The 62143-nt window shown below is 44.4% G+C and overlaps 3 protein-coding genes across 15 annotated transcripts in view; all 3 read left to right on the forward strand.

The window, feature by feature from the left end:
• The first annotated feature begins 885 nt into the window (after positions 1 to 885).
• On the forward strand, positions 886 to 21161 carry LOC123724522 (ubiquitin-conjugating enzyme E2 Q2). 13 transcript variants are annotated; one of them, XM_082957447.1, is made up of 15 exons: positions 886 to 1095; positions 1783 to 1887; positions 5727 to 5849; positions 6251 to 6307; positions 9583 to 9669; positions 12271 to 12342; positions 12468 to 12615; positions 12649 to 12984; positions 13109 to 13169; positions 13280 to 13370; positions 13480 to 13538; positions 14927 to 14975; positions 15150 to 15245; positions 15348 to 15414; positions 15554 to 21161. In XM_082957447.1, the coding sequence occupies exons 1-15, from the start codon at positions 937 to 939 to the stop codon at positions 15583 to 15585; spliced, it is 1542 nt and encodes a 513-aa protein (XP_082813573.1). In that variant the 5' UTR covers positions 886 to 936; the 3' UTR covers positions 15586 to 21161. The 13 variants fall into 13 exon arrangements, 12 of the variants coding, with proteins under 12 accessions (XP_082813573.1, XP_082813569.1, XP_082813571.1 ...); XM_082957448.1 differs by adding an exon at positions 1529 to 1638 and having other exon boundaries at positions 915 to 1095; positions 12468 to 12984; XM_082957443.1 differs by having other exon boundaries at positions 12468 to 12984.
• Positions 21162 to 30341: 9180 nt separating this feature from the next.
• LOC123724521 (UDP-glucuronosyltransferase 2C1) lies at positions 30342 to 36089 on the forward strand. The gene is made up of 3 exons (XM_045688542.1): positions 30342 to 30647; positions 34115 to 35163; positions 35384 to 36089. The coding sequence occupies exons 2-3, from the start codon at positions 34136 to 34138 to the stop codon at positions 35955 to 35957; spliced, it is 1602 nt and encodes a 533-aa protein (XP_045544498.1). The 5' UTR covers positions 30342 to 30647; positions 34115 to 34135; the 3' UTR covers positions 35958 to 36089.
• A 16573-nt stretch (positions 36090 to 52662) lies between these two features.
• Positions 52663 to 62143, forward strand: part of LOC106579049 (neuroplastin) — a 52161-nt gene continuing 42680 nt past the window's right edge. The window contains exon 1 of the mRNA XM_045688557.2: positions 52663 to 53093. Coding sequence (XP_045544513.1) covers positions 53003 to 53093 — 91 coding nt within the window. The 5' untranslated portion in view covers positions 52663 to 53002. The remainder of the gene's footprint in view (positions 53094 to 62143) is intronic.

The raw sequence follows: 62143 nt of genomic DNA on the forward strand, positions 1-62143 counted from the left end.
GTTGTGCAAACCCATTTTCATCAGCTGTCCGGGTGGCTGGCCTCAGACTATCCCGCCGGTTGTGGCGGTTCTGGGGTGGCGTGGTTACAAGTGGTCAGTGGTTGTCAATCCGGTTGGAGGTATTGCCAAATTCTTTAAAATAACGCTGGAGGCGGCTTATGGTAGAGAAATGAACATTCAATTATCTGGCAACAGGTCTGGTGGACATTCCTGCAGTCAGCATGCCAATTGCACACTCCCTCAAAACTTGAGACATCTGTGGCATAGTGTTGTGTGACAAAACTTCACATTTTAAAGTGGCCTTTTATTGTCCCCAGCGCAAGGTGCATATGTGTACTGGTCATGCTGTTTAATCAATCAGCTTCTTGATCTGCCACACCTGTCAGGTGATTTGATTAATTTTGCAAAGGAGAAATGCTCACTAACAGGGATGTAAACACATTTGTGAACACATCTCTGGGATGTGAAACCAACGCATTACATGTTGAATGTATGTTTTTGTTCAGTGTACATAGGTAGCCTATATTTCAGTTTCCATCTAGGTTCTACCTTGCTGAATAATCACAATAGCGGCCAGCATGATGACAATACCTACCAGAGGAAATTGGTTTATCTGACAGGACTGTGAGCCTCATGCTTTTCAGGATGGTGCTGAGATCCCATCTCAATAAGTGCCCTGCACTGGCTCAGCATTGAACAAAAAAAAAACATTTTACATTTTTATTTTATTTTTTCCTTACAGAATTTGATCTCAATCAATATTAACCATACCTCTATCTATCTTCACCCGTTACACATTCAGAAACATTGAACCACACTGTATTTTGTTGTTGCTCTCACGCTAACGTGCGAGATCCAGCCCCCGACTACGCGGTCGCAATATGCCCCAACTTCCCCCCCTCCCCCGCGGACTGCCTGGTTTGAGATGAGTGGAAGATGTCGGTTTCGGGTCTGAAGGCCGAATTGAAGTTTTTGGAGTCAATTTTTGACCCAAATCACGAACGTTTCAGAATTATCGATTGGAAGCCCGATGAGCTTAGTTGTCAGTTTAATGTAACCGGTGAAAAACTGTTGATAATACATTGTAACATCACGGTAAGAAAGGAAACTAGCTAGCTAACGTAGCTAGTTAGCTAGTACAGGCACAGGGCGAGCGATAAACATGACGAATTTGGGATTTCTCAAGCCGAACACTGCGAAAACACAAATCAGCTAAGCTAGCTTTGTTTTTGGAGATCATTTAGCTAGCCACATAATATATAAATGTGTTGAGACTTTTCACTTAGTTTATACTCTTAATAAAAAGGGGCCATATGTCCAGGTATAGTTAGCTATGCTAGCTAACTCGTTAGAAAACAAGAAATAAGATCATATTTGTAAACGATACCGTTGGTTGTTATAAGCTAATGTTAGCTAGGAGGCTAATGCGTCTAAATAAAACAACTCAGAATGTCTTTTGCCACAAGGCCAATCTATTAAAATGTATCTATTTGTACCTTATTTTACTTATACAATTACTTGTCAAAAGGTAACGTGACCTGCGAACACGATTGCTGACTAATGGAGATAAAGAATAGTCCTGCGTATTAGCTAGCTAACTAAAAACCAGGACATAACGTTACAAGTCAGCGCTACTAGGTAGGTAGTGCGTGTTGCATATTTATCGATGCTTCTACATGTAAAATATCATTCCTTTATCCTGAAGTAGCTACAGTTCAGTCTTGTTCCATTAGAGCTTTAACAAGTAATGATGTTATCAATTGATCATCCCTCCCCTTCCAGGAGTCATACCCCTCTACACCTCCAATCTGGTTTGTTGACTCTGATGACCCAAGTCTGACAGAGGTGTTGGAGCGCCTGGAAGATGTCAGAAAAGGAACATCTTTGGTAAGACACTTTACCTGTGTGTGTGTAGACTGTGGTGTTTTCTTCCTTCATCTTCAACACTATGCTGTAGGATGGAGCTACTGCCTCTCATAGAAGGCATAGGCCCTAATATCACCTACAAAATTAGTTGATTGTAAAAAAAAAAATATATATATATATGTAAAAGGGTCCATCACACTATATATGCCTTTTACCCAAAGTGTGCCTTTTAACCCATACATTTTTACAGATGGGTGACCCCCAACTGGAATTGAACCCACAACCCTTGCAATTGTCAGTGACATTTCTTTTAAAAATTGTACCTTTATTTAACTAGGCAATTAATTTAAGAACAAATTCTTATTTAATACACCCCGGCCAAACCCTAAGCCGGACGACGCTGAGCTGCCCTATGGGACTCCCAATGACGTCCTGTTGTGATACAGCCTGGAATCGAACCAGTGTCTGTAGTGACGCCTCTAGCACTGAAATGCAGTGCCTTAGATTGCTACGCCACTCTGGAGCCATGCTCTACTGACTGAAGGCGTCCGCGTGCTTCTCATCCTAGAAACAGTTTGGAACAGTTTGCGTATGTATTACGACATTTTGTGATGTTTTTGTTAGTCTTGGTATTTGTCAAAGGGTTTTTGTTTTGTCTGTTCGTGCAAAACATTTCTCGAGGCAAGCTGAAGTCTACACCCCTTCGTCAGTGATTCGTCAACAGTAGGGATTCAGTGATTTGTTGGGATTCAGTGATTCGTCAACAGTAGGGATTCTTCAATGAAGTGTGTGTCACTCAAAGAGCAAATCGTTTTCATGTATATTTTTTCATTTGAAATTCAACCTTCATTTTTATTTAGCTAGTCAAGTCAGTTAAGAACTAATTCTTATTTACTATGATCGCCTACCTCGGGCCAAACCCTAACACGGACGACGCTGGGCCAATTGTGCTCCCCCCTATGGGACTCCCAATCACGTCCGGTTGTGATACAACCTGGAATCGAACCAGGGTCTGTAGTGACGCTACTACCACTGAGACGCCCCTCGGGAGCCCCTATACAGAAATACTGAACCAAACATCTTAGTTAGATGTAGGAAAAAGGAAACTGCACACTGCTCTTGATAGTATCACTGATATTTAATAAGCTTACGTATCGGTCGATACGTTAAAGCTCATTAAAGATCAGTGATACTATCAAGAGCAGTGTGCGGTTTCCTTTTTCCTTCATCCTGTTTCAACTGTTGCCATGTGTAACAGTGTAGGTTCTGTCCCTCTCTTCGCCCCAACCTGGGCTCTAACCAGGGACCCTCTGCACACATCAACAACTGACACCCCACGAAGCATCGTTACCCATCGCGCCACAAAAGCCGCGGCCCTTGCAACGCAAGGGGAAACCCTACTTCAAGTCTCAGAGCGAGTGACGTCACTGATTGAAATGCTATTAGCGCGCACCACCGCTAACTAACTAGCCATTTCACATCGGTTACACATGCACATCTGAGCAATTTTATTGCAGGTGCGAGTGCCTTTACATTTTTTTATCTTAGTTAGATGTCAAATTCCACGACTTACATCTCTGCAAAAACATCAAAATTAATGACACATTTCTTCAATTATCTGACTGTTTTGAGAAGGTGGATACTGGCTACGGCATCTCAAGATGGACAAACCGTACTATCGCTGCATTTTTCCCCTTGTTTTTCAAGTGAAGGTATTTAAGGGAGTATGCGAGCACACTCGTTCGGTCCTCAGCTAGGCGCCAGCTGAACCAAAGCTTGAGCCACATAGAACACTGACTGTAAGTCGCTCTGGCTCTTATGAAAATCTTAGTACCTCCCTCATAATTGGTTGATAAGTTACTGTAAAGCAGGGGTAGGCAACTAGGTCGGGGGCCGGAACATAAATATAATAATTTGTATACTGCAAATTGACCACAACTAAGCCCAAAAAGAGATTGTATTTTCAAATAAAAAGATTCCATACCTTGATTACATTAAGACACGATCACACACGGTGAGCATTTAAAGTATTGGGACAGTGACAATTTTTTTGTTGGTGGCACTGTAGTCCAGCACTTTGGATTTTAAATGATACAATGACTATGAGGTTAAAGTGCAGACTTTCAGCTTTAATTTGAGGGTATTTTCATCCATATCGTTTGAACCGTTTAGAAATTAAAGCACTTTTTGTTCATAGTCCCCCTCCCCCATTTTAGGGTACCAAAAGTATTGGGACAAATTTTATTGTGTATTAAAGTAGTGAAAAGTTTAGTATTTGGTCCCATATTCCTAACACACAATGATTACATCAAGCTTGTTACTCTACACACTGGTTGGATGCAGTTAGTTGTTTGTTTTGGTTGTTTCAGATCATTTTTTACCCAATATAAATTAATGCTAAATAATGTATTATGTCATTTTGGAGTCTCCTTTTATTCTAAATAACAATAGAACATGTTTCTAAACACTTCTACATAAATGTGGATGCTACCATGATTACGGATATTCCTGAACGAATCGTGGATAATGACGAGTGAGAAAGTTAGACGCACAAATATCATACCATCAAGACATGCTAACCTCTCACCATTACAATAACAGGGGAGGTTAGCATTTTATATCATAACCCCAAGACATGCTAACCTCTCACCATTACAATAACAGGGGAGGTTAGCATTTTATATCATAACCCCAAGACATGCTAACCTCTCACCATTACAATAACAGGGGAGGTTAGCATTTTATATCATAACCCCAAGACATGCTAACCTCTCACCATTACAATAACAGGGGAGGTTAGCATTTTATATCATAACCCCAAGACATGCTAACCTCTCACCATTACAATAACAGGGGAGGTTAGCATTTTATATCATAACCCCAAGACATGCTAACCTCTCACCATTACAATAACAGGGGAGGTTAGCATTTTATATCATAACCCCAAGACATGCTAACCTCTCACCATTACAATAACAGGGGAGGTTAGCATTTTATATCATAACCCCAAGACATGCTAACCTCTCACCATTACAATAACAGGGGAGGTTAGCATTTTATATCATACCTCCAAGACATGCTAACCTCTCACCATTACAATAACAGGGGAGGTTAGCATTTTATATCATAACCCCAAGACATGCTAACCTCTCACCATTACAATAACAGGGGAGGTTAGCATTTTATATCATAACCCCAAGACATGCTAACCTCTCACCATTACAATAACAGGGGAGGTTAGCATTTTTATCATAACCCCAAGACATGCTAACCTCTCGCCATTACATTAGTATTGGAGGTTAGTGTTTTGGGCCTCTTAGATATTTATGCCTCTGTAACTTTCTCACTCACAATTATTCACGATTCAATCCGGATTATCCGTAATCATTGTAGCAAGGTATGATATTTGTGCGTCTAACTTTCTCACTCATCATTATCCACGATTCGTTCAGGAATATCCGTAATCATGGTAGCACCCACATTAATGTAGAAGTGTTTAGAAACATTATATTCTTATTTACAGTAAAAGTGACTCCAAAATTACACAATACACGGTTCACCCGATATGGATGAAAATACCCTCAAATTAAAGCTGACTGATTGCACTTTAACCTCCATAGTCATTGTATCATTTCAAATCCAAAATGCTGGAGTATAGAGCCAAAACAACAAAAACATGTACTGTCCCAATGCTTTTCTCTTTTCTTTGTTATTCCTGGGAATACTTGGTCAACAGATTTCCTACATGAAACTCATTTTTGACTGAATTCCTTGTGTGTTTTTTTTTTTGTGTCACGCTGCTCCAAAGAGAGACTGTTGAATGACAGTTGACCTGTTTTTTTTTTGGTTTGTTTCCCCAGCTCCTGCAGCAGCTGAAGCGTCTCATCTGTGACCTATGTCGACTGTACAACCTGCCCCAGCACCCAGATGTTGAGATGCTAGATCAGCCCCTCCCTGCTGGGCCCATCAACCCAGAGCGCAAGGTAGGGCTCATTCTAGAATGAAATTCTATTTCTTTGGTAGGCCTGACAACCCCATTATAAATAGAATCTAGACGGGGACCGTCGAATCACGTTTTTAGGCTGACCCCCCCCCCCCCCCCCCACACACACACACACACACACACACACACACACACACACACACACACACACACAGTTTGAAGTCAGCAAATATTCAGTTGGTTTGAGTCACATTATAAGTGGAAATAATGTTAGCCTCAAATGATTTATCAGACTAATCTAAATATTGTGACTCAAGGATGGGGACAGCCCTATCGCAAGGCAATAATCGCATTCCATACCAAAATTGATAGTCAGAAGGCATGCCTCGTCTTTAAACTCACAATCCATTTTTTGTCTTTCCTTTTCCTCTCTCTTTATAGCATGGACCAGCGGATGAAGTGACATCCGAGGAGGAGGAGGAGGAAGAAATGGGCGAGGTGTGTGTGTGTGTGTGTGTGTGTGTGTGTGTGTGTGTGTGTGTGTGTGTGTGTGTGTGTGTGTGTGTGTGTGTGTGTGTGTGTGTGTGTGTGTGTGTGTGTGTGTGTGTGTGTGTGTGTGTGTACCGGTTTTTGTGTGTGTGCATGTTTACCTACCTGTGTACAACGAACATTACATATAGAGATAATATCCACATTCATCTTAAACTTATTGTGCGTGTGCTGTATATAACTTATATTGTGTGTATGTATATGTAACCGATGTGAAATGGCTAAGTAGTTAGCGGTGGTGCGCGCTAATAGCGTTTCAATCGGTGACGTCACTCGCTCTGAGACTTGAAGTAGGGTTTCCCCTTGCGTTGCAAGGGCCGCGGCTTTTGTGGCGCGATGGGTAACGATGCTTCGTGGGGTGTCAGTTGTTGATGTGTGCAAGTGTCCCTGGTTCGAGCCCAGGTTGGGGCGAAGAGAGGGACGGAACCTACACTGTTACATATACTATATAAAACCTCTCTTGTGTGCAGGCCTTGAATTTAAGGGCGTCATCCCTGGGATGATGGGGAAAATATGTCTGGCACGGTTCAAAACAGACTCGGGGACAGTTCTGGGACGGTTCAAAACAGACTCGGGGACAGTTCTGGGACGATAGATCCTAAAGTCATACAACCACTCAACATAATTACAATGTTAAACAGTAATGAGGCGGATGCAATTGATCTGAACGTTTAGTTTAAAATGTTGATAAACATATTCACACGGCAGTAGGCTACGTGCAGATGTTCCAAAATGCAATTTGCGGTAACGCACCGTTCTAAAACGCCACTGCACATCCAAGCGGTTTCATGTGACTGAAAGGAAAGTTTGAAATTTAAAATGAGGGGAGATCTAAAGATGCAACAACTGGCATGGATTGCTAATATGACTAGGATTATCGTCAACTAGCATGGGTTGCTAATATGACTAGGATTGTCGTCAATGACTTGGATTATCGTCAACTAGCATGGGATGCTAATATGACTAGGATTATCGTCAACTAGCATGGGTCGCTAATATGACTAGGATTATCGTCAACTAGCATGGGTCGCTAATATGACTAGGATTAGCGTCAACTAGCATGGGTCGCTAATATCACTCGGATTAGCATCAACTAGCATGGGTCGCTAATATGACTCAGATTAGCGTCAACTAGCATGGGTTGCTAATATGACTCGGATTAGCGTCAACTAGCATGGGTTGCTAATATGACTAAGATTGTGTCTTTGGCTGCTGGACAATGAAAGAAAGTTGATTTTAAAAACCAATAGAATATGAGAGAAAAGCTGTTTTCAATGTTTCTAAAATAATTCCCTCAACGTTTCTATGGTCCTATTTTGGTTAGACTACCTTAAAACGAGGTAAGACATGCCCCATAAAATGACATAAAACCTCCAGGTTTTAAACAATTACGTTTATGGTTAAATAGTTACAAAATACTGACTGCCTCCGCTCAGATTTCAAGGTGTGTGAGGTGTGCGTTGCGCAACAGGGACTTTCCGCTCTTGTGACCATTCGATCTGAACAAACCGTGCCTTGAGTGGCCTATGTCCAAAGTATCAAGCCTATAGACGTTAATGTTAATTATCCTACAATATATTTGTCAAACATGACTGGCGTTTTATTTATGTAATTAAAAGTATCGTTATAGATTGGCTACACTTTGACATATAGGCTAATTATTTATACTGAACAAAAATATAAACGCAACATGTAACAATTTCAAATCTTTTACTGAGTTACAGTTCATATAAGGAATTTAAATAAATTCATTAGGCCCTAATCTATTGATTTCACATAACTGGGAATACAGATATGCATCTGTTGGTCACATACCTTTAATAAAAAGTTGGGGCTTGGATCAGAAAACCAGTCAGTATCTGGTGTGATCACCATTTGCCTCATGCACATTTCCATCGCATAGAGTTGATCAGGCTGTTGATTGTGGCCTGTGTATGCAGGCCATGGAACAAGTTGGACATTTTCAGCTTCCAGGAATTGTTTACAGATTCTTGTGATATGGGGCCGTGCATTATCATGCTGAAACATGAGGTGATGGCAGCGGATGAAAGGCACGACAATGAGACTCAGGATCTCGTCACGGTATCTCTGTGCATTCACATTGCCATCGATAAAATGCAATTGTGTTCGTTGTCTGTAGCTTATGCCTGCCCAAACCATAACCCCACCGCCACCACTGGGGCACTCTGTTCACAATGTTGGAGTCAGCAAACCGCTCACCCACATGACTCCCTACACGCTGTCTGCCATCTGCCGGGTACAGTAGAAACCGGGATTCATCCGTGAAGAGCACACTTCTCCAGCGTGCCAGTGGCCATCAAAGGTGAGCATTTGCCCACTGAAGTCGGTTACGACGCCAAACTACCGTAGGGTCAAGACCCTGGTGAGGACGACGAGTATGCAGATGAGCTTCCCTGAGACGCTTTCTGACAGTTTGTTCAAAACTTCTTTGGTTGTCCAAACCCACAGTTTCATCAGCTGTCCATGTGGCTGGTCTCAGACGATCCTGCAGGTGAAGAAACCAGGATGTGGAGGTCCTGAGCTGTCGTGGTTACACGTGGTCTTCCGGTTCGGTTGGATGTACTGCCGAATTCTCAAACTGCTTATGGTAGAGAAATGAACAGCTCTGGTGGACATTGGTGCAGTCAGCATTCCAATTGCACGTTCCCTCCAAACTTGAGACATCTGTGGTGTTGTGTGACAAAACTGCACATTTTAGAGTGGCCCCAGCACAAGGTGCACTTGTGTAATGATCATGCTGTTTAATCAGCTTCTTGATATGCCACACCTGTCAGGTAGATGGATTATCTTGGCAAAGGAGAAATGTTCACTAACAGGGATGTAAACGCATTTTTGCACAATATCTGAAAGAAATACGTCTTTTTGTGCGTATGGATTTTGTTGGGGATCTTTTATTTCAGCTCATGAAAAATGGGACCAACATTTTACATGTTGAGTTTGTTTTTGTGCAAAATAGATTTCATATTATTCCAATGTTGCCTTTTTAGAGGCACATCTTTGTCTATTTGAATGTTCTAGAGTAGACCCATGTTGGCATATCAAAACATAACAAATATCTTTCTTAATTTGGGCCGGTTTATCTTCAGGTTGGGACGGTTGAAATGGCGCTATGGTAGGATTCTTGGATGGTGATGAAGAAAGTTAGCCTGGAGCCTTGTGTGTAATAGCATAACTCCAAATGTGATAACAGGGTTTGTGTTCAGCAGGACATTGAAGACCTGGACCACTATGAGATGAAAGAGGAGGAGCCTGTACATGGGAAGAAGTCAGAGGACGACGGGATTGAGAAGGTGATTACTGTGATACACGCCTCTTTCTCTCTCTCTCCCTCGCTCGCTCTCTGTCGGTCTCTCTCTCTCCCTCGCTCGCTCTCTGTCGGTCTCTCTCTCTCCCTCGCTCGCTCGCTCTCTGTCGGTCTCTCTCTCTCCCTCGCTCGCTCGCTCTCTGTCGGTCTCTCCCTCGCTCGCTCTCTGTCGGTCTCTCCCTCGCTCGCTCTCTGTCGGTCTCTCTCTCCCTCGCTCTCTTGTCGGTCTCGCTCTCTCCCTCGCTCTCTGTCGGTCTCGCTCTCTGTCGGTCTCGCTCTCTCCCTCGCTCTCTGTCGGTCTCTCTCTCTCCCTCGCTCTCTGTCGGTCTCTCTCTCTCCCTCGCTCTCTGTCGGTCTCTCTCTCTCCCTCGCTCTCTGTCGGTCTCTCTCTCTCCCTCGCTCTCTGTCGGTCTCTCCCTCGCTCTCTGTCGGTCTCTCCCTCGCTCTCTGTCGGTCTCTCCCTCGCTCTCTGTCGGTCTCTCTCTCGCTCTCTGTCGGTCTCTCTCTCTCCCTCGCTCTCTGTCGGTCTCTCTCTCCCTCTCGCTCTAAGTGGGTCTCTCTCTCCCTCGCTCTCTGTCGGTCTCTCTCTCTCCCTCGCTCTCTGTCGGTCTCTCTCTCTCCCTCGCTCTCTGTCGGTCTCTCTCTCCCTCGCTCGCTCTCTCCCTCGCTCGCTCTCTCCCTCTCTCGGTCGCTCTCTCTCTCTGTCTCTCGCTCGCTCGCTCTCTCCCTCCCTCTTTCGCTCTCTGTCTCTCTCTCCCTCCCTCGCTCGCTCTCTGTCGGTCTCGCTCGCTCGCTCTCTGTCGGTCTTTCTCTCCCTCGCTCTCTGTCGGTCTCTCGCTCTCTGTCGGTCGCTCTCTCTCTCTCCCTCGCTCTCTGTCGGTCTCTCTGTATGTATCTACACTGAGCAAAAATATAAACCCGACATGCAACAATTTCAAAGATTTTATTGAGTTACAGTTCATATAAGGAAATCAGTCAAATAAAATAAATAAATTAGGCCCTAATCTATGGATTTCACATGACTGGGAATACAAATATGCATCTGTTGGTCAAAGATACCTTTAAAAAAAACAGGGACGTGATCAGAAAACCAGTCAGTATCTGGTGTGACCACCATTTGCCTCATGCAGTGCGACACATCTTCTTCACATAGAGTTGATCAGGCTGTTGATTGTGGCCTGTGGAATGTTGTCCCCCACTCCTCTTCAATGGCTGAGCGAAGTTGCTGGATATTGGCGGGAACTGGAACACGCTGTCGTACACGTTGATCCAGAGCATCCCAAACATGCTCAATGGGTGACATGTCTGGTGAGGATGCAGGCCATGGAAGAGCTGGGACATTTTCAGCTTCCAGGAATTGTGTACAGATCCTTGCGACATGGGGCCGTGCATTATCATGCTGAAACATGATGGCAGCGAATGAATGGAACGAAAATGGGCCTAAGGATTTCGTCATGGTATCTCGGGCATTCAAATTGCCATTGATAAAATGCAATTGTGTTCATTGTCCGTAGATTATGCTTGCCCATACCATAACCCCACCACCACCATGGGGCAATCTGTTCACAACGTAGACATCAGCAAACCGCTCGCCCACATGACTCCCTACACGCTGTCTGCCATCTGCCGGGTACAGTAGAAACCGGGATTCATCCGTGGAGAGCACACTAGTGGCCATCGAAGGTGAGCATTTGCCCACTGAAGTCTGTAACAGCGACAAACTGCAGTCAGGTCAAGACCCTGGTCAGGATGATGAGCACGCAGATGAGCTTCCCTGAGACGGTTTCTGACAGTTTGTGCAGAAAGGTTTCCACTAGTTACCACAACCACAGTCAAAATTGGCTATAAAGTAAAAAAATATATGAAAATAAGGTTAGGTTTAGGATTTGATCCTGAGTCGCTTTACCACAGATATATCCTCCAATCACAAAGGTTATGTAAATATTGGAACTTTTCTTTCTCCACAGATCGTGTTGGTGTCTGGTTACTAAGCAACCATTTTTTAGTTTTTCCAGACAAAACAACTGTCAACAGTTGGTAGTACGCCTCCACATTTTCACCCCTAAAATATGGCAATTCCAACCACAAAACATCTTAAGGCTCAAAATACAACACCTTGCCTACCTAACAGCTAAATGTTTTTTGTTTTTGACTTTGTTAAAAAATCGTATTCTACTTTCGAAGCTCCTCCGCATGTTGTCATGGGAAAAATATGAATGTTATTTCCAACAACCAATGAGCAGCTCCTCTGGAAATCATATTGAATGCTGAGATTGCTGAAAGACAATTCTCTTTGGCAATATGACCCAAGAAGTAAAATATTAGACTGGTTACCCAGACTGTCTTTCCCTTGCATGTTTTTTGAAAATTGCTTCTTGTAATTGTGAAAGTAAGCGTTACGTTGTACTGCCTACACTTTGCTGTATTTTACAACTTTTTACTATTGTTTTGCTGTCTTTAATTGAGCTATTTGTCAACATTTTGTTTTTATCTTTCTAACTTTTTATTATTTTAAATGAAGCACTTCCTACTGCATTTTGTACAAAATGTGCTGTATAAGTAAAGTTGAATGTGATTTGATTTGAAGGAGAACCTGGCCATCCTAGAGAAGATCCGTAAGAACCAGAGGCAGGACCACTTGAACGTAAGTGCTCATTCGGTAAGGCGCCTTCCTTATTTTTCATTGGGGGGGGGGAAATGGGAACATTTCCACCGTTTTTTTATAGTCTCTTGTCTTGCTCTAAGGTACCCTGGTTCTGATCCGTGTTGTGATGCCTGTTTCAGGGTGCCGTTTCTGGTTCAGTTCAGGCGTCTGATCGTCTCATGAAGGAACTCAGGGAGATCTACAGATCACAGAGTTACAAGACAGGTGAGAGATCGACAGGTGAGAGATCGACAGGTGAGAGATCGACAGGTCAGAGTTACAAGACAGGTGAGAGATCGACCGGTCAGAGTTACAAGACAGGTGAGAGATCGACAGGTGAGAGATCGACAGGTCAGAGTTACAAGACAGGTGAGAGTTACAAGACAGGTCAGAGATCGACAGGTCAGAGATCGACAGGTGAGAGATCGACAGGTCAGAGTTACAGGACAGGTGAGAGATCGACAGGTGAGAGATCGACAGGTGAGAGATCGACAGGTCAGAGTTACAAGACTGGTGAGAGATCGACAGGTCAGAGTTACAAGACAGGTGAGAGATCGACAGGTGAGAGATCGACAGGTGAGAGATCGACAGGTCAGAGTTACAAGACAGGTGAGAGATCGACAGGTGAGAGATCGACAGGTCAGAGTTACAAGACAGGTGAGTGTTGGCCTGGCTCAGCACCCCATTGGCCCTAACCCTTTTCAGTGATTGTAGATCTGATGATGATAACATGTTGATTTAACAGTGATGTTCACCTGTATATCTTGTTATTCATTTCCAGGTATTTATTCAGTGGAGCTAGTCAATGACAGCCTTTATGAATGGCACGTCAAAATAAGAACGTAAGTATTTAAATCCAGGTATTATTTCATAGAGCTGTGGTAGCTTCCTTTGTTTCCTAGCTGTCTAAGTCTGGATAATATAGTGTAATCATTCTGTCGGTATTTTACAGGGTAGACCCAGATAGTCCGTTACATAGTGATTTACAGGTTCTGAAGGAGAAGGAAAGGGTGGACTACATTCTGCTCAGTTTCTCATATAAAGTGAGTTTTATTCATTGATTTAGATTTTTTTAAATAAATGAATTGGTTTTTATGAGGTGGGAAAGAGGTTTTGCTATGATAAAGATGTTTTCTTGTTTGACTCATGCAGGATAACTTTCCTTTTGATCCACCGTTCGTACGGGTCGTCTCTCCTGTGCTGTCCGGAGGGTGAGTGCTGCTCAGTGAAGTCTGGATGGACTTACGCTTCTGTTTTTACCCTAGAGTAGTCTGTCTGTCCTTCTCATCATGTCCCTGAACGTGATCTAGAGTAGTCTGTCTGTCCTTCTCATCATGTCCCTGAACGTGATCTAGAGCAGTCTGTCTGTCCTTCTCATCATGTCCCTGAACGTGATCTAGAGTAGTCTGTCTGTCCTTCTCATCATGTCCCTGAACGTGATCTAGAGCAGTCTGTCTGTCCTTCTCATCATGTCCCCGAACGTAATCTAGAGCAGTCTGTCTGTCCTTCTCATCATGTCCCCGAACGTGATCTAGAGCAGTCTGTCTGTCCTTCTCATCATGTCCCTGAACGTGATCTAGAGCAGTCTGTCTGTCCTTCTCATCATGTCCCTGAACGTGATCTAGAGCAGTCTGTCTGTCCTTCTCATCATGTCCCTGAACGTGATCTAGAGCAGTCTGTCTGTCCTTCTCATCATGTCCCTGAACGTGATCTAGAGCAGTCTGTCTGTCCTTCTCATCATGTCCCTGAACGTGATCTAGAGCAGTCTGTCTGTCCTTCTCATCATGTCCCTGAACGTGATCTAGAGTAGTCTGTCTGTCCTTCTCATCATGTCCCTGAACGTGATCTAGAGCAGTCTGTCTGTCCTTCTCATCATGTCCCTGAACGTGATCTAGAGCAGTCTGTCTGTCCTTCTCATCATGTCCCTGAACGTGATCTAGAGCAGTCTGTCTGTCCTTCTCATCATGTCCCTGAACGTGACCTAGAGTAGTCTGTCTGTCCTTCTCATCATGTCCCTGAACGTGATCTAGAGCAGTCTGTCTGTCCTTCTCATCATGTCCCTGAACGTGATCTAGAGCAGTCTGTCTGTCCTTCTCATCATGTCCCTGAACGTGATCTAGAGTAGTCTGTCTGTCCTTCTCATCATGTCCCTGAACGTGATCTAGAGCAGTCTGTCTGTCCTTCTCATCATGTCCCTGAACGTGATCTAGAGCAGTCTGTCTGTCCTTCTCATCATGTCCCTGAACGTGATCTAGAGCAGTCTGTCTGTCCTTCTCATCATGTCCCTGAACGTGATCTAGAGCAGTCTGTCTGTCCTTCTCATCATGTCCCTGAACGTGATCTAGAGCAGTCTGTCTGTCCTTCTCATCATGTCCCTGAACGTGATCTAGAGCAGTCTGTCTGTCCTTCTCATCATGTCCCTGAACGTGATCTAGAGCAGTCTGTCTGTCCTTCTCATCATGTCCCTGAACGTGATCTAGAGCAGTCTGTCTGTCCTTCTCATCATACATTAGCTTCTGCTAAATGACTAAAATTAGATGGGCCAAATTATTTTCTGGTTTGTTAACCAGTCTTGGTACTTCTCTGTCCTGTATTTCAGGTACGTTCTTGGCGGAGGGGCTTTATGTATGGAGCTTCTCACAAAACAGGTCTGGATTTGAATACTATTCACACAATGTTTATCCCTCTTTGCTCAATTGTCTTTAAAAAAAAATGTATATATTTTTTTAGTCTGTTCTCCTCCTCATCTCCTCTCCTTCATTGCCAACTGATCTGACGAGGTTTTCAGACAGCCCAATTAGTATTTCCTTGTGTTGTTCCAGGGCTGGAGCAGTGCCTATTCCATTGAGTCCGTCATCATGCAGATCAATGCGACCTTAGTCAAAGGAAAAGCCAGGGTGCAGTTCGGAGCCAATAAGGTAAAACAACTGTAACCGTTGGGAAACATTTAGATATTTTGTCACACCATGTGAGGTTGTTGAAGATGAATCTAATTTGTATTTTCAATAATGTTCTTCTAGAATCAGTACAGTCTTGCCAGGGCTCAACAGTCATACAAATCCCTGGTGCAGATTCACGAAAAGAATGGTAAGTTATCCTCGTTGAACTATCGATCCATATAAACATGAATGAAACCTTGAATGATTTTCTATAGATGACGATGATGATTATACAAATCCGTGGTTGTTATGGCAACCTTGTGTGTTATTTTTTTCTTCTTCTTCAGGCTGGTACACACCTCCTAAAGAAGACGGTTAAAGAGGTCACTCCTCATTCTCCCTGGGAACATAATGTATTTTGGGTCAAAAACAATATATTTTAATTTCTTTTGAAACTATTTTCTCCCTTCTGACTTATTGGGAGTTATATCATCTTTCTTGTGGAAACCAACTGGCAAATTCTTCCGTCTGGCCTGTTGTCAGCTCAGTAGACCAGTATCTCCTCTCTGCCTGGCCCAACAACGGGCTAGACTGTCTCTACTCCCTCCTCCCTCCTGTATCACCCCACTGCCCCCTTAACACTTCACCTGAGGAGAATGTCTGTTATAACTGAGGGGCTCGTTGGTCCTCCTGCATCACTCCACTGCTCCCTTAACACTTCACCTCAGGAGAATGTCTGTTATAACTGAGGGGCTCGTTGGTCCTCCTGCATCACTCCACTGCTCCCTTCACCTGAGCAGAACGTCTGTTATAACTGAGGGGCTCGTTGGTCCTCCTGCATCACTCCACTGCCCCCTTCACCTGAGGAGAATGTCTGTTATAACTGAGGGGCTCGGCGGTCCTCCTGCATCACTCCACTGCCCCCTTCACCTGAGCAGAACGTCTGTTATAACTGAGGGGCTCGTTGGTCCTCCTGCATCACTCCACTGCCCCCTTAACACTTCACCTGAGCAGAACGTCTGTTATAACTGAGGGGCTCGGCGGTCCTCCTGCATCTTTTATACATGCACATCATCTTTTCACATTTTGTTTTCCCTTCTCTCTCTCTCTCAATGTGGAGAACAGCTTTTTGTTCTTCCATACATGCGCTGGTTTTGACGACGTGGGCTCGACTACCGGGTCATCTTGATCAGTTCCTCCTCGGTGAGAGAACCTACCTACTGTACAGCAGACAGGTCTGACTAGAGCCGGTTTGTTCGTATCCACAACCACCACCACCTGTTTTTAGTGTGAAGCTGTACGCTCTTACAGCCAGCCACAGCATTGGCAGTGGGATTTGAACTGAAACCTCTCTGTGGTGACAGTTGGATTTTTAAAGCGACAGATGGAGGATCACTTAAGATGTTTCAGTGATGTCATCTTTAGTGACGCTGCTTCTTTTTCTCCTCTGACTTTGTGTAATATTTACTGGTACAAAATGCAGACGTTGTTTAAAAGAAATAGTATATGCTTAAATGTATTGTTATTCTGCTTGCTGGCTTCTTTTCTTTTTTCCTTTTTTAAATGTCCCAGCAGTAACATCATGTGCCAGATTGGTGACAAAATGGTTGGTGACTAGGATGCAGGAAGGGGTCTCCCAAATGACACCCTACTACCTAGATAGTGCACTCTTTTTCACCTTTTTTTTCCTGATAAACGGGTTGGTCCAAAAAATACTGCACGACGTAGGAAATTAGTTGCCATTTTGGGATGAAATCTACCACTGCGTATTATCACCCTTCTGTCCTGTAGGATGCGACTGTTGATCCTCAGTTACATCACACCTGAACATGTTTTTTTTAGACTGGTTAACTGAGCTAGCTCCACCAAGCGCCTGTCATGTCATGACCACTGTTGTGTTCTATTTAAGGGGATCACGTAGAGGATGGCCTGGTTTCAGATCTCCTGGGGTTGGTCTGTACCCAGATGTTCATACCGTTTCTGTACCGTACCGAGATATGCGGTATTACCGAATGTGCACAGAAGTTGGCTCTATTTTTATGCACGAAACAATTTAGGTAACGGGGGGCTCTTGATCCAGGAAGGGATTGAACCAAGAAGCTTGGTCTTAACATCTAGACACTTAGCTAGCATGTTAACAAACCACGTACATAGCTGGAGCCCTGAGCTGGATATCATTGATTTAACACATCTTAGATTTCTTATAATTATACTTCATTTAAAGTTATAGGCAGTGGCATAGCACTCATTCCCATAACCCCCCCCCCCCCCAAAAAAAAACCCTCAATTCTAAATCATACCGTCCATATTTCAAAATACCCCGGTATAAATTGTATATATCGCCCAAGCCTATTTATTGTCTTCTAATGACCATAGGACTGGGCAAGGCGGCACACATCGACCTGGGACCAACCAGGCTGGAGCATAGCATGCAAGGCTACCACGGCACAACACAGTTACCGTAGCCAGCTACATTACCAGCTACTTACCATAGTCGGTTACATTACCAATTAGTTACATTACCAGTTAGTTACCATAGGCAGCTTCATTACCTGTTAGTTACCATAGGCAGCTTCATTACCAGTTAGTTACCATAGGCAGCTTCATTACCAGTTAGTTACCATAGGCAGCTTCATTACCAGCTAGTTACCATAGGCAGCTTCATTACCAGCTAGTTACCATAGGCAGCTTCATTACCAGCTAGTTACCATAGGCAGTTACATTACCAGCTAGTTACCATAGTTGCATTACCAGCTAGTTACCGTAGTTGCATTACCAGCTAGTTACCATAACTAAATCACCAGTTAGTTACCTTAGTTGGCTTTAACTGGAGACTGAAGGGTTGTGAGTCTTAAATAGTTGTATGTTTTCAATAGATCATATTTTGTGTTATTAAAGGACAAAGTGTTTTCATTGAGCTATTATACTAGTATACCAGTAGTGAGTTTTATTGGGTGATATATTCTATAGCTACCTAAATTGAAACGCAGTTAACTATACTGAACAAAAATATAAATGTAACACTTTAAATGATTTTACTGAGTTACAGTTCATATAAGGAAATCAGTCAATTGAAATACTTTAATTAGTCCCTAATCTATGGATTTCACATGACTTGGCATGGGCCAGCCATGGAAAGGGCCTGGGAGGGCATAGGCCCACCCACTTGGGAACCAGGCCCACCCCCAGCCAATCAGAATTAGTTTTTCCCCTAAAGGGGTTTTATTACAGACAGAAATACTCCTCAGTTTCATCAGCTGTCCGGGTGACTGGTCTCAGACGATCCCGCAGGTGAAGAAGTCAGATGTAGAGGGGGGCTGGCGTGGTTACACGTGGTCTGCGGTTGTGAGGCTGGTTGGACGTACTGCCAAATTCTCTAACACGAAGTTGGAGGTCGGCTTATGGTAAAAAAATGAACATTCAATTCTCTGCCAAAAGCTCAGCTGGACAATCCTTGCTGTCAGCATGCCAATTGCACACTCCCTCAACTTGAGACATCTGTGGCATTGTGTTGTGAATAAACTGCACATTTTAGTGGCCTTTTATTGTCCCTCGTACAAGGTGCAGCTGCGTAATGATCATGCCATGTAATCAACTTCTTCATGTGCCACACCTGTCTGGTGGATGAGTTATTTTGGCAAAGGAGAAATGCTCACTAACAAGGATGTAAACAATTTTCTGAACAAAATATGAGAGAAATAAGCTTTTTGTGCGTATGGAAAATTTAGTGGATCTTTAATTTCAGCTCTCCCGACCTGGTAAAATAATGTCTTATGTACGTCCTAAATTGCACCCTATCGCTCCTGATATAGCTATGGTCTAAATTAGTGCACTATATAGGGAATAGGGTTCTATAGGGCCCTGGTCCTAAAGTAGTGCACTATATAGGGAATAGGGTTCCATTTGGGATGCTAACCTAGAATACCAAACCTGGTTGACCATTTGTCTATACATACTGAATAGAGTAGTTCTGCGTTTTTCCACCTTGTATACCAAGAATATGTTTGGCTAAATATCTATTTTTGAGGTGTACTAATAAGGATTACTGTATGATGGAAGTATAAATTGCTCTCTGAAATGTGGAAGTTTTGTAACGCTGTTATTTACCCTGTTTTGTTTAGCGTTTTCAACATGCAATGTCACACATGTGCAGTGCTACTATAATATGTCTCCCAATTGGCACCCTAGTCCCTATATAGTGCACTACTTTTGTCCAAGGCTCATAGTCCACTATATAGGGAATAGGGTGCCATCTGAAACACTGCTAGGGTCTTATCTGCATGTCCACCTCCATGCTTTTGGCTTGTATCAGAAACATGGGTATCTGCTGGTCTTTGATGTCTTTAGCCCCGAAATACATATATCTAGGCTAGGCTACTATGGGTTTTTATTTCTGAGTGCGAGAGGAGGAGTCTTTAAATATATCTTGTCTGTAATGGTAAGTATATTTTTTGCACAAAATGGCAAGGATGTGCCTCAGAAGTCAATACACCTAAACTTAACAAATCAAGTGTTTTTTTTTTTTTTAGGACCACACCTTTTCTGAATCAGAGGAAAATCTGTCTTTCTAGATGTAATTATTATGTCCCTTTTTTTTTAATTGTTCAATTGATACCAGTCTGAATCATCCAGGCTCCCACTTATGGAGAAAGGTGGAGAATGGTGGAGAATGGCGACGCAGCCACGGGTTGTTTTGAATGTCTAGGGGTCGACGGGGAAGAAGGGGATGTTTAGTAGTACATCTACTTGGCCTCAGTATGACCAAGATTACGTCCCAAATGGTACCCTTTTATTCCCTAAATAGTGCACTACTTTTGACCAGGACCTATAGGGCTGTGGTCTAAAGGTAGTGCCCCTTACATAGGGAATCCGGTACCGTTTGGAATGTAGTCAAAGCCGTGGTCCGTTACTTCTGCACAGAATTGATGTCTAGTGTAGGCTTATGGTGTGATTCCCCTTTTCTTTTTTAAGAGTAACTTAGTTCAGCTCAGAACTTTTCTCTCACGTTTATGTAACTGCTTCCCACTTGATACCCAGGCCCTGTCCCAAAAAAACAAGCCCTAGCCCTCCCTGCACCTACCGGTGGGATCCGAGGCTGTATGTAATCAAGTGTCTCAGAGTGTGAGTCTTGATCAAGGATGATTTCTCTTCACAGATAATTATGAATATGACATTTTTTTACATTTTAGTCATTTAGCAGACACTCTTATCCAGAGCGACTTACAGTAGTGAATGCATACATTTCATACATTTTTGTATTATTTTCTTTTCCCCCCCGTACTGGTCCCCCATGGGAATCGAACCCACAACCCTAGCGTTGCAAACACCATGCTCTACCAACTGAGCCACACGGGACCACAATAAATAAAAATAAATAAAATAAAAATGACGACACGGACAAGGAGGGATCAGATCCTTGATCAGATCCTAGATCAGATCCCCATACTCTGAGACGCTTGATACTTACGGACTCTGATACACAAATTTGATAAGTTTAAGCAATATGCTCTGATAGGGGCTAAGTGAATATATCGCCACATTTATTACACGTGTCCAATCTTCTCAGATCTCCACAAGTGTCTGGGGGAGGGGGTAGGTAAAGAGGGGCTAGGGGTTGATTCTGGACATGGCCCAAATCTCTGGACAGAGGTGGAGGGCGGGGTATAGGAGCTCATTCACTTTGGGTAGAGTCAGTTCAGTCATTCATTCTGTGATTTTTAAATAGGTTTGCACGTTTCTCTGTAACTGGACAGTGTTTTTGATAAAAGGTTAATCTGTCTTCTCTATCTAGACTAATTGTAGAATCATTTTCTGGTCGTCAACAAATGGTTGGACAGATTGTCAAGTTTTGCACCGTTGGCATGCTTTGTTTTTTTGGTTTTCAAGGGACATTTTGACCATGTACAGTAATTTGTAAACTTGCATCAAGTTTATGAATAAAGAATTTTAAGATTATTTGTTCGGTGATTTATTACTTCATTTGTCACTTGGCAACCGAAGGCTTCAGTCAGGGTTGGAGATTGGGGCTTGAAGTCGTCATGACAATTTTGTTTGCGGGGGTTTGCTTATAGTATTCCTTCACAGCCAAATGTTTTACAGCTTGTGCTCAAGCAGCAGCTCACAATAATACAGTGTGTATTTTGTAAATTAGGGCTATAGATTAACACACAGATGCCATTTGGGATAGATGTAAATGTTTCCCCAATCTTCTCTGATAGGGTGAAAACTAAATTGTTCACCCGCTTGGGTCCCCAGGACCAGAAACACTGAGATGGATTTAACATCCAGACACGGCAATGAATGCTGGGTAAGAGCGACGACAATGAGTGCACCTATTAAGGAAAGTAAATGGTTAAAATCGAAAAGGAACAAGGGATAGCTTGCTAGTTGTCAATTAATTGGTTCTGAGTGTCTATAGTACTCAGACATATGGGACTGTCAGTCTTCTATCATACCAACTCATTGTCATGCCAAACTGATCTTAGAATATTGCAAAAGCACAAATTGATCTGTGACCAGGCTATTGTGGGAGAATCTCGGTGGATAAAAGGCCATTTTACTAGGCAGCAAGTATAATCCAAATATGACAGTAAGAGGGACGGCCTGTATGATGCATAAAAACACTTTACTAAACTCTATACGAAAGTAGGAGCCGATAATTTGCTTTGGTTGCAAATGTATTATTATTTTTTGTGTCATAATAAATGCTGCCTTTTGTAATTTATGCTACTAGATTTAACAACATATGATCAATCAGTTGGTTGTGTGATGCCTCATTGTTGGGTTTCTGCCATATTCCTTCTCATTCTAGCCTCATTATTGATGGCCGGGTAATGACAATGTCTATTTTATTTAGTATGTAGCTAGTATAATTGAGTTTTGCATAAAAAAAAAAAAAGTGCTTTGTTTAATTTGTAAGTGATAATGTCACCCAAAATGTATTGCTCTGCAGGGATAAATCCATTCTGGATTAGAATGACCGATACTCACATTCCGATGCAACCCCAGAACTGTCAGGTCAGTGAATATGAACTGGTCCCTTGCGGCAAAAAGAACCCATCTCTAAGTGTCTCTGTACGCATCTGCTTTCTGGGGCCTGTGATACAGAATCTGTTACCTTTTATTGTTGGTACTTAACTTTTTAATTCGTTTTCACTTTGAACTTTTAAGTATAGCCTTATTCTTTAGAGTAAAGGTTTCAGCCAATTCTGATTTGGTTGATTTCGATGGTCCATTGAACCTTACAGTACTTTAACAGTCCACAACACTTGTGTGAGGATCGCCTGTCTATGCCGTCGCTATGATTACCGGACTGTCTGCCTCTGCTTTTGTATCCTGATCAAAAGGTACGTTTACAGATATGTAATTTCTTCTATTTTATGTTTTTGTTGATGTTTCATTTAACATGTTATAGTTGATCTAGCCTGGTCCAGATCAATTAGCTTCTGTGGTCATTACCATAGGAATTGGCAAGACAGCAGAAACAATTCTGGAACCAGGCTAGAATTGATCCAACTTGAATATTGTCCAATGGGCAATGCGGTGTCTGGTTGAATATTATCTTCCCAGCAGGGTTGGAGTCAATTCCATTTAAAGTTCAGTCAATTAAGAAAGTACACTGAAATTCCAATTCTCCACAATGCTTTTCGATGAGGAATATTTGGAATTGATTTTCTGAATTTACTGGAATTGAATTGACCCCAACCACTTTGGATTTAAGTATAACTGATGCCTTTAGTGAGAGATCTAATGCTTCTCGGGTGGTTTTTGTTACGGACTACGAGGTGAGTTTGTAACGATGACGCTATGAGTCGAGAAACAGGTGCAGGTGAAATGTTTAATAAAACAACGAACTTGAAACAAGACAACGTAACAGTGGCGAGAGCATGAAAACAGGAAACAATACAGACTGAGGGAAGGACATATAAAGGGGAGGTAATGGAGTCCAGGTATGAATCATGATGATCTGCAGGTGAGAGTAATGAAGGATGCCAGGTGTGTGTAATGATGAATCTCAGGACCGGTGGGTAGTATTCCGGCGACGTCGTACGCCAGAGGGGAGGCGCAGGAGTAGATGTGACAGTACTCACGCCCGCCCCCCCTCCTCCCGGACGCGCGGCTCCCCTGAGGACAAGGAGCGGGTCGGTCCGGGGCGGCGAAGGTGGAAATCGCAGATGATGTTGGAATCCAGAATGTCCTCCACCGGAACCCAACACCGCTCCTCTGGGCCGTACCCCTCCCAGTCCACCAGGTACTGGAGCCAACCCCCACGACGCAGGGAGTCCAGTAGAGATCTGACAGCCGGACTCCCCTTGACGTACAGGGGAGGTAGTGGGGTGTCGTGGGGGACGGCATCAGCTAGGGGACCAGGAACCACCGGTCTGAGAAGGGAGACATGAAACAAGGTTAAGATACGATAGTGACTGGGTAGTTGTAGCCTATACGTCACCTCATTGACCCCCCGAGGAACCTTGAACGGTCCCACAAACCGGGGGCTCAGTTTCTTGCAGGACAGGCGGAGTAGGAGGTTGCTGGTAGAGAGCCAGACGCGATCCCCAGGATGCAACACAGGGGTCTCACTGCGGTGGCGGTCTGCCTGTTCCTTTTTGACGATGGACGGTGCGCTGGAGTCGCACATGCGCGTCACTCCACACTTCTTCTGCGCGCAGGAACCACTCATCAACCGCAGGAGCGTCGGTCTGGCCCGGAGTCCACGGGGCCAGGGCTGGCTTGAAAACCCAGAACACACTGGAAGAGGGTCAATCCAGTAGAAGAGTGACGCAGCAAGTTCTGGGCATACTTTGCCCATGATAGGAATCGTGCCCACTCACCCTGCAGGTCCTGACAGTGACTCCTCAGGAACCTCCCCTGCTCCTGGTTCATCCTCTCCACCTGCCCGTTGGGCTGAGGCCGGTACCCGGAAGAGAGGCTGAGCTTCTCCATTAAGTCCCTCCATAGTCATGTGAATTGTGGGCCACGGTCGGGGGATGCATGTTGATCAGTCTCACGTCGCTGTGGAGGAATTTTGGTCCATTCTTCCATGCAGTACTGTTGTAACTCGGCGACATTTGTGGGTTTTCAAACATCAACTGCTCATTTCAAGTCCTGCCACAAATTCTCAATTGGGGTCAAATCAAAATCCTGTGTAGACCTTACCATGAAATGCTTACTTACAATCCCTTAACAATGCAGTTTTAAGAAAATAGAGTTAAGAAAATATATACTAAATTAACTAAAGTAAAAAATAATAACAAGGCTATATACAGGGGCTACCGGTACAGAGTCAATGTATGGGGATACAGGTTAGTCGAGGTAATTTGTGTATGTCGGTAGGGGTAATGTGACTATGCATAGATAATAAACAGCGACTAGCAGCAGTATAAAATTGTAAATAGTCCGGGTGGCCATTTGATGAATTGTTCAGCAGTGTTATGGCTTTGGGGTAGACGCTGTTAAGGAGCCTTTTGGACCTAGACTTGGCTTTCCAGTACCGCTTGCCGTAGGGTAGGAGAGAGAACAGTCTATGACTTGGGCGATTGGAGTCGTTGACAATTTTTTTAGCCTTCCTCTGACACCACCTAGTATATAGTTTTTACTTTTACTACTGCATGACCTTTATTTAACTTGGCAAGTCAGTTAAGAACAAATTCTTATTTACAATGACGGCCTACCCCTGCCAAACCTAGGCCAATTGTGCGCCGCCCTATGGGACTCCCAATCACGGCCGAATGTGATTCAGCCTGGATTCGAACCAGGGATTGTAGAGATGCCTCTTGCACTGAGATGCAGTGCCGTAGTCCGCTGCGCCACTTGGGAGCCCATATAGGTCCTTGATGGCAGGATGCTTGGCCCCAGTGATGTACTGCGCCATAAGCACTACCCTCTATAGCACCTTGTGGTCGGATGCCGAGCAGTTGCCATAACAGGCGGTGATGCAACCAGTCAGGATGCTCTCGATGGTGAAGCTGTAGAACCTTTTGAGGATCTGGGGACCCATGCCATATCTTTTCAGTCTCCTGAGGGGGAAACGATGATGTCGTGCCCTCTTCACGACTGTCTCGGTGTGTTTGGACCATGATAGTTTGTTGGTGATGTGGACGCCAAGGAACTTAACTCTCGACCCGCTCCGCTACAGCCCCATCGATGTTAATGGGGGCCTGTTCGGCCCTCCTTTTCCTGTAGTCCACGATCAGCTCTTTTGTCTTGCTCACATTGAGGGAGAGGTTGTGGTCCTGGCACCACACTGCCAGGTCTCTGACCTCCTCCCTATAGGCTGTCTCGTCGTTGTCGGTAATCAGGACTACCACTGTTGTCGTAAGCAAACTTAATGATAGTGTTGGAGTCGTGCTTGGCCATGCAGTCGTGGGTGAACAGGGAGTACAGGAGGGGACTAAGCACACACCCCTGAGGGGCCCCAATGTTGAGGATCAGCGTGGCAGATGTGTTGTTGCCTACTCTTACCACCTGGGCGCGGCCCATCAGGAAGTCCAGGATCCAGTTGCAGAGGGAGGTGATTAGTTCCAGGGTCCTTAGCTTAGAGATGAGCTTTTTGGGTACTATGGTGTTGAACGCTGAGCTGTAGTCAATGAACAGCATTCTCACATAGGTGTTCCTTTGTCCAGGTAGGAAAGGGCCGTGTGGAGTGCGATTGAGCAGCCTTTCAAAGCCCTTCATGGCTACCGACGTGAGCGCTACGTGGTGGTTGCCATTTAGGCAGGTTACCTTCGCTTTCTTGGGCACAAGGACTATGGTGTTCTGCTTGAAACATGTAGGTATTACAGACTCGGTCAGGAAGAGGTTGAAAATATCAGTGAAGGCACTTGCCATTTGGTCTGCGCATGCTCTGAGTACCCGTCCTGGTAATCGGTCTGAATGTTGACCTGTATAAAGGTCTTGCTCACATTGGCTACGGAGAGCTTGATCACACAGTTGTCCCTAACCGCTGGTGCTCTCATGCATGCTTCAGTGTTGGTTGCCTCAAAGCGAGCCTAAAAGGCATTTTGCTCATCTGGTAGGCTTGCGTCACTGGGCAGCTCGCAGCTGAGTTTCCCTTTGTAGTCCGTAATAGTTTGCAAGACCTGCCACATCCGACGAGCGTCAGAGCCGGTGTAGTAGGATTCAATCTTAGTCCTATATTGATGATTTGCCTGTTTGATGGTTCATCTGAGGGCATTGCAAGATTTCTTATAAGCTTCCGGATTAGTGTCCCACTCCTTGAAAGCGGCAGCTCTAGCCTTTAGCTCGGTGCGCATGTTGCCTGTTATCCATGGCTTCTGGTTGGATATGTACGCACGGTCACTGTGGGGATGACATCGTCGATGCACTTATTGATGAAGCCGCGGACTGAGGTGGTGAACTCCTCAATGCCATTGGATGAATCCCAGAACATATTCCAGTCTGTGCTAGCAAAACAGTCCTGTAGCGTAGTATCCGCGTCATCTGACCACTTCCGTATTGAGCGAGTCACTGGTACTTCCTGCTTTAGTTTTTGCTTGTAAGCAGGAATCAGGAGGATAGAATTATGGTCAGATTTGCCAAATGGAGGGCAGGGGAGAGCTTTGTATGGTCTCTGTGTGTGGAGTAAAGGTGGTCTAGAGTTTTTTTCCCCTCTGGTTGCACATGTGACATGCTGGTAGAAATGAGGTAAAATGGATTTAAGTTTTCCTGCATTAAAGTCCCGGCCGCTAGGAGCTCCGCTTCTGGATAAGCATTTTCTTGTTTGCTTATGGCCGTATACAGCTGTTGAGTGCGGTCTTAGTGCCAGCATCGGTTTGTTGTGGTAAATAGACAGATACGAAAAATATAGATGAACTCTCTTGATAGATGGTGAGGTTTACAGCTTATCATAAGGTACTCTACCTCAGGCGAGCAATACCTTGAGACTTCTTTAATATTAGACATTGCGCGACCAGCTTTTACTGACAAATAGACACACACCACCAGCCCTCGTCTTACCAGACGTAGCTTTTCTGTCCTGCCGATACACGGAAAACCCAGCCAGCTCTATATTATCCGTGCTGTCGTTCAGCCACGACTCGGTGAAACATAAGATACTACAATTTTCAATGTCCCGTTGGTAGGATAATCTCGAACGGAGATCATGCAGTTTATTTTCCAGTGATTGCACGTTGGCCAATAGAAGGGTTGGTAGAGTCGGGTTATCCACTTGCTGACAAATTCTCACAAGGCACCCCGATCTACGCCCCCTGTATTTCCGTCTTTTCTTCAGGTGAATGAAGGGGATTTGGGCCTAGTCTCAGAGAAGCAGTATATCCTTTGCGTCGGACACATTAACGGGAGAAAAAAAATCTTTGACTCACCTCAAACTGGAGCAATCTCTGTTCTGATGTCCAGAAGCTCTTTTCGGTCATTAAGAGATGGTAGCGGCAACATTGTATACAAAATAAGCTACAAACCATGAGGAAAAACAAACAAAATAGCACAGTTTGTTAGGCGCACGTAAAACGGCAGCCATTCCCTCCAGCTCCTTTATCATGGGGGTCTCGGACTTTGACTAGGCCATTCCAAAACTCAAATTTTGTTGCTTTTTAACCATTTTTATGTAGACTTCAGAGATCTCTTCTCTCAATTTATCCTCTGTGGGTGAATATTGAGAATGAGACACACAGTAAAATGATTCATAGCTAATCGGAGAGAGAGAGAGGGAGGGAGAGAGAGAATTTGAGAATTTGCGTACTATACTATTGTTTTAAAAGGCTATTTACTATTAACAACGCCCCTCTTTTCACTATTAAATAATGGTAAACTATTCTGACTTTTTATTTTGTATCGCCTTCACAATACTTTTCTTACACTATTTGCAATGAAATATACAGTAAATGCAAAGTGTGCACACTGCATTCTGTAACCTCTGAAAAGGTGTCATTGAGTCCGTCACACGGTAATACAAGCTATAGCAGTCATGGTGAAGTGTTATAATCATTTTTCCCGGGCACTCACCTTTCCTCTACTATTCTGTGTTCCAACCAAGTTCAACTATGTGTTTAACATGGTGCGTGCAATGCACCTTGGCAATGTTATCTAACAGATTAAGATCATTTTATTGGTCAATTGCACACACAAGGTCCAACGCGAATGTTACTTCCGCATTTAACCCAAGACGCACCAGATTTTGTTTTCCCATCGGATCCTGGATTCGGATGCTAGGCTATCTGCCACCATACAACTGCTACGAATGGCGAAGAGAGACATTTCTTCATGTATGGAACTAATATGCATATACAGTGGGGGGAAAAAGTATTTGATCCCCTGCTGATTTTGTACGTTTGCCCACTAATAAAGAAAGGATCAGTCTATAATTTTAATGGTAGGTTTATTTGAACAGTGAGAGATAGAAAAACAACAAAAATATCCCGAAAAACGCATGTCAGAAATGTTAAAAATTGATTTAAGGGAAATAAGTATTTGACCCCCTCTCAATCAGAAAGATTTCTGGCTCCCAGGTGTCTTTTATACAGGTTACGAGCTGAGATTGGGAGCACACTCTTAAAGGGAGTGCTCCTAACCGCAGCTTGTTACCTGTAAAAAAGACACCTGTCCACAGAAGCAATCAATCAATCAGATTCCAAACTCTCCACCATGGCCAATACCAAAGAGCTCTCCAAGGATGTCAAGGACAAGATTGTAGACCTACACAAGGCTGGAATGGGCTACAAGACCATCGCCAAGCAGCTTGGTGAGAAGGTGACAACATTTGGTGCGATTATTCGCAAATGGAAGAAACACAAAAGAACTGTCAATATCCCTCGGCCTGGGGCTCCATGCAAGATCTCACCTCGTGGGGTTGCAATGACCGTGAGAACGGTGAGGAATCAGCCCAGAATTACACGGGAGGATCGTGTCAATGATCTCAAGGCAGCTGGGACCATAGTCACCAAGAAAACAATTGGTAACACACTACGCCATGAAGGACTGAAATCCTGCAGTGCCCGCAAGGTCCCCCTGCTTAAGAATACATTTTCATGCCCGTCTGAAGTTTGCCAATGAACATCTGAATGACTCAGAGGACAACTGGGTGAAAGTGTTGTGGTCAGATGAGACCAAAATGGAGCTCTTTGGCATCAACTCAACTCGCTGTGTTTGGAGGAGGAGGAATGCTGCCTATGACCCCAAGAACACCATCTCCACCGTCAAACATGGAGGTGGAAACATTATGCTTTGGGGGGGTTTTTCTGCTAAGGGGACAGGACAACTTCACCGCATCAAAGGGACGATGGATGGGGCCATGTACCGTCAAATCTTGGGTGAGAACATCCTTCCCTCAGCCAGGGCATTGAAAATGGGTCGTGGATGGGTATTCCAACATGACAATGACCCAAAGCACACGGCCAAGGCAACAAAGGAGTGGCTCAAGAAGAAGCACATTAAGGTCCTGGAGTGGCCTAGCCAGTCTCCAAACCTTAATCCCATAGAAAATCTTTGGAGGGAGCTGAAGGTTCGAGTTGCCAAACGTCATCCTCGAAACCTTAATGACTTGCAGAAGATCTGCAAAGAGGAGTGGGACAAAATCCCTCCTGAGATGTGTGCAAACCTGGTGGCCAACTACAAGAAACGTCTGACCTCTGTGATTGCCAACAAGGGTTTTGCCACCAAGTACTAAGTCATGTTTTGCAGAGGGGTCAAATACTTATTTCCCTCATTAAAATGCAAATCATTTTATAACATTTTTTTATATGCGTTTTTCTGGATTTTTTTGTTGTTATTCTGTCTCTCACTGTTCAAATAAACCTACCATTAAAATTATAGACTGATCATTTCTTTGTAAGTGGGCAAACGTACAAAATCAGCAGGGGATCAAATACTTTTTTCCCTCACTGTATGCATGCTTGTTGCAAATTGTGGGACTGAACATTTTCACTTGAGCAAGCGTTTGAGTCTCATGCAAAAAAACAGATGCAGAACTTGTTTGAACTTTAAACATGGTTTATGTTCCAAATGGCACCCTTTTTCCCTATATAGTGTACTGCTTTTAACCAGAGCCTTGGTCTGAAGTAGTGCACTATATAGGGAAAAGGGTACCATTTGGGACACAAACCATTGCTAAAGTTCAAACAAGTTCTGGAAGGCAGTGTTACATACACCTAATGTATTTGTTTAATTTTGTTTGCATAAGACTCTGGTTAAAAACAGTCCACCTTGTAGGGAATATGGTGCAATTTGGCACTACATCTTGGTCACACAGAGATTGTGTAACCTCCAGACTCCCCAAGTAGTTTTGCGTTAACAAGGCACTGTTGTAGTAGTGAGGAGGAACCTAACTTACCTTTTATGTCACATGTCTGATACCAACAATCAGAGGACACAACCCTACTGGACTGCCTTTCACTGCGATGTGAATTAATTTAAAGTCGCTGACAGGGCAGTTGGACAAACTAACACTGATTTGGATTTTAAAGCTGCTTGTGGACTTGGCTGATTTTGGTAGGTAATTTATCAGTTAGTGAGATAACGCTGTACATTTAAGGGTTTATAAAGGCTTTATTTTTACGTTAATAATGGTTATTTAAACATTCAGTTTAATTTGTTCAGATAGTTAGTTAGTTAGTTAGTGGTTAGTTAGTAAGTTACAGTGCCTTCAGAAAGTATTCATACCCCTTGACGTATTCCACATTTTGCTGTGTTACAGCCTAAACATGTTTTTTAAAATGTTTGCACATTTATTGAAAGTGAAATACAGAAATATCTAATTTACATAAGTATTCACACCCCTGAGTCAATACTTTGTAGACGCACCTTTGGCAGCGATTACAGCTGTGAGTCTTTCTGGGTACATCTCTAAGAGCTTTTCACGCCTGGATGGTGCACCATTTGCCCATTTATCTATTTTCTAAATTCTTCAAGCTCTGTCAAATTTGTTGTTGATCATTGCTAGATTACCATTTTCAGGTCTTACCATAGATTTTCAATCAGATTTAAGTCAAAACTGTATCTCGGCCACCCAGGTACATTCATTGGTTTCTTGGTAAGCAATGCAGTGTAGATTTGGCCTAGTGTTTTGGGTTATTGTCCTGCTGAAAGGGGAATTTGTCTCCCAATGTCTGTTGGAAAGTAGACTGAACCAGGTTTTCCTTTAGGATTCTGCCTGTGCTTAGTTCTATTCCGTTTTCTTTTTATCCTTAAAAACTCCCTAGTGATTGCTGATGACAAGCATACCCATAACATGATGCAGCCAGCACCATGCTTGAAAATATGAAGAATGGTACTCAGTGATAGGTTGTGTTGGATTTGCCCCAAACATAATGCTTTGTATTCAGGACATAAAATTAATTTCTTTGCCACATTTTTTGCGGTTTTACTTTAGTGCCTTGTTGCAAACAGGATGCATGTTTTCGAATGTGTTAATTCTGCACAGGCTTCCTTCTTTTCATTCTGTCATTTAGGTTGTATTGTGGAGTACCTACAATGTTGTTAATCCATCCTCAGTTTTCTCCTATCACAGCCATTAAACTGTAACTGTTTATAGGTCACCATTGGCCTCATGTTGAAATCCCTGAGCGGGTTCCTTCCTCTCCGGCAACTGAGTTAGGAAGGACGCCTGTATCTTGGTAGTGACTGGGTGTATTGATACACCATCCAAAATGTAATTCATAAATTCACAATCCTCAAAGGGATATTCAATGTCAGCTTTAAAAAAAAAAGTATTTATTTTTTATAACCCATCTACCAATAGATGCCCTTCTTTATGAGGCAATGGAAAACCTCGCTGGTCTTTGCTGTTGAATCTGTGTTTGAAATTCACTGCTCGACTACAGGACCTTACAGATAATTGTGTGTGTGGAGGGTACAGAGATGAGGTGGTCATTCAAAAATCACGTTAAACACTATTATTGCACACAGAGTCCATGCAACTTATTGTGTGTGTGTAGGGGGGAGGAGGGGGGGCGGTCCTTTTGCATCATAAAGACAATTTATTATGCAAAGATGGTAAACGAATTGGAAAAATTATATGTGATCTGTGTAACCTGGAGAAATCTAGTCTGTTTGTCCTAAGATACCACTCCTTGTCATGTCAAACAATGACAAGGAGCACAAGATGTGGAACGTTTGCACAAAACCGGTTCTGGATTTCTAAGGATGCAGTAGCAATAGGAGTTGATCCATGGATGCTACTCCTTAGCTTGGTTCCAGGTCTGTTTGTGCTGCCTTGCCAACTCCTACACTTAGAAAAAGGGTTCCAATAGGGTTCTTCGGCTGCCCCCATAGGAGAACCCTTTTTGGTTTCAGGTACTGTAGGACCCTCTGTGGAAAGGGTTCTACCTGGAACCTAAAGTGGTTCTTCAAAGGGTTCTCCTATGGGAACAGCCGAAGAACCTTTTAGGGTCTAGATAGCACCTTTTTTTCTAAGAGTTTATGGTGATTGTCACACCAAACAAACAGACTTGTCAAGACAAACAGATCTGGGACTAGCAGGCTTTTATTTATAAAAAAAAAATTTGAACTAGGTGTAATATTCGTATGTGTAAACATACTGAATTATAATTGGATGCATTTTACCGCCGTATCATACTGTGCTATGATTGGTTAAGACCACCCAGATGGTTAGGTCATGGTCAGTTGATCATGGTTGGAGATAAGTGAACATGCCAGTTGTAGCTAGCTAATAAAGAGCTAAGTTAAGAAATATCTTGTAGTACTGCATTTTATTATTGGGTACAAAGCGTGCAAAACAAGACACTAGGCAAGTCAGTTAAGAACACATTCTTATTTACAATGACGACCTACCAGAAGGCAAAAGGCCTCCTGTGGGGATGGAGGCTGGGATTAAAAATATAGGACAAAACACAACAAGAGAGACACCACAACACTACATAAAGAGACACCTAAGACGACAACACAGCATGGTAGCAACACAGCTAGCTGCTCCTCCCATCCACAACCCATTCTATGCTTCCTAATGTGATTTGCAGTAGTCAGAATATTCTCATTGAACAATGAGGTTGCATAACCATACACCCTCTCCCAGATCAGACCTGGGTTCAACCACCATTTGAAATCTTTTAAATACTTTAAGCATTTGCTTTTGGAGTGCCTGGAATGCCGGGTTTGTACTTTTTTGTACTTTTCTACTGGTCCCATTGTCACAGCAAAACTCAATCACAGCTAAAGTATTTGAAAATGATATCAAATCGTTTTTTGAAGCCAGGTCTGATTCAGATGTATCAGATATTATCTTGTGCAAAAGTCCATCTGAATATGACCCTATTGGATTGGGATGACAGTATACATTAGCGAGGTTACCTAGTAGATTAGTTGAATACCAACCCATTTCGCAACTTTATAAAAAGGGCCAGAGAGACAATTCAATTCTCTGATTCTGTCACGTCCTGACCAGTATAAAGGGTTATTTGTTATGGTAGTTTGGTCAGGACGTGGCAGAGGGTATTTGTTTTATGTGGTTCGGGGTGGTGGTTTATTTAGTAGGGCGTTTGATTTATTATTTCCGGGGTTTTGGTCTATGTTTTGGTATTTCTATGTTCTTTCTGGTTGTTGTATTTCTATGTTTAGGTTAATGGGGGGTTGGACTCTCAATTGGAGGCAGGTGCTTTCTCGTTGCCTCTGATTGAGAGTCCTATATATGGGTAATTGTTTGGTGTAGTGTTTGTGGGAGATTGTTTCTTGTTTTGCTGAGTGTGTTTGACAAGACTGTTTCAGTGTTCGTTTTGTTTTGTTGTGTTGTTTTTTTGGTGTTCTTGTTATTTAAATAAATATACAAGATGAGCATCCACATTCCTGCTGCGTTTTGGTCCTCCATTCCAGACGACAACCGTGACAGATTCCTATACAATTGTCAGATGTTACTGAATGTGCTAAAAAAAACTATAGCCGATGGCTAGTTAATTATTATTGTGATTGATTGTTTGACATCTACTTCCTTGTATCTAATTAAGGTTTCCACTGAAGGATTCACCATGGATGGAAGGATGTATCAATCAAACCTTATCTCATTGGTCATATTGCTCTTCACCCTGTCCAATATTGTCTATGGGGGTAAAATATTAATCTACCCGATGGACGGAAGCCACTGGGTCAACATGAGAATCATTATCGAAGAGTTGCATTCCAAAGGCCATGACATCACAGTGGTGCGAGCGTCAAACAGCTGGTACATCAAGGAGATTTCCCCCCACTACACCACCATTACCATCCCCAACACTGGTGGCTTCGATGAAAACTTCTTTGGTGAATTTATATTAAGTAAACATCTGAAGATTCAAAGGGAGCAGGGGAAAAGTTTTTGGACCGAACTCAAGCTTCAGTCATCAATGAAGGAGACTTTTTTCGAGTTCCACAAGAACATGGCTGAAATGATCACTCGTGTCCTTGAAGACGGTGAGTTGATCCAGTCTCTCCAGGATGCTAAGTTTGATTTGGTTCTGACAGATCCTGGGATTGGCGGAGGGACGATCTTAGCCCGCGTCCTCCACCTTCCTCTGGTATACAATGTCAGATGGACCATTCAAGGTGAAGCTCATTTGGTCATCGCCCCGTCGCCTCTCTCCTACGTCCCATACACACCCACAGAGTTGACAGACAAGATGACTTTCCTGCAGAGAGTCGCCAACGTCTTAGCTTACATAATCGGGTCTTACACCTTGGCATCTATCACAGAACCCAACTACAAACCGGTAGTCCAGCGTTACTTTGGCCCTGACGTCGATTACAACTCATTCTTCCAGGAAGCAGATATCTGGCTCATGAGAAGCGATTTTGTCTTTGAATTTCCAAAACCCACCATGCCGAATATGGTCTACATTGGTGGATTCCAGTGTAAGCCCTCCAAGCCTCTTCCACAGGACTTGGAGGAGTTTGTTCAGAGTTCCAGAGAGCATGGGGTTGTCATGATGACTCTGGGGACTTTGGTGGCAGAGCTTCCTGAAGATATCGCAGATGAAATCGCTGCAGCGTTCGCCCAGCTGCCTCAGAAGGTCATCTGGAGGTATGGATGGATAGATCCTTTAATTAATTGGACAAATTATGAATAAAAATGGAGCTGGTTTTCCAAACACAATAAGGCCTGGTCCTGGACTAAAAAACTATTTCAAATGTTATTCTCCATTGAGCATGCTTTTAGTCCAGGACTTTATCTGGGCCAAGACTTAAAAACAAAAGTGTCAGATTTCCATGTATATCCACTGTGGTTCTCTTGTGGTTCTCAGGTATACTGGACAGAGACCCTCTACCCTGGGTAACAACACCCTACTGGTGGACTGGCTTCCCCAGAATGACCTCCTAGGACACCCCAAGACCCGGGCTTTCGTAGCCCACGGAGGAACCAACGGTGTCCAGGAGGCCATCTACCACGGCGTCCCCGTAGTCGGCATCCCTCTCGCCTTCGACCAGTCCGACAACCTCTCCAAGTTGAAGGAGAGGGGGGCAGCTAACACGGTGGATATCATCACAATGGACAGAAATGTGTTCCTAGAGGCTTTGAAAGCTGTGCTACATGAACCATCCTACAGGGAGAACATGCAGAGGTTGTCCAGACTGCACAGAGACCAACTCATTAAGCCACTGGACAAGGCAGTGTTCTGGATCGAGTTTGTTATGAGACATAAAGGAGCTCGTCACCTGAGGACAGAGTCCTATAAGATGTCCTGGATGGTATACCACTCAGTTGATGTGATAGCGACTTTGCTGGCATGCGTGTTACTTGTAACGCTGGTTTGCCTGGCAGTCGTAAGATGTGTTTGGCGTAAGGTGTTTTGCAGGAACAAAGTGAAAAGTGAATGATAATGTTGTGATTTGAGATGTGAATATTAAAATATTATCTTATCATTGCTCAATCAGCAATTTATAAATATCATTATCAATTATCAATAAAATGTGTATTTTATCAATAAAACATTGTTTTAAGGTATGTGATATCTTTGTCATTCAATTTTTTGGTTTGTTAAATAGTTATGGATTTAAATAATCTATGCAGTATACTCAGGAGACGGGGGAAAAGATCACGATGACTTTATCATGTCCATTTACGATTGGCCTGACATTTTGTCACCGGTAAATTAGAAGTAATCTTCTATTAGGATCATTGTAACCATATGGCTGATGCAGAGGTAATGGACAATCCATTTCTTTTTTTACCGAACATTGTAGAATCAGTAATACTATGAATCAAATCAATTTTTATTTGGTCACATATACATGGTTAGCAGATGTTCATGTGAGTGTAGCTACATATGATATGAGTAATGTAAGATATGTAAACATTATTAAAGTGGCATTATTTAAAGTGGCATTGTATAAAGTGACTAGTGATCCATTTGTTAAATTGGCCAGTGATTGCGTCTCAATGTAGGCAGCAGCCTTTCTGAGTTAATGATTGCTGTTTAGTAGTCTGATGGCCTTGCGATAGAAGCTGTTCTTCAGTCTCTCGGTCCCAGCTTTGATGCACCTGTACTGACCTCGCATTCTGGATTGTAGCGGTGTGAACAGGCAGTGGCTCGGGTGGTTGTTGTCCTTGATGATCTTTTTGGCCTTCCTGTAACATCGGGTGTTGTAGGTGTCATGGAGGGCAGGTAGTTTGCCCCCAGTGATGCGTTGTGCAGACCTCACTACCCTCTGGGGCGCCTTGCGGTTTAGGGCGGTGCAGTTACCGTATCAGGCTGTGATACAGCCCGACAGTATGCTCTCGATTGTGCATCTGTAAAAGTTTGTCAGGGTTTTGGGTGACAAGCCAAATTTCTTCAGCCTCCTGAGATTGATGAGGCGCTGTTATGCCTTCTTCACCACACTGTCTATGTGGGTGGACCATTTCAGTTTGTCTGTGATGTGTATGCTGAGGAACTTAAAACTTTCCACCTTCTCCACTGCTGTCCATTTGATGTGGATAGGGGGGTGCTCCCTCTGCTGTTTCCTGAAGTCCACGATCATCTCCTTTGTTTTGTTGACATTAAGTGAAAGGTTGTTTTCCTGACACCACACTCCGTGTGCCCTCACTTCCTCCCTGTAGGCTGTCTTGTCATTGTTGGTAATCAAGCCCACTACTGTTGTGTCATCTGCGAACTTGATGATTGAGTTGGAGGCGTGCATGGCCACGCAGTCGTGGTTGAACAGGGAGTACAGGAGGGGGCTGAGCACGCACCCTTGTGGGGCCCCAGTGTTGAAGGTCAGCGAAGTGGAGATGTTGTTTCCTACCTTCACCACCTGGGGGCGGCACGTCAAAGTCCAGGACCCAATTGCACTGGGCAGGGTTGAGACCCAGGGCCTCCAGCTTGATGATGAGCTTGGAGGGTACTATGGTGTTGAATGCTGAGCTGTAGTCAATGAACAGCATTCATACATAGGTATTAATTTTGTCCAGATGGAATAGGGCAGTGTGCAGTGTGATGGTGATTGCATCGTCTGTGGTCCTATTGGGGAGGTATGCAAACTGAAGTGGGTCTAGAGTGGCAGGTAAGGTGGAGGTGATATGATCCTTGACTACTCTCAAAGCACTTAATAATGACAGAAGTGAGTGCTACGGGGCGGTAGTCATTTAGTTCAGTTATCTTTGCCTTCTTGGGTACAGGAACAATGGTGGCCATCTTGAAGCATGTGGGGACAACAGACTGGGATAGGGAGCGATTGAATGTGTCCGTAAACCAGCCAGCTGGTCTGCGCATGCTCTAAGGATGTGGCTAGGAATGCTGCGCATGCTCTGAGGACGCGGCTAGGGATGCCGTCTGGGCTACTGCGAGGGTTAACTTGTTTAAATGTTTTACTCACGTCGGCCACGAAGAAGGGGGGGGGGTCGCAGTCCTTGTTAGCGGGCTAGGGATGCCATCTGGGCAAGCAGCCTTGCGAGGGTTAACTCGTTTAACTGTTTTACTCACATCGGCCATGGAGAAGGAGAGGGGAGGCGCAGTCCTTGGTAGCGGACTGCGATGTTGGCACTGTATTATCCTCAAAGCGGGCAAAGAAGGTATTTAGTTTGTCTGGAAGCGTGACGTCAGTGTCCGTGACGTGGCTGGTTTTCTTTTTGTAGTCTGTGATTTCCTGTAAACCCTGCCACATACGTCTCGTGTCTGAGCCGTTGAATTGCGACTCCACCTTGTCCCTGTACTGGCATTTCGCTTGTTTGATTGCCTTGTGGAGGGAATAACTACACAGTTTATATTCAGCTATATTCCCAGACCTATTTCCATTGTTAAATGTGGTGGTTAGCGCTTTCAGTTTTGCGCGAATGCCGCCATCCATCCAGGGTTTCTGGTTAGGGTAGGTTTTAATAGTCACAGTGGGTACAACAACTCCAATGCACTTCTTTATAAACTCACTCACTGAGTCAGCGTATAGGTCGATGATGTTCTCTGAAGCTGACCAGAACATATTCCAGTTCGCGTGATCAAAACAATCTTGAAGCATGGCTTCCAATTGGTCAGACCAGCGTTGAATGGTTCTCATCACTGGTACATCCTGTTTGAGTTTCTGCCTATAAAACGTTAGGAGCAAGATGGCATCATGGTTGGATATGTCGAAGGGAGGGCGGGGGAGGCCTTTAAATGCATCATGGAAGTTAGAGTAGCAGTGATCCAGTGTATTACCCCTCTGCATAGTGATGATAGAATTTAGGTAGCCTTGTTCTCAAATTTGCTTTGTTAAAATCCCCAGCAACAATAAATGCAGCCTCAGGATATATGGTTTCTCTCGGTAGGTATAATGGCCGGCATTTGATTGTAAGGAATTCTAGTTTGGGTGAGCAGAAGGACTTGAGTTCCTGTATGTTTTTATGATTACACCATGAGTCCTTAATCATGAAGCATACACCCCCACCCTTCCTCTTCCCCGAGAGGTGTTAATCTCTGTTGGTGCGATACATGGAGAACCCCGGTGGCTGTACCGATTCCGACAACATATCCCGAGAGTGCCATGTTTCTGTGAAACAGAGAATGTTACAATCTCTGATGTCTCTCTGGAAGGCAACCCTTGCTCGAATTTCGTCTACCTTGTTGTCAAGAGACTGGACATTGGCAAGTAGTATACTCGGGAGCGGTGGGCGATGTGAACGTCTACGGAGTCTGACCAGGAGGCCGCTTTGTCTTCCCCTTCTGCGGCGATGTTGTTTTGGGTCGGCTTCTGGAATTAGATCCATTGCCCTGGGTGGTGGTCCGAACAGAGGATCCTCTTTGGGAAAGTCGTATTCCTGGTCGTAATGATGGTACATTGACGTTGCTCTTATATCCAATAGTTCTTCCCGGCTGTATGTAATAAGACTTAAGATTTCCTGGGGTAACAATGTAAGAAATAACCAGGGTCGGGGTCGGTCCAGTAACCAGGGTTGGGGTCAGTTCAGTAACCAGGGTACGGGTCGGTCCAGTAGGCAAGGTCGGTGTCAGTCCAGTAGCTAATGTTGCGGTCGGTCCAGCAACCAGGGTCGGGGTCAGTCCAGTAACCAGGATACGGGTCGGTCCAGTAGCCAGGGTCGGGGTCGGTCCAGTCCAGTAACCAGGATTGGGGTCAGTCCAGTAACCGGGGTTGGTGTCAAACCTATGTTGATTCAATTCTGAAAGTAAACTGTATTAACAGTTCCACTTCATTTATTTTCAATTGGAATTTCACACTAAACAAAAATATAAACGCAACATGCATTTCAATTTTTTTTACTGAGTTACAGTTCATATAAGGAAATCAGTCAATTGAAATAAATCTATGGATTTCACATGACTGGGAATACAGATATGCATCCGTTAGTCACAGATACTGTACCTTAAAAAAAAACACACAATCAAATCTATTATTATTAATATTAACAAAAAACACAAATATAACTTGAGTAATTCGATGCAGTATGTCTAGTCAGTATGCAGGCCATGGAAGAACTGGGCCCTTTTCAGCTTCCAGGAATTGTTTACAGATTCTTGTGACATGGGGTCGTGCATTATCATGCTGAAACATGAGGTGATGGCGGAGGATGAACGGCACGACAATGAGCCTCAATCTCTTCATGTAACGGGTGTCGTATAGAGGGGACCAAGGCGCAGCGTGTTCAGTGCTCATAATTGAATTTTAATGAAAACGAACACTTAGACAAAAGAAACAAAACGACAGCCAACAGTCCTGTCAGGTTACCTAAACGAAACAGAAAACAAATACCCACGAAAACCATGTGGGAAAAGGCTGCCTAAGTATGGCCTCCAATCAGAGACAACGATAGACAGCTGCCTCTGATTGGAAACCATACCCGGCCAAAACATAGAAATACAAACATAGAATGCCCACCCCCTATCACACTCTGACCTAACTAAACAGAGAAAACACAGCTCTCCTAGGTCAGGGCGTGACACTTCAAGGTATCTCTGTGCATTCACATTGCCATCAATAAAATCGAATTGTGTTCGTTGTCCGTAGCTTATGTCTGCCCATACCATAATCCCACCTCACCATGGGGCACTCTGTTCACAATGTTGACATCAGCAAACTGCTCGCCCACACGACTCCATACAGTTGAACCCGGGATTCATCCGTGAAGAGCACACTTCTCCAGTGTGCCAGTGGCCATCGAAGGTGAACATTTGCACACTGAAGTTGGTTACGACACCAAACTGCAGTCAGGTCAAGACCCTGGTCAGGATGACGAGCACGCAGATGAGCTTCCCTGAGACGGTTTCTGACAGTTTGTGCAGAAATTCTTCAGTTGTGCAAACCCACAGTTTCATCAGCTGTCCCGGTGGCTGGTTTCAGATGATCCCGCAGGTGAAGAAGCCGCATGTGGAAGTCCTGGACAGGTGTGATTACACGTGGTCTGCGGTTGTGAGGCCAGTTGGACGTACTGCCAAATTCTCTAAAACGAAGTTGGAGGCGGCTTATGGTAGAGAAAATAATATAACATTTTCTGGCAACAGCTCTGGTGGACATTCCTGCAGTCAGTATGCCAATTGCACTCCCTCAAAACTTGAGACATCTGTTGCCTTGTGTTGTGTCACAAACTGCACATTTTAGAGTGGCCTTTTATTGTCCCCAGCGCAAGGTGTAATGATCATGCTGTTTAATCAGCTTCTTGATATGCCACACCTGTCAGGTGAATGGATTATCTTGGCAAAGGAGAAATGCTCACTAACAGGGATGTAAACACATTTTTGAGAAATAAGCTTTTTGTGCGTATGGAACATTTCTGGGATCTTCTATTTCAGCTCATGAAACATGGGACCAACCCTTTACATGTTGCGTTTATATTTTTGTTCAGTATAGTTTACTTCCTGAATTAACTGAATTGATCCCCAACCCTAATAGACAATCCTGTAACACTTAAGATAATATTAGAATAACCCAGATGGAAAAAGTTTGTTAATTCCCATGTTTGCTACACTAGGGGGAACGCAATGGGAAATCAATGTATGAGAGCTCTCCACACCCTCTGATGGATCAGAAGGACTCAGGTAGAGGATGGAACTATTCAGTGCTACAAAGAATGGAAGATCCTTGGAGCCTGGCTGTCACGTTTACTCCCGCTCCGGCGGTCGACGTCGCCGGTTTACTAACAACCGGTCCTGGCGACCCTTATTACGCACACCTGGCAACCCATCATTGCACACACCTGGCAACCCTTATTGCACACACCAGGCAACCCTCATTACGCACACCTGGTAACCCATCATTACGCACACCTGGCAACCCATCATTACGCACGCCTGGCAACCCATAATTATGCACACCTGGCAACCTATCATTACGCACACCTGGCAACCCTCAGTTTTTTGGTTTGCTGAATCTCGGATTGCACCTTTTTAAGGGTTTCATAACATGTGTTATAAGTAACACATTCATAAGCACTACATAAGAAGTTCACAAATGCTTATGTCAACAACTGATATTTGATATATTCTGTCTGCTATTTCTGTCTGCTATTTCTGTCTGCTATCCCGTCTGTGTCCGCAGCCCCTGCTGGGTCTCAGTAGGTGTGTCAGGGCAGACGGTGTGTGAGGCCATCTGCTGTTTGGCAAAGAGAGGTACATGGCAAGACATCACTTATTGGAATCAACACATCATTTGTACCAATGTTTTGTAAACGTTCCTATTTAAAAATGATAGCTATGCTATTGATGTCAATAAAGCCTGATCAGATTAAACAAAACGTGTAACTTTGGTTTTATTGGTTGCTATACCTTACATACAAACCTGATGTAACATTTTGACAGTGACAGAGTACATTTGTAATGCGCACCTCTGTTCATACACCATGGTTGAGGGACTACCAGCACCGTTCCTTTCCTTTTGAAATGTCAATGGAAAGAGATTTGTAGTCTTGAGGGATTTGGAGAGGTAACATTATACAATTTACTTTCTCCTTGGAGAGGTAACATTATACAATTTACTTTCTCCTTGGAGAGGTAACATTATACAATTTACTTTCTCCTTGGAGAGGTAACATTATATAATGTACTTTCTCCTTGGAGAGGTAACATTATATAATGTACTTTCTCCTTGGAGAGGTAACATAATACAATTTACTTTCTCCTTGGAGAGGTAACATTATACAATTTACTTTCTCCTTGGAGAGGTAACATTATACAATTTACTTTCTCCTTGGAGAGGTAACATTATACAATTTACTTTCTCCTTGGAGAGGTAACATTATACAATTTACTTTCTCCTTGGAGAGGTAACATTATACAATTTACTTTCTCCTTGGAGAGGAAACATTATATAATGTACTTTCTCCTTGGAGAGGTAACATTATATAATGTACTTTCTCCTTGGAGAGGTAACATTATGCATAATCTCTCCACATAGCTTCACAAGACAGGTGTTGGAATAATGATCAAATCATATTGTATTTGTCACATACACATGGTTAGCAGATGTTAATGAGAGTGTAGCGAAATGCTTGTGCTTCTAGTTCCGACCGTGCAGTAATATCTAACAAGTAATCTAACAATTTCACAACAACTACCTGATACACACAAGTGTAAAGGAATGATGTTGTTGAAGTCATGTCATCTCATACTGTAATACGGGTCGTCTAAAGGAAACCAAAATGAGGCGTGTGAAGTGCTCATATTACTTATAATGAAAACACTTTGCAAAATAACAAAACAACCAACAACAGTCCCGTCAGGTACAAACAACGAAACGGAAAACAACCACCCACAAAACCCCACGAAAAACAGGCTGCCTAAGTATGGCTTCCAATCAGAGACAACGAAAAACACCTGCCTCTGACTGCAAACCATACCCGGCACCAACATAGAAAAATACAACATAGAACGACAATCTAGACAACCCACATAGAAAACAGAAAACCCCAAATACATAGACAAAAACACCCCACTGTCACGCCCTGACCAATCTACTATGGAAAAATGACCTCATACTAAGGTCAGAACGTGACACATACATCTCATAAGTGTTGTTGACTTCCTGCAGTTCCTCTTCCTGCTGGCAGCTCTCTCTGATCACGTACACTATGAGTCCCACACAGATGAAGATCAGCAGAGGAATACTAATAACCTAGAAGAAGAAGAAGACAGAATCTTGTGCAGAACGGACATGTGTCGTCTTCATGTACAACCCAACTCCCCCAGGAAAACCAAGACACACAGCCAGAGCCTCAGCCATGGTGCAGTGAACCTGGAGCAATATTAGGGGTGCAGTGCACAAGTGGCCTTCCCTGTGGCTCAGTTGTTAGAGCAGGGTGTGTGCAACGCCAGGGTTGTGGGTTTCCCACGGGGGGTAGTACAAAAAATAAAAAAATAAAAAATAAAATAAAATGCATGAAATTGTATGAAATGTATGCATTCACTACTGTAAGTCGCTCTGGATAAGAGCGTCTGCTAAATGACTAAAATGTAAATGTAAATGTAGCGCAGCTCAAAGGCACAATGGCACAACCCCCGACAGAGTCATTGCGCAAAATAGTACGCAGCGTCATCTGGATATGTGTGAAACAAAAGTTCAACATTCACCTTCTGCTACCATTTCTGTCAAGCCGTCTACACATACAGTTTGACGTATACGTTCGATAGATCCAATGTACGCAACGCACTGCCTCTGCAACGCAAGGCAAACGCAGCGGTTTCACTGGAAATGAATGTAATTCTGGTGTACCAAAATGCAATGACACTGTCTCAGTGTCCGGGTCATCTACTGTATCTGTACTGTAGGGGGCAGCAGAGGAACGCTCGGGCTCATCTACTGTATCTGTACTGTAGGGGGCAGCAGAGGAACGCTCAGGGTCATCTACTGTATCTGTACTGTAGGGGGCAGCAGAGGAACGCTCCGGGTCATCTACTGTATCTGTACTGTAGGGGGCAGCAGAGGAACGCTCCGGGTCATCTACTGTATCTGTACTGTAGGGGGCAGCAGAGGAACGCTCCGGGTCATCTACTGTATCTGTACTGTAGGGGGCAGCAGAGGAACGCTGAGGGTCATCTACTGTATCTGTACTGTAGGGGGCAGCAGAGGAACGCTCCGGGTCATCTACTGTATCTGTACTGTAGGGGGCAGCAGAGGAACGCTCCGGGTCATCTACTGTATCTGTACTGTAGGGGGCAGCAGAGGAATGCTCCGGGTCATCTACTGTATCTGTACTGTAGGGGGCAGCAGAGGAACGCTCAGGGTCATCTACTGTATCTGTACTGTAGGGGGCAGCAGAGGAACGCTCAGGGTCATCTACTGTATCTGTACTGTAGGGGGCAGCAGAGGAACGCTCCGGGTCATCTACTGTACCAGTACTGTAGGGGGCAGCAGAGGAACGCTCTGGGTCATCTACTGTATCTGTACTGTAGGGGGCAGCAGAGGAACGCTCAGGGTCATCTACTGTATCTGTACTGTAGGGGGCAGCAGAGGAACGCCCCGGGTCATCTACTGTATCTGTACTGTAGGGGGCAGCAGAGGAACGCTCAGGGTCATCTACTGTACCAGTACTGTAGGGGGCAGCAGAGGAACGCTCCGGGTCATCTACTGTATCTGTACTGTAGGGGGCAGCAGAGGAACGCTCCGGGTCATCTACTGTATCTGTACTGTAGGGGGCAGCAGAGGAACGCTCAGGGTCATCTACTGTATCTGTACTGTAGGGGGCAGCAGAGGAACGCTCAGGGTCATCTACTGTATCTGTACTGTAGGGGGCAGCAGAGGAACGCTCCGGGTCATCTACTGTATCTGTACTGTAGGGGGCAGCAGAGGAACGCTCCGGGTCATCTACTGTATCTGTACTGTAGGGGGCAGCAGAGGAACGCTCCGGGTCATCTACTGTATCTGTACTGTAGGGGGCAGCAGAGGAACGCTCCGGGTCATCTACTGTATCTGTACTGTAGGGGGCAGCAGAGGAACGCTCCGGGTCATCTACTGTATCTGTACTGTAGGGGGCAGCAGAGGAACGCTCCGGGTCATCTACTGTATCTGTACTGTAGGGGGCAGCAGAGGAACGCTCCGGGTCATCTACAATATCTGTACTGTAGGGGGCAGCAGAGGAACGCTCCGGGTCATCTACTGTACCAGTACTGTAGGGGGCAGCAGAGGAACGCTCCGGGTCATCTACTGTATCTGTACTGTAGGGGACAGCAGAGGAACGCTCAGGGTCATCTACTGTATCTGTACTGTAGGGGGCAGCAGAGGAACGCTCCGGGTCATCTACTGTATCTGTACTGTAGGGGGCAGCAGAGGAACGCTCCGGGTCATCTACTGTATCTGTACTGTAGGGGGCAGCAGAGGAACGCTCAGGGTCATCTACTGTATCTGTACTGTAGGGGGCAGCAGAGGAACGCTCCGGGTCATCTACTGTATCTGTACTGTAGGGGGCAGCAGAGGAACGCTCCGGGTCATCTACTGTATCTGTACTGTAGGGGGCAGCAGAGGAACGCTCAGGGTCATCTACTGTATCTGTACTGTAGGGGGCAGCAGAGGAACGCTCAGGGTCATCTACTGTATCTGTACTGTAGGGGGCAGCAGAGGAACGCTCAGGGTCATCTACTGTATCTGTACTGTAGGGGGCAGCAGAGGAACGCTCAGGGTCATCTACTGTATCTGTACTGTAGGGGGCAGCAGAGGAACGCTCCGGGTCATCTACTGTATCTGTACTGTAGGGGGCAGCAGAGGAACGCTCCGGGTCATCTACTGTATCTGTACTGTAGGGGGCAGCAGAGGAACGCTCCGGGTCATCTACTGTATCTGTACTGTAGGGGGCAGCAAAGGAACGCTCAGGGTCATCTACTGTACCAGTACTGTAGGGGGCAGCAGAGGAACGCTCCGGGTCATCTACTGTATCTGTACTGTAGGGGGCAGCAGAGGAACGCTCAGGGTCATCTACTGTATCTGTACTGTAGGGGGCAGCAGAGGAACGCTCCGGGTCATCTACTGTATCTGTACTGTAGGGGGCAGCAGAGGAACGCTCAGGGTCATCTACTGTATCTGTACTGTAGGGGGCAGCAGAGGAACGCTCAGGGTCATCTACTGTATCTGTACTGTAGGGGGCAGCAGAGGAACGCTCCGGGTCATCTACTGTATCTGTACTGTAGGGGGCAGCAGAGGAACGCTCCGGGTCATCTACTGTATCTGTACTGTAGGGGGCAGCAGAGGAACGCTCCGGGTCATCTACTGTACCAGTACTGTAGGGGGCAGCAGAGGAACGCTCCGGGTCATCTACTGTACCAGTACTGTAGGGGGCAGCAGAGGAACGCTCCGGGTCATCTACTGTATCTGTACTGTAGGGGGCAGCAGAGGAACGCTCCGGGTCATCTACTGTACCAGTACTGTAGGGGGCAGCAGAGGAACGCTCCGGGTCATCTACTGTATCTGTACTGTAGGAGGCAGCAGAGGAACGCTCCGGGTCATCTACTGTATCTGTACTGTAGGGGGCAGCAGAGGAACGCTCCGGGTCATCTACTGTATCTGTACTGTAGGGGGCAGCAGAGGAACGCCCCGGGTCATCTACTGTATCTGTACTGTAGGGGGCAGCAGAGGAACGCTCAGGGTCATCTACTGTACCAGTACTGTAGGGGGCAGCAGAGGAACGCTCCGGGTCATCTACTGTATCTGTACTGTAGGGGGCAGCAGAGGAACGCTCCGGGTCATCTACTGTATCTGTACTGTAGGGGGCAGCAGAGGAACGCTCAGGGTCATCTACTGTATCTGTACTGTAGGGGGCAGCAGAGGAACGCTCAGGGTCATCTACTGTATCTGTACTGTAGGGGGCAGCAGAGGAACGCTCCGGGTCATCTACTGTATCTGTACTGTAGGGGGCAGCAGAGGAACGCTCCGGGTCATCTACTATATCTGTACTGTAGGGGGCAGCAGAGGAACGCTCCGGGTCATCTACTGTACCAGTACTGTAGGGGGCAGCAGAGGAACGCTCCGGGTCATCTACTGTATCTGTACTGTAGGGGGCAGCAGAGGAACGCTCAGGGTCATCTACTGTACCAGTACTGTAGGGGGCAGCAGAGGAACGCTCCGGGTCATCTACTGTATCTGTACTGTAGGGGGCAGCAGAGGAACGCTCAGGGTCATCTACTGTATCTGTACTGTAGGGGGCAGCAGAGGAACGCTCAGGGTCATCTACTGTATCTGTACTGTAGGGGGCAGCAGAGGAACGCTCAGGGTCATCTACTGTATCTGTACTGTAGGGGGCAGCAGAGGAACGCTCCGGGTCATCTACTGTATCTGTACTGTAGGGGGCAGCAGAGGAACGCTCCGGGTCATCTACTATATCTGTACTGTAGGGGGCAGCAGAGGAACGCTCCGGGTCATCTACTGTACCAGTACTGTAGGGGGTAGCAGAGGAACGCTCCGGGTCATCTACTGTATCTGTACTGTAGGGGGCAGCAGAGGAACGCTCAGGGACATCTACTGTATCTGTACTGTAGGGGGCAGCAGAGGAACGCTCCGGGTCATCTACTGTATCTGTACTGTAGGGGGCAGCAGAGGAACGCTCAGGGTCATCTACTGTATCTGTACTGTAGGGGGCAGCAGAGGAACGCTCAGGGTCACCTACTGTATCTGTACTGTAGGGGGCAGCAGAGGAACGCTCCGGGTCATCTACTGTATCTGTACTGTAGGGGGCAGCAGAGGAACGCTCCGGGTCATCTACTGTATCTGTACTGTAGGGGGCAGCAGAGGAACGCTCCGGGTCATCTACTGTATCTGTACTGTAGGGGGCAGCAGAGGAACGCTCCGGGTCATCTACTGTATCTGTACTGTAGGGGGCAGCAGAGGAACGCTCCGGGTCATCTACTGTATCTGTACTGTAGGGGGCAGCAGAGGAACGCTCCGGGTCATCTACTGTATCTGTACTGTAGGGGGCAGCAGAGGAACGCTCAGGGTCATCTACTGTATCTGTACTGTAGGGGGCAGCAGAGGAACGCTCAGGGTCATCTACTGTATCTGTACTGTAGGGGGCAGCAGAGGAACGCTCAGGGTCATCTACTGTATCTGTACTGTAGGGGGCAGCAGAGGAACGCTCAGGGTCATCTACTGTATCTGTACTGTAGGGGGCAGCAGAGGAACGCTCCGGGTCATCTACTGTATCTGTACTGTAGGGGGCAGCAGAGGAACGCTCCGGGTCATCTACTATATCTGTACTGTAGGGGGCAGCAGAGGAACGCTCCGGGTCATCTACTGTACCAGTACTGTAGGGGGCAGCAGAGGAACGCTCCGGGTCATCTACTGTATCTGTACTGTAGGGGGCAGCAGAGGAACGCTCAGGGTCATCTACTGTATCTGTACTGTAGGGGGCAGCAGAGGAACGCTCCGGGTCATCTACTGTATCTGTACTGTAGGGGGCAGCAGAGGAACGCTCAGGGTCATCTACTGTATCTGTACTGTAGGGGGCAGCAGAGGAACGCTCAGGGTCATCTACTGTATCTGTACTGTAGGGGGCAGCAGAGGAACGCTCCGGGTCATCTACTGTATCTGTACTGTAGGGGGCAGCAGAGGAACGCTCCGGGTCATCTACTGTATCTGTACTGTAGGGGGCAGCAGAGGAACGCTCAGGGTCATCTACTGTATCTGTACTGTAGGGGGCAGCAGAGGAACGCTCCGGGTCATCTACTGTATCTGTACTGTAGGGGGCAGCAGAGGAACGCTCCGGGTCATCTACTGTATCTGTACTGTAGGGGGCAGCAGAGGAACGCTCCGGGTCATCTACTGTATCTGTACTGTAGGGGGCAGCAGAGGAACGCTCAGGGTCATCTACTGTATCTGTACTGTAGGGGGCAGCAGAGGAACGCTCCGGGTCATCTACTGTATCTGTACTGTAGGGGGCAGCAGAGGAACGCTCCGGGTCATCTACTGTATCTGTACTGTAGGGGGCAGCAGAGGAACGCTCCGGGTCATCTACTGTACCAGTACTGTAGGGGGCAGCAGAGGAACGCTCCGGGTCATCTACTGTATCTGTACTGTAGGGGGCAGCAGAGGAACGCTCAGGGTCATCTACTGTATCTGTACTGTAGGGGGCAGCAGAGGAACGCTCCGGGTCATCTACTGTATCTGTACTGTAGGGGGCAGCAGAGGAACGCTCCGGGTCATCTACTGTATCTGTACTGTAGGGGGCAGCAGAGGAACGCTCAGGGTCATCTACTGTATCTGTACTGTAGGGGGCAGCAGAGGAACGCTCAGGGTCATCTACTGTATCTGTACTGTAGGGGGCAGCAGAGGAACGCTCCGGGTCATCTACTGTATCTGTACTGTAGGGGGCAGCAGAGGAACGCTCCGGGTCATCTACTGTACCAGTACTGTAGGGGGCAGCAGAGGAACGCTCCGGGTCATCTACTGTACCAGTACTGTAGGGGGCAGCAGAGGAACGCTCCGGGTCATCTACTGTACCAGTACTGTAGGGGGCAGCAGAGGAACGCTCAGGGTCATCTACTGTATCTGTACTGTAGGGGGCAGCAGAGGAACGCTCCGGGTCATCTACTGTACCAGTACTGTAGGGGCAGCAGAGGAACACTCCGGGTCATCTACTGTATCTGTACTGTAGGGGGCAGCAGAGGAACACTCAGGGTAATTTTTTAGCTGGATTACCTGAATTATGGCAGCAATGCATCGATTTCTGCTTGTACAGATGGCCACGTTTGTGTTGAAAGCTTTCTGGCCTGCCTTTCAACCTACGTTTTCAACTTGACCTTGTGAGCTGGAAATTGTACACCTAATTCTTTAGGGAAGGTTAAAATGCAATACAAGGTGTCATGTAAGGTAAACATGAAGGGTTTACAGTAGGCCTACTAGTGTTTATCATGAAGGGTTTACAGTAGGCCTACTAGTGTTAATCATGAAGGGTTTACAGTAGGCCTAGTGTTTATCATGAAGGGTTTACAGTAGGCCTAGTGTTTATCATGAAGTGTTTACAGTAGGCCTAGTGTTTATCATGAAGGGTTTACAGTAGGCCTACTAGTATTTATCATGAAGGGTTTACAGTAGACCTAGTGTTTATCATGAAGGGTTTACAGTAGGCCTAGTGTTTATCATGAAGGGTTTACAGTAGGCCTAGTGTTTATCATGAAGTGTTTACAGTAGGCCTAGTGTTTATCATGAAGGGTTTACAGTAGGCCTAGTGTTTATCATGAAGGGTTTACAGTAGGCCTAGTGTTTATCATGAAGGGTTTAAGGTTGGCCTAGTGTTTATCGTGAAGGGTTTACAGTTGGCCTAGTGTTTATCATGAAGGGTTTACAGTAGGCCTAGTGTTTATCATGAAGGGTTTACAGTAGGCCTAGTGTTTACATTTACATTTTACTCATTTAGCAGACGCTCTTATCCAGAGCGACTTACAGTAGTGAATGCATACATTTCATACATTTTTTCTCCGTACTGGTCCCCTGTGGGAATCGAACCCACAACCCTGGCGTTGCAAACACCATGCAAACACCATGCTCAACTTAGCCACACGGGTCTGGGTTTACAGTTGGCCTAGTGTTTATCATGAAGGGTTTACAGTAGGCCTACTAGTGTTAGTCATGAAGTGTAAGGGAGATCATTTTGTGGGTCATTGTCGGTGTTCTTCCATTGCCAGGCTGCCATTTTGTCCTGCTGTTTGAGTTCACAGTGAAATAGGCCTACAGTTTAAACTAGGGTTTATCCTTTAGCCTAGGAGAGAGATCATTTTGTGGCTCATTCAGACACGAGATAACTTGGCAATCATTGCCCGACTGACTAGCACCTGTCCTACTGCTGTAGTATGAGGGAGTTGACAGTGAAATAGGATTAAAAGTCCCAATAAAGCCTGGCTGCAAACTGAGGTCAGGGCTTAGCCAGGTGTCTGTGTGTCTGTCTGTGGGGCGGGGTCAGCTTGACCCATTGAACAAGGTAGAAATGAACCAGATAGCATTGAACCAGGTAGCTATGAACCAGGTAGCATTGAACCAGGTAGCTATGAACCAGGTAGAATTGAACCAGGTAGCTATGAACCAGGTAGAATTGAACCAGGTAGCTATGAACCAGGTAGAATTGAACCAGGTAGCTATGAACCAGGTAGCATTGAACCAGGTAGAATTGAACCAGGTAGATATGAACCAGGTAGCTATGAACCAGGTAGCTATGAACCAGGTAACTATGAACCAGGTAGATATGAACCAGGTAGCTATGAACCAGGTAGCTATGAACCAGGTAGCATTGAACCAGGTAACTATGAACCAGGTAGCTATGAACCAGGTAGCATTGAACCAGGTAGCTATGAACCAGGTAGCTATGAACCAGGTAGCTATGAACCAGGTAACTATGAACCAGGTAGCATTGAACCAGGTAGCATTGAACCAGGTAGCTATGAACCAGGTAACTATGAACCAGGTAGCTATGAACCAGGTAGCTATGAACCAGGTAGCATTGAACCAGGTAGCTATGAACCAGGTAACTATGAACCAGGTAGCTATGAACCAGGTAGATATGAACCAGGTAACTATGAACCAGGTAGATATGAACCAGGTAGCATTGAACCAGGTAGCATTGAACCAGGTAGAAATGAACCAGGTAGCTATGAACCAGGTATAATTTAACCAGGTAGCATTGAACCAGGTAGAATTGAACCAGGTAGAATTGAACCAGGTAGCTGGCTACTGACCATATATGCCATTTAGCAGATGTTTCTATCCAAAGCGATTTCCAGTCATGCTGCATACATTTTATACATGGAATTTAACCCACAATCCTGGTCGTTGCAAGCCTCATGCCCTACCAACCTACCAATACGTCATGTCACATGACCTATTGTATTCTATTCTACTTTACTTTATTCTAGGCTATATTCTTCTAATCTATTCTATTCTAAATCTACTATTTGTTTATTGAACGACCATAATGATAAGGGTGGCTTCTAAATAACTTGCAAGGCATGATATTCCCATCTGAACTGTCCTCTGGCTTTCAGATTGTATGAAACAGCGCTATAGGGATGTACTAAATAATTCATTATTCTACACTGTAGTGCACACAGCAACTAACGTATATTGTTCTATCCGTGCAGCCTACAAAATGTAATCTCGCGGGATTTGCCACCGCAGATGAGAAAGGGTCCCTACCCCATTGAAGTTGAAAAGTAAAACGGTTAGTGTTTGGTAGGGATTGTGGTTAAGGTAAGGGTTTTACGAATAGGATTTCGAGTAGGTACGTACCAGGGATCCCCAGATAGCACTAACCGATGAGAAAGGCGGTTCATTCGAGCGATGTCATCACCGCGCACCGCCACTGCACAGGTGGCGTGGCGTCATGCACTCGTCGGTTGAGCGAGCGCGCCGCGGTTTTTTGCGTAACCCGATTGGAGTATTAGAGGCAGCTTCCTTCCATCAGATTGGTTTCTACCCGGTAACCTGGTCCCCTCACTACACCATTCAGGCCACACCACCACTTTCCCCATTACCGGCATCTCCCACCCGAGTCGATGCTACCTGGAAAACGAAGTGCCGAAATTATGTCGGTTTCGGTGGCGTTCATTGGAGTACTGATGCTGCATTCGGTCTCCTCGCAGAACGGTAAGAATGTGAAGTGCACGGCTGCCCTGCCGCCCGGTAGAAATACCGGGACATCATGGCTCCTTGCGGGTTTTTAACTGGACACTCAATGATCTTGCTTCAATATATGTCATATCGTGGCCCTGGATTGAAATTTTGTGCGTCAAATCCTTGTAGTGAATATTGATTTATAGGCTATCCACATGATTTTCAGTGGATGTAGTAGAAAATGGCAGCAAATTACAAGGACATATTTCGACCCTCTTATATATATATATATATATATATATTATTTTATTAATTATGTTCATACCCGAAGCAATGCGGTGAATAGAATTACAGAATTAAGGCTATGAATTGAATTAAATTATTATCCAATAAAAGAATATTAGCACCCATGCGAGCCATTTGTTCCAAAGTACCAATAAACCATATATGGTCAACACTGTCAATTGGATGGATGGTTTCCCGTTATTAATACAGGCCTGCGATTAATTTATACATTCCTTTAAACTAGCCTAGGCCTATATGTTTATCTATGTCCACAAAATACATTTTTTATTTCCTAATGACATCACGTCTTCATTAGAATGTAAAGGGGACTTGACCATAAAGAGCCGTCCCTTAATTAACAAGGACTTGTTATATGTGAACAGTAATTTGTGATATCATCACATAGTCTGTGTCCTACCCGTGTCCTCTCTCAAATAACCCTACATGACTCAGGCAGTCACCTGTTACTGGTCTGGTCGTGGCTACATCAAAGCAGAATTCCAACTCCTACAGGTTGAAATGAACCAGAAACACGTCACAGGGCCCAAAGCTTTTCATCAGACAGTCGTTGAGAACAGAACGCCATTCAATCATGTTGTGTGTCCAGATGTAATTGTAAGATGCTTGATGGTTGGTATATGCAGCTAGTCAGAGAAGCAGGCAGGCAGTCAGAGAAGCAGGCAGGCAGTAAAGCAGATGCAGGCATTCAGAGAGGCAGGCAGTCAGAGGCAAAGAAGCAGAGAGGCAGGCTGTCAGAGAGGCAGGCTGTCAGAGAGGCAGGCTGTCAGAGCGGCAGGCTGTCAGAGAGGCAGGCAGGCAATCAAATCACATTTTATTGGTCACATGCAGATTGTTATTACGGGTGTTGCGAAATGCTTGTGTTCCTAGCTCCAACAGTGCAGAGAAGCAGGCAGAAAGGCGGGCAGGCAGGCAGAAAAGCTGGCATGCACTGACTGACTGTAAATAGGTCCACCAGTCCATTCTGCTGCATGTTGCTATTTTTAGACTGTAGATCACTCAGCACTGGGAACCATAGCTTTGATATGGCCTCTCTTCTCCTGGAACACACACACTACTATGCCTTTAATGTCTTCTCCTGGAACACACACACACTACTATGCCTTTAATGTCTTCTCCTGGAACACACACACACTACTATGCCTTTAATGTCCTCTCCTGGAACACACACACACACTACTATGCCTTTAATGTCCTCTCCTGGAACACACACACACTACTATGCCTTTAATGTCCTCTCCTGGAAGAGAAGAATGAATCGGTTTAACTCTTCACAGAGAGAGAGATGCAGGACGAGGCACTGTGGAATGCTATTGATTTAAAGTAACTGTCCAGTGTTTCCAGATGTCTATGAAATATGACCTATAATTACTTACAATATCAGTGAAATAGTTTTCCTTCCCCCCCAAAAAATGGTATGGTAATTAAGTATGTTTATAAATCTTGTTAAACTCTGAGCGGCTATTTTGAGTTTGGGGGGTACCCCCCCCATCCCTTCCACCCTCACATAAAAAAAAAAAACTGAAAATAAAAAGTGACATATCATTTGAAAATGACAGGCCTAGTCAGTATTAGGAAGGTGTTCTTAATGTTTTGTCCACTCCGTGTTTATCACAAGACATGTGCTTTTAAATTGTGTTCTTAAATTTTGCACAAAAATATCACTTTGGAACAGTAATTGGTGACATATTTTATCTCCAACCAAGACTTTCTTATCCCCCCCCCTCACCCCCGAGAAAACTAAAAATAGTTTCTATAGTAGTCGCATCGTTTCTGAGACCTTTATCTGAATTCTGCAGCTCACACCTTTCTAACAGTACTACATATGTGTTTTATAGGACTTATAGTTTTTAAACCAAAATGTACTTTATGAGGGTAGTGTACAATATTACATGTAGTTTAGAAAATGCCACCAGAGGGCTGTAGAGTTTAACAGGTGTTAAAAAGCAGCTTTTCAGTGTTGGAATGGTGTGTGTGGGCGTACCCCAACAAAATAATGGTGTGGGCGTATCCCAATAACAGAAGGGTGTGGTATAAACCGGTCGTTACAAATATTAACGCAAGTAAACCGCTGATTGGCCAGCTCATCCACCTCAGGAGTATGACATTATGCTCTATGAGGAAATAGCAAGCATTTTTTTAAATGGTCTGTTGAGATACAAGTTTGAGGTGGGAGTTTTTAAAGTGTTTTTTTCCCCCCTCCAATTTATGCTTTGGCCACAAATAAGACAATAGGGTAAGTCAACAACAGTATTTGGGTATGAGTTAACAGAATATTAACTTTTGTAAGTGAGATTTTCACTGGACAGTTACTTTAAATACACAGTGGAGACATACATTGTTTTCAGAAAGTATTCACACCCCTTGATTTTTTTCCACATTATGTTGTGTTACAAACTGGGATTAAAATTGATTTAATTGTATTTTTTTTGTCAACAATCTACACAAAATACTCTGCCATGTCAAAATGGAAGAACATTAAAAAAAGTATACAGTACCAGTCAAAAGTTTTAGAACACCTACTCATTCCAGGGTTTTTCTTTATTTTTACTATTTTCTACATTGTAGAATAATAGTGAAGACATCAAAACTATGAAATAACCCATGCAATCATGTAGTAACCAAAAAAAGTGCTAAACAAATCAAAATATATTTTATATTTGAGATTCTTCAAAGTATCCACCCTTTGACTTGATGCCAGCTTTGGACAATCTTGGCATTCTCTCAACCAACTTCATGAGGTAGTAACCTGGAATGCATTTCAATTAACAGGTGTGCCTTGTTAAAAGTTCATCTGTGGAATTTCTTTCCTTAATGTGTTTGAGCTAATCAGTTGTGTTGTGACAAGGTAGGGGTGGTATACAGAAGATAGCCCTATTTGGTAAAAGACCAAGTCCATATTATGGCAAGAACAGCTGAAATAAGCAAAGAGAAATGGCTGTCTATCATTACTTTAAGACATGGTCAGTTAATCCGGAAAATTTCAAGAACTTTGAAAGTTTCTTCAAGTACAGTCGCAAAAACCATCAAGCGCTATGATGAAACTGGCTCTCATGAGGACCGCCACAGGAAAGGAAGACCCAGAGTTACCTCTGCTGCAGAGGATACTTTCATTAGACTTAACTGCACATCAGATTGCAACCCAAATAAATACTTTAGAGTTCAAGTAAAAGACACATCTCAACATCAACTGTTCAGAGGAGACTGCATGAATTAGGCCTTCATGGTTGAATTGCTGCAAATAAACCACTACTAAAGGACACCAATAATAATAAGAGAATTGCTTGGGCCAAGAAACACGAGCAATGGACATTAGAGTGGTGGAAATCTGTCATTTAGTCTGATGAGTCTAAACTTGAGATTTTTGGTTCCAACCACTGTGTCTTTTTGAGACGCAGGGTAGATGAACGGATCATCTCCACCTATGTGGTTCCCACCGTGAAGCATGGAGGAGGTGTGATGGTGTGGGCGTGCTTTGCTGGTGACACAGTGATTTATTTAGAATTCAAGACACACTTAACTAGCAAGACTACCACAGCATTCTGCAGCGATACGCTATCCCATTTGCTTTGCACTTAGTGGGACTATCGTTTGTTTTTGAACAGGACAATGCACCACCAGGCTGTGTAAGGGCTTTTTGAGAGAGTGATGGAGTGCATATGTTGGAACTGCTTCAAGACTGTAGGAAAAACATTCCAGGTGAAGCTGGTTGAGAGAATGCCAAGCGTGTCCAAAGCTGTCATCAAAGCAAAGGGTGGCTACTTTGAAGAATTTGTTTAACACTTTTTTTGGTTACTACATGATTCCATATGTGTTATTTCATAGTATTGATGTCTTCAGTACTATTCTATAATGTAGAAAATAGTAAAAATAAAGAAAATCCTTGAATGACTAGGTGAGTCTGAACTTTTGACTGGTACTATATATATATATATATATATATCACTAGTACTACAGTGACTTGTGAAAGTATTCACCCCCTTGGCTTTTTTACTATTTTGTTTCTTTACAACCTGGAATTAAAATGGATTTTGGGGGGGTTTGTATAATTATTTACACAACATGCCTACCACTTTGAAGATGCAAAATATTTTTATTGTGAAACAAACAACAAATAAGACAAAACAAAACAGAAAACTTGAGCGTGCATAACTATTCACCCCCCCAAAGTCAATACTTGGTAGAGACACCTTTTGCAGCAATTACAGCTGCAAGTCTCTTGGGGTATGTCTCGATAAGCTTGGCACATCTATCCACTGGGATTTTTGCCCATTCTTCAAGGCAAAACTGCTCTAGCTCCTTCAAGTTGGATGGGTTCCGCTGGTGTACAGCAATCTTTAATTCATACCACAGATTCTCAATTGGATTGAGGTCTGGGCTTTGACTAGGCCATTCCAAGACATTTAAATGTTTCCCCTTAAACCACTCGAGTGTTGCTTTAGCAGTATGCTTAGGGTCATTGTCCTGCTGGAAGGTGAACCCCCGTACCAGTCTCAAATCTCTGGAAGACTGAAACAGGTTTCCCTCAAGGATTTCCCTTTATTTAGTGCCATCCATCATTTCTTCAATTCTGACCAGTTTTCCAGTCCCTGCCGATGAAAAACATCCCCACAGCATGATGCTGCCACCACCATGCTTCACTGTGGGGATGGTGTTCTCGGGGTGATGAGAGGTGTTGGGTTTGCGCCAGACATAGTGTTTTCCATGATGGCCAAACACCTCAATTTTAGTCTCATCTGACCAGAGTACCTTCTTCCATATGTTTGGGGAGTCTCCCACATGCCTTTTGGTGAACACCAAATGTGTTTGCTTATTATTTTCTCTAAACAATGGCTTTTTTCTGGCCACTCTTCCATAAAGCCCAGCTCTGTGGAGTGTACGGCTTAAAGTGGTCCGATGGACAGATACTCCAATCTCCGCTGTGGAGCTTTGCAGCTCCTTCAGGTTTATCTTTGGTCTCTTTGTTTCCTCTCTGATTAATACCCTCCTTACCTGGTCTGTGAGTTTTGGTGGGCGGCCCTCTCTTGGCAGGTTTGTTGTGGTGCCATATTCTTTCCATTTTTTAATAATGGATTTAATGGTGCTCTGTGGGATGTTCAAAGTTTCTGATATTATTTTATAATCCAACCCTGATCTGTACTTCTCCACCACTTTGTCCCTGACCTGTTTGGAGAGCTCCTTGGTCTTCATGGGGCCGTTTGCTTGGTGGTGCCCCTTGCTTGGTGGTGTTGCAGACTCTGGGGCCTTTCAGAACAGGTGTATATGTACTGAGATCATATGACACTTAGATTGCACACAGGTGGAATTTATTTAACTAATTATGTGACTCTGAAGGTAATTGGTTGCACCAGATCTTATTTAGGGGCTTCATATCAAAGGGGGTGAATACATATGCACGCACCACTTTTCCGTATTTAATTTTTTTGAATTGTTTGAAACAAGTAATTTTTTTCATTTCACTTCACCAATTTGGGCTATTTTGTGTATGTCCATTACATGAAATCCAAATAAAAATCAATTTAAATTACAGGTTGTAATGCAACAAAATAGGAAAAACGCCAAGGGGGATGAATACTTTTGCAAGGCACTGTATATCTTGATTAGATTAGTATTCAACCCCTTGAGTCAATACATGTTAGAATCACCTTTGTCAGCGGTAACAGCTGTGGGTCTTTCTGGGTAAACCTCTAAGAGCTTTCCACACCTGGATTGTGCAACATTTGTCCATTATTCTTTTTAAAATTCTTCAAGCTCTGTCAAATTGGTTATCATTGCTAGACAACCATTTTCAGGTCTTGCCATAGATTTTCAAACAGATTTAAGTGAAAACTGCAGCTTGGCCACTCAGGAACATTCACTGTATGTCAGCTCTCCTCAGTGGTTTAGATAGGTGTAAGGTATGGCTGTGAAGTAACGTAGATGTGACTCTACAGTGTCTAAGTGAATAGTGTAGGGCCTATAAAGGCTATATTATAGATGGCTTTTCTTCTTCAACTGTCTCAAAACACATGGAAAGGAAAGGTCTGAGAGCAGAGCACAGTAGAGCACAGTAGAGCAGAACAGAGCACAGTAGAGCATAGTAGAGCAGAACAGAGCACAACAGAGCACAGTAGAGCACAACAGAGCACAGTAGAGCACAACAGAGCATAGTAGAGCACAGTAGAGCAGAACAGAGCACAGTAGAGCAGAACAGAGCACAGTAGAGCAGAACAGAGCACAGTAGAGCAGAACAGAGCACAGTAGAGCAGAACAGAGCACAGTAGAGCAGAACAGAGCACAGTAGAGCAGAACAGAGCAGAACAGAGCACAGTAGAGCAGAACAGAGCACAGTAGAGCAGAACAGAGCGCAGTAGAGCAGAACAGAGCGCAGTAGAGCAGAACAGAGCGCAGTAGAGCAGAACAGAGCGCAGTAGAGCAGAGTAGAGCAGAACAAAACGGAACAGAGCAGAGCACAGTAGAGCAGAACAGAGCACAGTAGAGCAGAACAGAGCACAGTAGAGCAGAACAGAGCACAGTAGAGCAGAACAAAATGGAACAGAGCAGAACAGAGCACAGTAGAGCAGAACAAAACGGAACAGAGCAGAACAGAGCACAGTAGAGCAGAACAGAGCAACTACAGACCACAGGGGAGACACCATTTATATCAACTAATGGCTATTCATATTTGAAGCCTCGCCAGATTTAACCTACTGCTGAGATAAAGACTCCCCACTGTGTGTGTGTGTGCTTGCCTGTGTGTGTGCTTGCCTGTGTGTGTGTGTGTTCCACTTGGCCTCAATGCCACTAATGTATGATGTTTTCAGTCAGTGAGACAGGTTGTCTTTTAATAGATTAATACAACAGGACAAGACTGTTTCAATTCATTTCCCACTGGTGAGAGAATAACATATGATTTGAAAATAACAAAGCAAAGTCATCTACAGTACATCTAGTAGGTATGGGTGATTAGACATCATGGAGTAGGTATGGGTGATTAGACATCATGGAGTAGGTATGGGTGATTAGACATCATGGAGTAGGTATGGGTGATTAGACATAATACAGTAGGTATGGGTGATTAGACATAATACAGTAGGTATGGGTGATTAGACATAATACAGTAGGTATGGGTGATTAGACATAATACTGTAGGTATGGGTGATTAGACATAATACAGTAGGTATGGGTGATTAGACATCATAGAGTAGGTATGGGTGATTAGACATCATAGAGTAGGTATGGGTGATTAGACATAATACAGTAGGTATGGGTGATTAGGCATAATGGAGCTACAGCCTTCCCTGTAGCTCAGTTGGTAGAGCATGGTGTTTGCAACACCAGGGTTGTGGGTTCGATTCCCACGGGGGGCCAGCACAGGAAAAAAAAAAAAATTGTATGAAATGTATGCATTCACTACTGTAAGTCGCTCTGGATAAGAGCGTCTGCTAAATGACTAAAAAATGTTTAAAAAAATAATGTAAAAAAAATAATACAGTAGGTATGGGTGATTAGGCATAATACAGTAGGTATGGGTGATGAGACATAATACAGTAGGTATGGGTGATGAGACATAATACAGTAGGTATGGGTGATGAGACATAATACAGTAGGTATGGGTGATTAGACATCATACCGTAGGTATGGGTGATTAGACATCATGGAGTAGGTATGGGTGATTAGACATCCTAGAGTAGGTATGGGTGATTAGACAATACACTATGTATGGGTGATTAGACATAATACAGTAGGTATGGGTGATTAGACATCCTAGAGTAGGTATGGGTGATTAGACATCCTAGAGTAGGTATGGGTGATTAGACATCCTAGAGTAGGTATGGGTGATTAGACATCCTAGAGTAGGTATGGGTGATTAGACATCCTAGAGTAGGTATGGGTGATTAGACATAATACAGTAGGTATGGGTGATTAGACATAATACAGTAGGTATGGGTGATTAGACATAATACAGTAGGTATGGGTGATTAGACATCATGGAGTAGGTATGGGTGATTAGACATCATGGAGTAGGTATGGGTGATTAGACATCATGGAGTAGGTATGGGTGATTAGACATCATAGAGTAGGTATGGGTGATGAGACATAATACAGTAGCTATGGGTGATGAGACATAATACAGTAGCTATGGGTGATGAGACATAATACAGTAGGTATGGGTGATTAGACATCGTAGAGTAGGTATGGGTGATTAGACATCAGGTAAATGAGAGCATTGAAAAGATCAGCCCAGTCACTTGTATTAATAAGGGGACGGGACACTACAGTGTTATATGGTCACAGAGCATTAAACCGGATATGGTCACAGAGCATTAAACCGGATATGGCCACAGAGCATTAAACCGGATATGGCCACGGAGCATTAAACCGGACATGGTCACAGAGCATTAAACCGGATATGGTCACAGAGCATTATGGGAACTGTAATACATTCTGCTACAGCTGTATTGAAAATGAAATCTAAAGAAATGTGGTCTCCCGAGTGGCGCACTGCATCTAGAGGTACCACTACAGACCCTGGTTTGAATCCAGGCTGTATCACAACCGGCCATGATTGGGAGTCCCATAGGGCGGTGCACAATTGGCCCAGCGTTGTCCGGATTAGGGTTTGGCCGGGGTAAGTCGTCATTGTAAATAAGAATTTGTTCTTAACTGACTTGCCTTGTTAAATAAATAAAATAAATTTAAAAACATTAAAAATACACTGTAGATGTTTTGGAGAAGCGAAGCTTTTTTATGTTTTTCTCTAAACTATTTTGTTACCTGTTTACGTTGTTCTTGTACCT

Source organism: Salmo salar, chromosome 10 (assembly GCF_965601325.2).
Source record: "Salmo salar chromosome 10, fSalSal1, whole genome shotgun sequence".
In the NCBI taxonomy this organism is placed as follows: domain Eukaryota; kingdom Metazoa; phylum Chordata; class Actinopteri; order Salmoniformes; family Salmonidae; genus Salmo; species Salmo salar.

What these genes read in the sequence shown, in the direction of transcription:
- LOC123724522 (XM_082957443.1), top strand. Translation starts at nt 937, where the DNA reads ATGTCGGTTTCGGGTCTGAAGGCCGAATTGAAGTTTTTGGAGTCAATT. An exon ending in TCAGAAAAGGAACATCTTTG is followed by an intron (nt 1,888 to 5,726) that starts GTAAGACACTTT and finishes TTGTTTCCCCAG; the next exon opens with CTCCTGCAGCAGCTGAAGCG. An exon ending in CCATCAACCCAGAGCGCAAG is followed by an intron (nt 5,850 to 6,250) that starts GTAGGGCTCATT and finishes CTCTCTTTATAG; the next exon opens with CATGGACCAGCGGATGAAGT.
- LOC123724521 (XM_045688542.1), top strand. Translation starts at nt 34,136, where the DNA reads ATGGATGGAAGGATGTATCAATCAAACCTTATCTCATTGGTCATATTG. An exon ending in CCTCAGAAGGTCATCTGGAG is followed by an intron (nt 35,164 to 35,383) that starts GTATGGATGGAT and finishes TGTGGTTCTCAG; the next exon opens with GTATACTGGACAGAGACCCT.